Genomic DNA, 72,089 nt, shown 5'->3' with positions numbered 1-72,089 from the left:
CCACCATGACAGTACCTCTATGAGTCTCCAAGAGCCACAACATTAATGGGTTTTGGTGATCCCCTAAAGCAGATGTGGCTTCAGTGACAAAAAAGATAGATCACAACACCCAAGTCTCTTTGAATACCTGGAAAGCCTTCCCAAGAAGGACAGGAATAAACAAGCCCAGACTGTGAAGACTACAATAAGTACCTGACTCTTCAAGGAACAGACATTGATGAACATTCACAATCATCAAGACCATCCAGGAAAATTTTACCTCAATGAACAAACTAAATAAGGAACACAGTGACCAATCCTGGAGAGAGAGAGAGAGATGTGGCCTTTTACACAGAGCATTCAAAGTAGCTATTTTGAGGAAACTAAAAAAAAAAAAAAAAAAAAATCCAAGATAACATAGAGAAGGAATACAGAATTCTGTCAGATAAACTTAAAAAAACAAATTGAAATAATTAGAAAGAATAAAGCAGAAATTCTGGAGCTGAAAAATGCCATTGACCTAATGAAGAATGCATCAGAGTTTCTTACCAGCAGAGCTGATCAAGCAGAAGAAAGAATTAGAAAGCTCAAATGGTGCTGAGAAAACTTGATATCCATATGCAGAAAAATAAAACTAGACTCCTATCTCTCACCATATACAAAAAAATCAAATCAAAGTGTATTAAAAACTTAAATCTAAGACCTCAAACTATGAAACTACTAAAAGGACACATTAGAGAAACTCTCCAGAACATAGGACTGGGAAAAGATTTGAGTAATACCTCACAAGCCCAAGCAACCAAAGCAAAAATGAACGGATGGGTTCCCAAGTTAAAAAGCTTCTGCACAGCAAAGGAAATCATCAACAAAGTGAAGAGGTAACCCAGAGGATGGGAGAAAATGTTTGCACACTATCCATCTGAAAGGTATTAATAGCAAGACTATATATGGAGCACAGACAACTCTATAGGAAAAAAACTTAATCTCATTTAAAAATGAGCTAAAGACTTGAACAGACATTTCTCAAGTGAAGACATACAAATGGCAAAAAGGCATATGAAAAACATTGATAATTGGAGAAATGCAAATCAAAACTGAAATGAGATATTATATCACCCCAGTTAAAATGGTTTTATTTAAAATCTGGCACTGACAGATGCTGGCAAGGGTATGGAGAAAAGAGAAGCCTTTTATACTCTTGATGGGAATGTAAATTAGTACAAACATTATGGAGAACGGTTTAGCGGTTTCTCAAAAATCTGGAAAAAAAGGAGCTACTATATGATACAGAAATCACACTGCTAGATATATATGTAAAAGAAAGAAAGTTAGTATATTGAAGAGATATCTACACTCTCATGTTAATTGCAGCACCTTTCACAATAGCCGAGATTTGGAAGCCACTTAAATATCCATCAACAAACGGATAAGGAAAATATGAAATATATACACAATGGTGTATAATTTAGCTATAAAAGAGAATAATAGTCTGTCATTTGCAGCACCATGGATAAAACCGGAGGTTGTTGTGTTAAGTAAAAACAAACAAAAACAAACAAACAAACAAAAACAGGCACAGAAAGACAAACATTGCATATTCTCACTTATTTGTGGGATCTAAAAATTAAAACAATTGAACTCATGGACATGGAAAGTAGAAGGATGGTTACCAGAGGCTGGAAAGGGTAATGTGGGGGTGGGGAGGAATGGAGATGTTTAATGGGTGCACAAATTCAGTTAAATAGAATACATAAGGTCTAGCATTTGATAGCATAACAGGATGACTACAGTCCACAATAATTTTTGTACCTTTAAAAAGAGCTAAAAGGGTAGAATTGGATACTTTGTAACAAAGAGAGGATAAGTGCTTGAGCTGATGGATACTCCATTTACCCTGATGTGTTAATTACACATTGTATGCCTGTATCAAAATATGTCATATACCCTATAAAGATATGCACCTGTTGAGTACTCACAAAAATTAAAAATTAAAAAAAATTAAAATATTAGTAAGCTTGCAGAGAGGGTATTTGAAAATACACATTAAGAGGAGACAAAAGAATAAAGAATAAAAAGAATGAAGCACACCTACAAGATTTAGAAAAATAGCCCAAAATTAACAACTCTAAGTTATTGTCCTTACAGAGGAGATAGAGAGAGAGAGAGGTGGGAGCAAGATAGGATGTTTATTCAAAGGGATAATAACAGATAACTTCCCAAACCTAGAGAAAGATATCAATATTCAAGTATGAGGGGATTACAGAACATCAAGAAGATTTAACCTAAAGAAGACTACTTCAAGACATTTAATAGTCAAACTCCCAAATATCAAGGATAAAGAAATGGTTCTAAAAGTAGCAAGAGAAAAGAAACAACAGACAAAGGAGCTCTAATACGTTTGGTAGCAGGCTTTTCAGCAGAAACCATACAGGCCAGGAGAGGGTGGTATGACATACTTAAAGTTCTGATGGAAAAAACAAAACAAAACATTTTATCCTTCTGATGGCATTTGAATCTGTGTCTTCACCAAAGTTTCTTGTTAAATCTCATGTAATCCCCAGTGTTGGAAGTGGGGCCTGATGGGAGGTGATTGGATCGTGGGGGCAGATTTTCCTGTTGGTGCTGTCCTTGTGATAGTGAGTTCTCATGATATATCGTTGTTTAAAAATGTATAACACCTCCCCCACCCCACTCAGTTTCTTCTTCCTGCTCTGGCCATGAAAGGAGTATGTACTTCCCCCTTCTTCCATGATTTTAAGTTTCCCGAGGCCTCCCCAGAAACCAAGCAGATGCCAGAATCATGCTTTCTGTACAGCCTGTGGAACCATGAGCCAATTAAACCTCTTTTCTTTTTTAATTACATTACGCAGTCTTGGGTATTTCTTTATAGCACTGTGAGAACTGACTAATACAGAGAATTGGTACTAATGCAGAAAATTTGTACTGAAGAGTGGGGTACCAATCTTTATAGATTTCAGGTATCTATAAAGATACCGGAAAATTTGGAAGCAACTCTGTAACTGGGTAACAGGAAGAGATTGGAAGAGTGTGGAGGGATCAGAGGAAGACAGGAAGATGAGGGAAAATTTGGAACTCCCTAGAGACTAAATAGTTGTAAGTCCCTAGAGACTAAATGGTTGAAACCAAAATGCTAAGAGTGATATGGACACTAAAGTCCAGGTTGATGAGGTCTCAGATGGAGATGAGGAACTGCCAAGACCAGCTCAGTTGCAGAAACCCTAACCCAGTGGTGCTAGAGGAATAAAAGACACACAGAAATATAGAGGTGTGAAGTGGGAAATCAGAGATCTCACAGCCTTCAGAACTGAGAGCCCCAAACAGAGATTTACCCACATATTTATTAACAGCAAACCAGTCATTAGCATTGTTTCTATAGATATTAAATTAACTAAAAGTATCCCTTATGGGAAACGAAGGGATGGGCCAAATTAAAGGAATAGTTTGGGCTAGTTAACTGCAGCAGGAGCATGTCCTTAAGGCACAGATCACTCATGCTATTGTTTGTGGCTTAAGAATGCCTTTAAGCAGTTTTCCATCCTGGGTGGGCCAGGTGTTCCTTGTCCTCATTATGGTAAACCCACAACCTTCCAGCATGGGCATTAGGGCCATTATGAACATGTTACAGTGCTGCAGAGGTTTTGCTTATGGCCAGTTTTGGGGCCAGCTTATGGCCAGATTTTGGGGGACTTGCTCCCAACAGGAGCTTGTTGGGAACTGGGGCAAAGGTCACCATTGCTATGCTTTAATGAGGAACTTGGAGGCATTGTGCCTTTGCTCTAGGGATCTGTGGAACTTTGAACTTGAGAGTGATGATTTAGGGTATCTGGTAGAATAAATTTCAAAGCAGCAAAGTGTTCAAGATGTAGTATGGTAGGTTCTAACAACTTATGCTCATACGTCTGAGCCAAAAAAAAGTGATATGAAACTGGAATTTATATTTGAAAGGGAAGTAGAGTGTAAAAGTTTGGAAAATTTGCAGACTTGTCATGTGGTAGAAAAGAAAAACCCATTATCAGGGGAAGAATTCAAGCTGGCTGCATAAATTTACATAGGAAAATGGAAGGCAAATGCTTATAGTGGAGACAATAGGGATAGGGCCTCAAAGTCATTTTAGAGACCTTCACAGGAGCCTTTCTCATCACAGGATGGGTGGCCTAGGAGGGAAAAATGGTTTCTTGGGCAGCATCCAGAGCCCCACTGCCCTGTGCAGCCTCAGGACACTGCTCCGTTTGTCACAGCCACTCCAGCTCCAGCTGTGGCTAAAAGGACCCAGATTCAGCCTGGGTCACTTCCTCAGAGGGTGCAAGCTATAAGCTTTGGCAGTTTTGATATGATATTAAACCTGAAGGTAAACAGAATGCAAGAGTTGAGGCTTAGGAGCCTCTGCCTAGATTTCAGAGGATATACGGAAAAGCCTGGATGTTCAGGAAGAAGCCTGCTGCAGGGAGGAGCCCTCATGAATAACTTCTACTAGGACAGTGCTAAGGAAAATGTGGGGTTGGAACCCTCACACACAGTCCACACTAGGGCACTGCCTAGTGGAGCTGTGAGATGAGGTCCACAGTCCTCCAGAACCCAGAATGGAAGATCAACCAGCAGCTTGCACTATGAATGTGAAAAAGCCATAGGAACTCAACATCAGCCCTGATAGCAGCGTTGGTGGCTTAAATCTGCAAAGTCACAGGAACAGAGCTGCCCAAAGCCTTGGGAGCTCAACCCTGGTATTAATGTGCCCTAGATGTGAGACATGGATTCAAAAGAAAATTATTTTAAAGCCTTATGATTTAATAACTGCCCTGCTGGGTTTTAGATTAGTATGGGGCCTGTAGCCCCTATTTTGTTTGATTTCTCCCTTTTGGAATGGAAGTATCTACCCAATACTCATACCCCATTGTATCTTAGATGTAACAAACTTTTTTTTTTTTTTTTTTTTTTTTACAGGCTCATAGGTGGAAGGTACTTGCCTTGTCTCATTTGAGACATTGGACCTGCCTTTTGAGTTACCAATAGAATGAGTTAAGAATTTGAGAGAAATGTTAAGAAGGCATGATTGGATTTTGCAATGTGAGTAGGATATGAGATTTGGAAGGGACCAGGCAGAATAGTATAGTTTGAATCTGTGATATGATTTGTCTGTGTCCCTACCCAAATCTCGTCTTGAATTGTAGCTTCCATAATCCCCATGTGTCGTGAGAGTGACACAGTGGGAAGTAATGGGGGATGGGTTTCCATGGTGGTCTCATGATAGTGAATAAGACTTAAAAGATCTGATAGTTTTATAAAGGAGAGTTCCCTTGCACATGCTCTCTTGCCTGCTACCACGTAAGACATGCCTTTGCTGTCACATTGCTTTCCACCATGATTGTGAGGCATCCTGAGCCACGTGAAACTGTAAGTCCATTTGATATGGTTTGGCTGTGTTGCCACCCAAGTCTCACCTTTAATTGTAATAATCCCCATGTGTCAAGGGTGGGACCAGGTGGATATAATTGAATCATGGAGGTGATTCCCCCAAACTGTTCTTATAGTTGAGAATAGGTCTCACAAGATCTGAAAAATGCCTTCACTGAAAGAAAGACAGGAATGAAGGGGTAGGAATGGTCAAAGCCATTCAACAAGTCTCTAGGAAGTTCCAAACTTTTCCCCATCTTCCTGTTTCCTGAGCCCTCAAAACTGCTCCAATCTCTGCCTGTTATCTAGTTCCAAAGTTATTCCCACATTTTCAGGTATCTTTAGAGCAGCACCTTGCTCCACCAGTAGCAATTTACTGTATTAGTCTGTTCTCATGTTGCTAATAAAGACATACCCAAGACTGGGTAATTAATAAAGGGAAGAGGTTTAATTGACTCACAGTTCAACGTGGCTGGGGAGCCCTCACAATCATGGTTGAAGGTGAATGAGGAGCAAAGTCATGTCTTACATGGTGGCAGGAAAGAGAGCTTGTGCACACAGGGAAAATTCCACTTATAAAACCATCAGATCCCACTTATTTGTGGTACCTAAAAAAATTTAAAGCCATTGAACTCACGGAGATAGAGAGAATAATGGTTATCAGAGACTGGGAACGGTAGTAACCAAGGGGAAAAGGGGATGGTAAAAGAGTACAAAAATATAGTTTGATAGAATGAATAAGATTTAGTATTTGACAGCACAACAGGATGAGTAGTCAACAATAATGTATTGTATATTTAACCATAACTTAAAGAGTTGAACTGGATTATTTGTAACATAAAGGAAAGATAAATACTTGAGATGTTGGATACCTCATTTACCCTGATGTGATCACTATGTATTGCATTTTAGTAACAAAATATGTTATGTAACCCAGGAATACATATACCTACTATGTACCAACACAAATTAAATAGAAAAGAAAAATGTGAAGCAAAATCCTAACAACAATAACAACAGAAAAGGTGGCATAACTCTTAGAAATTCAGACAGATGCTGGGGAAATTCTAAGTGCTCAATCCACAGCCTTTTGATTTCTCCCCTGTTGGCTGTCTGTTTGGGGAAACTTCTGAATCATTGCTCTTGTCCCAATTCACAGCCTCTAGGAGTCAACTGAAGTTGATGAGGATCCAATTCCAAGAACAATTTTGAGATAGATCTAATTTTAAATTAGATCTAATATTGTTATAGGATGTTTTATTTGCAAGCCAAGTCTTTTTGTACATACATTTACATTGAAAAATGAGAATTAATTTTAATCAATCATATATATTTTCTTTAACTTAGTGGAATAAAAATTTATTCTTGTTTTTTTCAGAAAATAAAGTTAATAAAATATACAAATTACATTATCAAGTACCTACGAGTGAGACAACAGATTTTGAAAGAAATATTTTCATCAGAGGTCACATAACTATTGGGTTTCCCCATGTATTTTCCTTTATTTACAAAATGAAAATGTCTAAAGGAAGGGTACATGAATATCTATGATAATTTTACTTTAAAAACTAGATATACATACAGCTTTAATGAAGAGCTCATTAAGAATATTGCATTACTACATTACTTAGATCAGTGTAAACTTTCTTCACATCAAGAGTCCAGCCACAGGTCATCTCTTCATCTTCTACCATACTGTAATCTCCAGCTCTCATGCTGCCTCATCCCCTAAGCCAAGTCCCAAAAGTGGTTTCACATGACTGTGTGAAGAGCTTTTAGAAAAATCTGACATTTGAATCCAACCTCAAAGGTTTTGATTTTATTAATCTTGGGCATGGCCCAAGCACAGGTAAATTTTTAATTCCAGTTGATTTTAATGTATAGCCAGTGTTGAAAACTACTGTCCTAAAACCTCCCACTGCTTATTTTTTAAAACTCATAGTCTGTCATAAAATCCTGCATGCACATACCCATCTATTTCTTTGAAAGTTTGTTTCTTCCTTCTGTAGCAGAAAACAGGCTCCTTCCCGAGAACATTTGTTACTCTTCAGCTTTCTATTCCCTCCTCAAACCTGCAGTACCTCTCTCCTGTATCACACTCAGCAGATGACCTCGTCTGATTTATTTCTCTGCTTCAAGAAAAAGAGCAAATATAAAATAATCCCCTTTTTTTCCATCAGCCAAGCTTCTAATCTCCCTATACTTGTGCCCTTCACACTATCTTCTCTGCTAATGAAGGGCTGACCTGATCATTCTGTGACAAAAGGCCAATCCTTCAATTTCTGTACTAGTCTCTCACATATTCTAGAACCATGATGCTGCAATTAACTCCTTGATATCCTTTAGCACTAAACTTTCTCTCTCTGTTAGATTATTCACAGTAGCAGGAGTGATACTCAAATAATATCGTTGGAAGTAATAATACAATGGAAGTAACTGGAACAACCAATCTTCCAGGAGAATGTCATCTGTCTTGCCCCTCATGAAATTAGCACGTTTTAATGTCATTCATCTTCATAAACACTTACTCTTGATTTCACAGACCCCCTCCAATTGCCATCTTCTATCTCTACATTTTTTACTGTAAAACTCACACTGTTGCCTCTACTGTCTAAATCTTCATCCAGCTCACTTTTATACTACATCTGATCAGGCTTTCTCCTCACCACTCCAGTGAAGCTCCTTTTGTCAGTGTTAGCAGTGTTACCAGCGTTCACACTGCTAAGCCTCAGTTCCCAGCCTTCATCTACCTTAATACCTCAGCAGCATTTGAAATCACTTTCTGTTCCTTGAAGAACTTGAATAATGAAATTTTAGCTGAATTAACATTTTTGCACTTACTTAAAAATTTTAGTTGATATGCCATACTTACTGTTCTGTAATGATGATTGACACTATCAATCAAGTTTAAGAGAAACTATAAGTCAAGTTTAAGAGAAAATATTGAAAATATTCATTCAAAGTTTAAAAGAAAACATTGGAAGGCTCTTGCATAAATATCAAATCATTAAATAATTTTTAAATAAAATTATGTTGAGGGAGGCACAGACATGAGATTCCTGTTACTGAAACAAATAAAATACATTCAGATATATGACTATAGAGCTGAGAGTGTGTATATTTCTACAAAAATTTAATCTTTATGTTTAGAGAGTCATAAAATATCTGATTGTCTAGACCGGTGAAAATAAAAGTTTAAGTATGTCTCAAGTAGAACAAAATATGGACTGAAACTTCTATAATTGAACTTAAGATATATTAGACATTTTCATGAAATGGAACTATTTTAACATTCTAAATATAGCTAAAATACATGAAATTATGGGTTTTCTGATACAATATATCATAGAGAACCTGAGCTGTGAAAAGCCTAAATGAATTCAAGAAATGAAAATTATTAGTAATAGATAAACACAAAAGTTATTTTCGTAAAGGTACCACTAATTAGTTCCTATTATTGCAAATCTAGCTAGGCAGACTCTGCAAAGTAATAATGTTTCAAGTTTCTATTATGGCTGAAATGAAAACCTGGTCTTCAATAACAAGGACATTAACTAGACTCTCTAAGACTTATGTAACCAGTTTGTGACTGGTAGGCAGCTTCTTTTCTTTCTCTGCTTCCACCCTTCAAAGGTAAACTTTGCTCTTCAAAACAGCTTCAAAACCAGATGGAATTCAATGTGTTAAAAAGAGGCAGTTATTTTTCCTAGAGATTCCATAAGGATATGAGGAAAAAGATTCTCATTACATATCCCACAGTAGAAAGTATAAAATTTCTTTTTAAATATCTCTGTCATTTCCCAGAAAATGCCTCTGTCTGATTAGACAGCTCAGTTTTTATTCCATCTCACCCATAATCAAAGCTTTTCAGAATTGTTTACTGATTCTGCTCTCCCACTCAACTTTGTGAACAAAAACCCAGTGACAACCACACAATGGCTCCTGTGATCGTTAATATTGAGTGTCAATTTGATTGGATTGAAGGATGTGAAGTAGTGTTCCCGGGTGTTGCCAAAGGAGATTAACTTTTGAGTCATTGGACTGGGAGAGGCAGACCCACCTTCAATCTGGGTGAGCATCATCTAATCAGCTGTGAGCATGGCTAGGATAAAAGTAGGCAGAGGAACCTGGAAGGACTAGACTGGCTGAGACTTCTGGCCTCTATCTTTCTCCCATGCTGGATGCTTCCTGCCCTCGAACATATGACGCCAAGTTCTTCAGCTTTTGGATTCTTAGACTTACATCAGTGGTTTGCCAGGAGCTCTCAGGCCTTTGGCCACAGACTAAAGGCTACACTGTTGGCTTATCTATTCTTCAAGCTCATAATTTCGAAGCCTAATTTTCCTACCTATGTGGCTCTTCAAGATACAAAAATGACAATCCACTGCTAAGAAAATAAAATTAATCTATAACATTACACTGCCTTAATAGTTTGTATTGAATTGCTAACATTTTAAACACTTAATAAGAAATTGGGCTTTACTTCTACTAAAAGTCCAAATAATTTTTAAATTTAAGATTCAGAAGGCCCATGTGCAGATTTGTCATATGCGTATATTGCATGATGCTGAGGTTTGGGTTTCTAATTATCCCATCATCCAAGTAATGAACATAATACCCAATGGTGGTTTTTCAACCCATGCCCTCTCACTCCTTCTTTTTTTTGTAGAATCTCCATTGTTTATTGTTCCAATTTTTATGTTTGTGAGTACCTAATATTTAGCTCTCATTTACAGTGGGAGATATCCCATTTACAGTGAGAATATTTGATATATAGTTTTGCTTTGGCATTAATTTGCTTAAAATAAAATAGCCTCCAGCTGCATTCATGTTTCTACAAAGAACGTAATTTTATGATTTTCTATGGCTGTGTAGTAATCTATTGTATATATGTACTATGTTTTCTTTATCCAGTCCACTGTTGACAGAGATCTCAGTTGATTCCATGTTTTTGCTATTGTACATAGTGTTGCAATGAATATACAAGTGCATATGTCTTTTTAGTAGAATGATTTATTTTCTTTTGGATATATAGCTTTGGATATATACCCAGTAATTGGATTATTGAGTCAAATGATATTTCTATTTTTAGATCTTTGAGAAATCTTTAACCTGGTTCCAAAGGGGCTGAACTAATTTGCATTTCCACCAACAGTGTATAAGCATTTCCTTTTCTCTGCAGTCTCACCGATACCTGTTGCTTTTGACTTTTTAATAATAACCATTCTGACATGTGTGAGATGGTATCTCACTGTGGTTTTAGTTTGCATTTCTCTGAGGATTAGTGATGTTCAGCATTTTTTCATGTTTGTTGGCCCCTTGTATGTCTTCTTACAAAAGTGTCTGTTCAGGTCCTTTACCTTCTTTTAAATGGGCTTGTCTATTTCTTGTTAAGTTCCTTACAAATGCTGATATTAGACCTTTGTTGGATGCATAGTTTGCAAATACTTTTTCCCATTCTGTAGGTTGTCTGTTAATTCTGTTGATAGTTTCTTTGGCTGTGCACAAACTCTTTAATTAGGTCCCAATTGTCAATTTTTGTTTTTGGTACAATTGCTTTTTATGACTTGGTCATAAATTCTTTGCTTAGGGCAATATCTAGAAGGGCATTTCCTAGTTTTTCTTGTAGAGTTTTTATATTTTGAGGTCTTATATTTAAGTCTTTAATCCATCTTGATGTAATATTTGTATAATGTGAAAGGAAAAAGTCCTTTTTTATTATTCTTCTGCATGCAGCTTTCCAGTTTTCCCAGCACTATTTATTGAAAAGTTGTCTCATTTCTCCTTTGTTTATTTTTGTCAACTTTGTTAAAGATCAGTCAGTTGTCCATGTGCAGCTTTATTTCTGGAGGCTTCATTTGTTTCCAGTCAGTCTATGTGTCTATTTTTATACCATTGCCATGGTGTTTTGGCAATTGTAGCCTTGTAGTATAGTTTGCATTCATGTAATGTGATATCCCTGGCATTATTATTTTTACTTAGGTTTGCCTTTGGCTATTCAGGATATTTCTGGGTTCCATATGAATTTTAAAATAGCTTTTTCTAATTCCATGAAAAATGATGTTAGTCATTTGATAGAAATAGCATTGAATCTGTAGATTACTTTGGGCCATATGGACATTTTAAAGATATTGATTCATCTAATTCATAAGCATGAAATGCTTTTCCATTTGCTTGTGTCGAATATGATTTCTTTCAGCAGTGTTTTATAGTTTTCCTTGTAAAGATTTTTTACTTCCTTAATTAGATTTATTCTTAGGTATTTAATTATGTGTGGCTATTTAAATGAGATTGCATTCCTGATTTGGTCCTCAGCTTAAATGTTATTGGTACACAGAAATGCTATTTATTTTTTATGTTGTTTTGTATCCTGAGATTTTGCCAGAGTTGTTTATCAGTTCCAGGAGTCTTTGGGTGGAATCTTTAGCATTTTCTAGGTATGGAATCTTATCGTCCAAAATGACAGATCATTTGACTTCCTCTTTCCCTATTTTGATGCTTTTTATTTTTTTCTCTTGCCTGGTTACTCTGGCTAGGATTTCCAGTATTAGGTTGAATAGGAGTAATGAAAGTAGACATCCTTGTCTTGTTTCAGTTCAGAGGGATTGTTTCTAACTTTCACCCATTCAGAATGATGTTGGCTGTGGATTTGTCATAGATGGCTCTTATTATTTTGAGATATGTTCCTTTGATGCCTAGTTTGTTGAGGGTTTTATGCTTTCTCTGCATCTATTGAGAGACTCATATGGTTTTTGTTTTTATTTTTATGTGGTGATTTACATTTATTAATTTGCATATGTTGAACCATCCTCACATCCCAGGAATAAAACCCACTTGATTGTTGTGAATTAACTTTTGATAAACTGCTGGATTTGGTTTGCTAGTATTTTGTTAAGGATTTTTATGTCTATGTTTATCAGGGATATTGGCCTGTAATTTTCTTTTTTGTTGTGTCTTTACCAGATTTTGGTATAAGGATAATTCTGATTTCATAGAATGAGTTATGGAGAAGTCCCTCTTCCTCAATTTTTTTGGAAAATTTTGGTAGAATTGGTACCAGCTCTTATTTGCATGTCAGGTAGAATTGGGCTGTGAATCCATCTGGTCTGTCTGAGGTCTTTTTGTTGATGGTGGTGGTAGGTTATTTTTTATTCCTGATTCAATTTCAGAACTCATTATTGGTCTTCTTAGGAGTTTTGTCTCTTCCTGGTTCAATCTTGGGAGACTGTGTGTTTCCAGGAGTTTATCAATTTCTTCTAGATTTTCTAATTCGTGAACATAGAGATGTTTGCACAGTAGTCTCTCAGTACCTTTTGTATTTTTGTAGGATCAATTGTAATGTCAACTTTGTTATTTCTGATTGTGCCATTTGCATCTTCTTTCTTTTTTTTCTTTGTTAATGTAGCTAATTGTTTACGAAACTTGTTTATCCTTCCAGAAAACCAACTTTTTGTTCCATTGATCATTTGTCTGACTGAATTGATTCAAGGAACTGGTCTTTGAGCTCTGAAATACTTTCTTCTTCTTGGTCTAGTTCAAGCTTGTCCAACCCATGGCCTGTGGGCCACATGTAGCCCAGGACAGCTTATAATGTGGCTCACCACAAATACATAAACTTTCTTAATATATTATGAGATTTTGTAATTTTTTGCTTTTTTTTAGTTCATCAGCTGTCGTTAGTGTTAGTGTAGTTTATGTGTGGTCCAAGACAATTCATCTTCTTCCAATGTAGCCCAGGGAAGCCAAAAGATTGGAGACCTCTGGTCTAGTCTGTTGTGAAGACTTTCAACTGTCTTTTTAAATTTCTGTAGTGAATTGCTCAATTCCAGAAACTCTATTTGGTTGTTTCTTAATATGGCTATTTTGTCTTTCATATTTTAGATCATTTTTGTGTGTGTTCTAAGTGCTGAATTTCTTTGCCATTCATATTCTCAATTCTATAGTTATCATTTCAGACATTTCATTCTGGTCAGGATCTATTGTTTGGAAGTTAGTGGGATCCTCTGGAGGTGACCAAACACTCTGACTTTTTCTATTGCTGGAGTTCTTGTGTTGGTTTCTTCTCATCTGAGAGTCTGCTAGGGCTGATACTTTTTTAAAAAATTTGCACTGATTTGGATGGGGCTTCTTGATTTTACTCCCTTGAGGGTATGACTATGGTATATATTGTTTGATTGGCTTCATTTCTGGGTACTTTCAGGTTGCCACGTCTCTGTACAGGTTTCTTGGAGGAAGGTAGGTTTGTGAAATGGCTTTCTCAGGCATTGCTTTTGTAGCAGTGTAATCTTTCTTGGTAGTATAATTCAGGCTGTACTCCAGTAGGTGTTGTTTAAGAGTAGGAGCCAGCAGGTAGGAGCAAGGGAAGTGGCAATGGAGAAGTGTGAAAAGCGCCGTTCTCCAGTGTGTGCTTGCCTTCGTTAGGGGTGGAGCTGCTGCAGAAGCCCAAGAAGCAGTCTCTTTCTGCCCCTGCTCCCTGGGCTCTTAAGGGAGGAGCTGCTGCTGAGTCCACAACAGTGCATTGAGGACACGTGGCAAGGAATAAGAGATGACCTTGTCTCTACATCCATTCCTGGGCTTTGGTGGAGCTGCTGTCAGTGGCTGGTGCCATGCTTGCATTTTTATTGTGCTAATGGGGGCTTTAGTGGGCTGCACTTTTCCCTCCCTTAGGGGCAAATCAAACTAAGAGTTATATTAGAGGAGTGGGTTCCACCTTCCTCTTGCTCCTCAGAGCTGGTAGGATACTGTTCCCTAATTGACCAAGGGAACAGACTAGAGCACCCAGAAATGACACATGTAGACCGGGTTTCAGGTCACAGAGCTGTCTCTGGCTATAAGTCTCACCACCCTGGAGAAATGTGGCTTCAGCTACTCTCCTCCTCCAGTCCTACAATGGTGGGGAGCATATAATTCCAGCACCTACTGCTGGGGCAATCTCCACACTTTCCACTCAATTCTGGCTATTACAGCTCTTCTTCACTACAGAGCAATGGATCCAACATCTGTTTCAAGACTAAAATGCCTACTGTGACTGCTGCTACTAGATCACCAAAAAATGTCTGTAAGCTCTCAAAATGATGCCATCTATGGAAATGTGAGTGGAGTGGTTTGGGCCTGTGTCAGGTGTGCAGCAGGGGCAAGAAGCTGTGAGGAGTATGGTCTGCTTGATTCTTGGTCTCACAGCAGCCTATAGAAGGGCACTGGGTATTGTCATAGGTTGTAAGACAGCCTCACTTCCTTCTTGGCTGGGCAGTGACTGCAGTCATAAGCCCAAACTCAGAGTTAGGGCAGGAAACAGCTTGGCATAAAACTCTTGAAATGGTACCTTGGGCCTGGGACCAGAGAGAATGGGCACCACCCAGGCAAGCAGTGTGAACAAGAAGCTGTACAGAATGCAGTTCACTTGTATCTCAGTCTCAAAGGCAGCTTACAGCAGGGTGGCAAGTACCTTCCCAGGGGTATGTGAACACCACCAGTTTCCCTCTCCCTCTTTGGAACAGCACTGCAACTGCAGCCATGTCTGTAAATCCTCGGTATTGGGGCTCTCAAAATGGCTTGCATCTGAGGCTGCACCAGGCTCATATGCCTGTGGGATTCTGTGTGCATTTCTTTTCTAGAGCAACATCTTGTGAAATCCGTAGGCATCTCTGCATTTAAGGCATCAAGACCTAGAGGGTCGAGTATTTCTCCCATACCCAAGATCATTAAAGCCCATTTCAGATTTCTGAGGATTTCTCTCTTACTATTTTCCAATGTCTAATAGCCTCTCTCAGCTTTCAGTTGGTTCCCAGCTGGGCAAGCTACTGCAAACTTTCTCCTTACTTATGGTGCCCCCTACCTCTTCTCTGATGAATCCAGGCATTCTGTTCTAGACAATCTATTCTGAATGTATCCACTTACTATTCTAGGTCTTCTCCGTGGAGGAGGCACATAGGACCTGAATCTAGTCTGCCATCTTGATTCCTTCCCAACTACAAATAAATTAATACAAACTTTTCTACTACTCAGGCTGCCATGAAGGAGTTCTCCACTCAAGGTGTGGAATGAGTTAGTGCAGGACCTTGTTTGTGAAGAATAATCTAGATTTAACTATCATCCTATAATTACAGCAGACACATTTTACATTGAGAGTTTTAGCCATTTTCTTTCTTAGATAGTGGGGACACTTCTGAAGTATATGCTCACTTTTATGAGGATGACTTCACTTTAAAAATTGTATTTTTGTGTTTTACTAGGAATAGATAAACATCCCTCAAGGGGACACATGATTATTTTAAAAAGAAAGAAAGTTAAAATCTTTATTCAAAATGACAATGGTTATATATTTAGGTGTCTTGTCTTGTTTATTGGGCATTTCCTAATTTTAACTTTTAAACTTTGATTCTCTTTTATTTCTGTTGATCTTTCTATTTTCTCCTTGGTTTCAAATAAGTAAGAAAAGGGTTCTGGAATTGAAGAGTCACTTACACCCTTCTGACAGAAACATACTGGTCAGTAAGGAAAGAAGAAAATTAGAAAGTTAATCTTTAAACTTTTTTCACATGATTTTAGCTTGAAATTTTTTATTTTGTGTCTTTCATTTGTTTTCTCTTTCATTTCCAATATTTCTGACTGTTTCATTATTCACCTCTGAACCTTCTACTAAAACTCCTGTTTGAAGTCTGACAATGCTATTCAGTTTCCTATGGAACTAACATTTAAACCTGGTATCTACATAGTCTAGACTTTGCTTCCTAGAGCACATCCCAAATATAATAGTATGCAGACCATGAGTTTTTAAAATAACTTTTGACTCAGAAATTTGACTTTTAATAATCTATTCTAAGGAAATTAGCATGTAAATATTTATGAAAACACTATAGGATATAGTTTTAAAGAGCCTAGTGTCTGGTATGTAACCTCCTTGACTTACATCTCAAAGCTTACTAATTCTATGATTTTGTAAAAATTACTTAAAATCCATGTGCTTCTGCTTTTTTTTTTTTTTTCATTTACAAAGTAGGAATACCTTGAGACCTACCTCAGAGAATTATGGTATGGATTAAATAAAGTAATACATGCAAAGTCCTTAGCGTAGAGGCTGGCACATAAGAAGATCTCTATATATGTGAGCTGTTTTGTTAGCTAGGATTACTGGTATTATTACACAATAACTATCTGTAATACATGTGTATGTGCGAACGTTTGTGAGATAATTCTCTTGCATTATTGATTTCAATTTAAAAATAAAAAATATCCATCAATATAATATTAATCAAACATATTATAGCACATCTAATATGCAGCCATTAATAACTGTGATCTTGAAAAACTATTTGTCATTATTTTGATAAACATTTATTAACATGAGAAAATGTTCTTAAATATAAAATAAAAAGAACGAGATATAAAGATACATCTTTCTCTTATAAAAGAAAAAATATGCACATAAAGAACACCAACACACAGCAAAATGCAGCAGTTTTGTAGAGGTGATTTTTATTTCTTTACATTTCTATGCATTTAAAATATTATAATGTATATTGTATACTATAAATATAATAATAGAAATATCAGACTTGTGTTTGAGAATGAAATGAGACCAAAAAAGGTGAGAAAGTGTGTGGTCTTTCCCTATCATTTACTACATAAACAACCCAAGACAAAGAGCTTTGAGGCTTGTCAAGGGCCACAGCAATGGTGTAGTTGGAATAAGATTGAGCAATGATATAGTTGGGATAGGATTGGTAATGATCATGCTTTCCAATTCTGGCTATTGAAGTCTTTGAGAATAAATATTCAACTAAATATTGTTGTAGTTAAAATAGAGATGTTGAATTCAAGTCAATTTCAAATAATATCTAATGAACTGAGGGGATGCCACAGCCATTAAAAATGTTTATTGATGATGAATGTGTACCACACACTGACAGGCAACACAGAAGAACAGCAATGCTCTGCTGTGTTTTTCCCCTGCCTTTGGCAAACATGGCAGTGTGTGACCCAAGCCTAAAGGTAAGATATGTCCACAACAAATTCAGACCCATGGGGATTTCTGGAACACTTATGATGGGGCTACAGAGGGAGAATGTGTGAGAAGAAGAAGTAGGCATAAAACTCTGTCCTAAAACAGTCTTCCTAATCTAAATGAAGAGGCATTTCAAACAAGGAGCCACTGCCTGTCACTTAGGTTGGTTCTTACATCTAGTGCTACCCTCAGAACACATACAGGTATGTATGCACACATATGCACATAAACCTACATTCTCTCATTTCCAAAGAATTCAGATCTGAATTGTAGGTGGAACTGTGTTATAAGAGCTGAAAGAGTTATTTTCTCCTAAGAGACATTCAGGGTGCAAATTGTAATTTAAAAGGGATTGAGAGGTATTTGGTTCACTTCTACGAGGAAAGTAGAATTAATTGCTTAGGACCTGGAGAACTCCTGAGAACAAAGAATCAGACTGACACTTTGAAGCCCTCAGCAATAGATTCCTCTACAGTGGCGAAAAAGTGCCAGGTGATATGCAAACATCAGCAAGCACAGCAGTAGTTGGAAAAGTGGATCATATGCAGTGGTACTATTGGAAGCAGCATTCTTCCCTAGCCCTGGAAATCTAGCAAAGCATTCATGTATCTTGGTTGTGTGTTAGATGGCAAGATACATCATAAGAGCAACATAAGAGCAACATTGTCTCATCCCCTAGCCCTTACAGAGATCCAATGGCATGAAGAGATTCAAATACATAATTACACAAATAATTCCTTAATTCTAATTTCAATCATGCTCAAAGGAGAAATACAGAGGTTAAAAGGACATGTGTGTGTATTATATATGTTTTATATAAATGGCAGATATATATATATAATCCTCCAAACTGAATTAATTTTTTCTGCCACATATGTATGTGTCATATATATATTTTCTGCCATATATATATACATATATATATATATATATGGCAGAAAAAAATAATTCAGTTTGGAGGATTAACTGTAGAGGTTTTAATAGGGAACACATACAAGGAGACCAAAGCTGGAAGCCAGAACAAAACCAGCAATCCCTATATTGGTAGGTTAGTGAATTTGAATATGAATACATGTAATATCCCCACTATGAATTGAGAGTTGAGTCTTACAATAACAGGAGAGGAAAAAGGCAGTGAAGTATGATTGTCAATGCATTGCTGATCTTAAATTTAACTTCAAGTTTAGTTAGCCTGACACTGTTACTTATGTGTCCTCAATTGTAAAGCATAGAGGGATATTTGGGACACACAGATGGGAGATGCTTAACTAGATGTAAAACACTCATCTTGACAAGTAAAAAGTTTCTTAAAATCACTTTGCTACATAACATAACAATAAATGTGTTATTTTTTCATATATTTATGTTAAGATACTCAGTTTTCTGAAATTATTATTAGTGAATGTAAATCAGCCATAATAAGGCACCACATTTTAATTTATATCTGGACTGTTTACTCTCAAACATGAAACCTTAAAAATAGAGGTGACCTTTAAAACCGAGCCCAACCTTGCATTCTGTTGAAAATAGACTACCAAATTTAAGTGATGTGACAGTGTCTATGGAGCAGAGTTGGGACCGCACACATCTTACCTGCCAGGCCTTCACCCTGCATGGCTCTTTGCATCCCTGTTTCTTCTTTATTTCATTCACGAGTGTCTTCGCAAGCCATTTTAAAATTTTCTGGTTTCAGTTCCCTATTTTTCTTCATTCTTTTCTAATTATTTCTTTTCTTTTCTTTCTTTCTTTTTTTTTTTACAATTTTCCTGCATCTCTTTTTCCACCTCCCAATTTCTTTCTGATTTTATCCATTTCACATTTCCTTATCATTATATTTTATCATTATATAAATGAGACAGAATACAAATAAAAACGATTGGTTAGGAATGAATTCTTTATTCAGTATAAACAATGACAAATGGCATAATAAGAGAACTTAAGGAAAATAAGAAAACATAGGAACTAAAGAGTCCCAATAGCTAACCACATGAAGATGTTAGAGCAAAAAGGCAAATCTTTATTGCTTATGTTGTAACCAATATGTTTAAATCTTGTGATATATTGAAAGTATTAAAGAGAAATGAAATTGTATTCATTGTGTAAAAATGTTCATTTTCATTAATAATACATTAAAGTACATGTAAAACTTCAAAAGTTAAAACTATTTTACTTATGGTTTCAAAAATTTAATTTTCTTATAATATTAAAAATTATTAACCTTAAACTGACACAATTAAATGTTAATTAATAATCATTAATAAACATTGTTAATAAATTGGCACTTAAAATAACAAATAAATATAAATTTTAATTTAGATAACTATATTAAATATTATTAAATATTTTCATAAAATATTTTCTGTTCTAGTTTTCAGTGTTTATCTAGTTGTCAATTACAAAAATCAGTGTCAAGATACTTGTTATGTCTAGACATATACAAATTTAAGAGAATTTAAATTGTTTAGGAGAGAAGAATACTCCCCAGGTACCACAGGTGATATTTCAAATACCGTATTAATTTGTGAGTAACTCCAGAACTTCACATGGGAACAAAAAAAGAAACAACAAAATAACTCTTAGCAAAACTAGGAAATGAAATGTTTTTGAGAGAAGCTGTGGAATTCATGCTATCGGAGTTAAATATTTTCTTCCCTCGGATGTGAACATCCTGCTGCACAGATCATTTTGGTACTCTGAAACAGCACTACCCACAAACCTTCATGAAATCTGAGACCAGTTACTTAGTATTTTGAGGGCGTAGTTCAAGAGATGTGGAGAACTGTTTTCTTGGTGTCTGAAGAGTGTTAATCAAGACAGTGAATGTTTAGGATTCCCAGGGACAGTCTGCCATACTGAATGTAGAAAGCTATGTATCAAAACTGTGTATATTCCTGTCTTTTTTTTGAGACAGGGTCTAACTATATTGTCCAGGTTGGCTTCAAACTCCTGGGTTTCAGCAATCCTGCTGCTTCAGCCTCCCAAGCAGCTGGGACTACAGGTGCATGCCAACATGCCTGGCTATATTATTTAATGCTGCATGTATGTGTGTGCACATGTGTGTGTGCATATGTGTGTGTCTTTGTGTGTGACAGAAAGTCTTGTTGAAGTTGGGAAATCCAAGAGACAATGGTTGTCTTCTCATTATAATCTCACAATAAAGAAGGAAAGAATGAGAGATTTTCCTCATCTCTTCTTAGGAGGGCACTACTCCAGTCATTAGGGCTCTTCACTCTTGACCCAATCACATCCCAAAGGCCCTGCCTCCTAATATCATCACATTGGGGTTTGGGATTTCTTCTTTTGGAAGAAACACAAGTATTCAGTTCACTGCAACTGGCATGGACCTGTAGGTAGAAAGGTATACACAGTAGGATAAGCATGATACAGCAAAAATAGAAAATGCATGGGACTAAGATTTCAGATATTCTTTGCAAAGGGTTTTATCAATATCCTAGAGAAGAGGAATAATGCACTCTGAAATTATTTTATTATATATTATGTGTTGTTGATATGGGATGGGGGCAGGAAGATGCTAGGTAGAGAAGGGCAGGGTCCCTGGAGAGGGCTCCATGCTCAGGCCTGTGCCCACAGACCTAAATGAGGACAAGCATTTCTATTTTTATGCCCCAAAATTGCCTTTTGGCCTGCCACACCCCCATTCTATGCCCATAAAAACTCGAGACTCTAGCGGGCCAGACACAAGTGGCTGAATGTTGAGAAAAGCAGAAGAACAAACCGACAGACACCACCAGACATGGGCATGCCAGTAATGGTGGAACAACGCAAACACCGAGGGGAATTTGGCAGGGAGCAGTCGGAGGAGAGTCTGGTTGGTGGATAGCCCAACTCCAGAGCAAGACCAGCTTCCCACTCCATCCCCCTTCTGGTTCCCCATCCATCTTGCTGGGATCTACCTCCACCAGTCAATAAAATCTCCTGTTTCATTATCAGTTATATATATATATTTTTTCCTTCAGTCTTTTCTAATTATTTTTCTTTTCTTTTCTTTTTTTTTTTTTTTTTTTTTACAATTCTCCTGCATCTCTTTTTCCACCTCCCAATTTCTTTCTGATTTTATCGAGTAGCACTGCATAGTTAGTCCATTTTCCCAAAAAGAATATTGACCACAAATGTTGATGGGATTTACAGTCAACTAGCTGAAGTATGTTTATTAACTATTATTTGCAGTATTCTTCTAACATTTAAAATTCGACAAAAAGATGTATTCATATGGTTTGAATTTGTGTCCCCACCCAAATTTCATATTCAATTTAATCCTCAGGGTTGGAGGTAGGGCCTGGAGGGAAGTGATTGGATCATCAGGGCAGTTTCTCACAGCTTAATACCATCTTCCCGGGTGCTGTTCTCATGATAGGGATCAAGTGAGTTATCACAAGATCTGGTTGTTTAAAAGTATGTAGCACTTCTCCTGCTTCTCCACCTCCTGCTCCAGTCATGTGAAGACACCTCCTCCTGCTTTGCCTTCCACCATGTGTAAAAGCTTCCTGAGGCCTCCCCAGCCACATTTCTTGTATAGCCTGCAGAACTGTGAGCCAATTAAACTTCTTTTCTTTATAAATTACCCAATCTCAGATATTTCTTTATAGCAGCGAGAGAACAGACTCATATGTTGAAAAGTAATTCACTATAGAAAGATCTATATATACAAATATAAATCTGTGTATAGATTCATGAATACATTTAATTAATTAGGATTATGTTTGCTTGCAAGTGAGAGAAAAGCAAAAATAATAGTGATTTCAATAAATAGCAATAAATTTCTCTGTCATATAAACAAAATCTAGAGGCAAGAAATGGTCCCAGGATAATTTGGTAGTTATGCTCTATGAAGCCTCCAAAAACCTGGGATCTTTCCAGCTCACCACCTTGCCATCCCTAACATATAATCCTTGACCCTATGGTCCACAGAGGTGGTATCTATACTCCAGGGAACAGGATGAAGAAAACTCTGAAAAGGGGACAAATGGAGAGGTGCCAACTGAATCTTAAGAAATTTTCCTGGTAGCTGCCATATGACACTTCTATTTAAACCTCATTGGCCAGAATTAGTCACATGGCTAAACCTAGAGATGAGTAAAGTTTTATTCTGGATGGCAAGAAACTCCACTAGCATATGAGAAATGAAAAACAACCACTGACGGATAACATCATTTTGCCATGCTTATTTTATATAGATACCTTATTGATGGCAAATAATATACTACAAAAGAATTTGAGGCCGGGCGCGGTGGCTCACACCTGTAATCCCAGCGCTTTGGGAGGCCGAGGTGGGCAGATCATGAGGTCAGGAGATCGAGACCATCCTGGCTAACATGGTGAAACCCCATCTCTACTAAAAATACAAAAAATTAGCCAGGTGTGGTGGTGCATGCCTGTAGTCTCAGCCACTTGGGAGGCTGAGGCAGGAGAATGGCCTGAACCCAGGAGGCGGAGCTTGCAGTGAGCCGAGATCGCGCCACTGCACTCCAGCCTGGGTGACAGAACGAGACTCTGTCTCAAAAAAAAAAAAAAAAAAAAAAAATTCAGTGTGCCTAATTCTTTCTCTCTAGGATATTGATGCAACCCTTTACCAAGAATACCTGAAAGCTTAGTCTCAATGTGTTTTTCTTTGTTCTTTATGTTGTTCACCCTACTTTGTGCATTTATCTGTCTCCATATCCATGCCAGTTGCAGTGGGCTGAATGTTTATCCCCACCCCCAAAATGACTATGTTGAAATCCTAAACTTCAATGTGATAATATTAGGAGGTAGGGCCTTTGTAAGGTGACTGGGTCACCTTTGTGAGGTGATTGGGTCATGAACGAAGAACCACCATGACTGGATTAGTGCTCTCAAAAGAAGAGAAAAATTTCTTATCCCTTCTTTCATGTGAGATTACAGGGAGAAGACAGCTGGCTATGAGGCAACCCTCATCAGACACTTAATTTTCTGACACCTTGATCTTGGATTTCCAAGGTTTCAGAACTGTGAGAAATAAGTTTCTGGCATTCTTATAAGCTACCTAATCTATGGTATTTTGTTATAGCAGCCCAAATTTACTAAGACACAAGTTCAGCCAGTTTTGTTATTCAGAATTGACTGATATACTAATTGCAAACCATTTCTATATTTGTAATTGTGCTAGATTTGCTCTTTATATATCCCAACTGAATTGTGTTCTGTTCCATTTCATAAAAAATAATAAAACTTTGGAGATATTACAGTGTTGATACCTTTTGCAAACAACCCGCCTACAAATACTTTCTGTTGCTGTGGTGGCAGAGGTTTTAGAGGGTGCCTCACCTTTAGGGTGCAAAACATAATGTCTGGTTTGATTATTCCCTTCCCATCACTAGAAATCCTTTACTCTGAAATTAGTTTCCATAATTCATTAATAAATACTGCTATTCCCCAAAAGTGCAGCTATAATTAGAGCTAAAAATACTATTGTTAAATTCGTTTTTGAATTGTATTACTTTTATTAACATATCACATTTGTTTATTTCACTATGTTTAGTTATTATTGATGAATTTTATCTCTTCTTTCTAGATTCTAATTCCATCTGTAAGAAATGTGTGTGTATAACAGTCTTTGACACATAGGAACTAAAATATACAAATAACATATTGATTATTGATTTACACTGCATGCACATTAATGACAAAATAGTTATGTATGATGTCAGTTGAAAGAAGAAAAATTTTCAAAAGTCTTTATCAGTTTTTGTCAAATCAGAGAGAATCAAGTAGGGGAATGGGAGTAAATTGGTATAGCTGTTAACTGTCCTTGGAAACAATAATAGAATATCTTTTTATTCCAACCTGGACTGAAAATGGTAAAATAATTTAACAAAAGGGGGAAGGCATAGTTTTTGACATATTTTGGGCGTAGCACTGGAATTTAAAATAAATAGTGAACAAATAATTATAATCCCCTAAAATCTTTAATATAAATCAGCCATTTTTAAGAGGTCAATTCTGCTTTGGAGTATCTTGAGAAGTTAGAAGTCTCTTCTACTTCTATGTTTCTACTGAATGTACCCAGGAGCGTAGCTTCCTATCAAGTCCACATCAGGACTGTTGTGATAAGGGGAAACACCACAAGTCCCAGGGCTGTGATTGGGCAGGTAATAACTCATATCAGTTACCAAGACAACACTTTATTGAGGGAGTGACATAAACATTTCCACTTAGAAATTCTATTGTCCATTGTCTTTCTTATTATCTGTTTCCCTCAAATTCCTTGTTCACATTTCCTGCGAGTAAATTTTGGCAAGAAGGAGAAGGAATAATTCCATATGCCTCCAAACCTTGCGCATGCTATATAGTTGCCATGTTAAAGTGCATCTACACTCATGGATACATTCTGAGGTAGATTTATATTTCTGTCTCATTTCCTCAGTTTATGAAACCTGAATTTTCTACTGTTCAGGTACAAGGATTTTATGGTTATATAAATAGGTATGTATAAAATAATGTATATATTGAATTTAGACTGTGAAATATAAAGATGATTCAAGGAATTAAGACATTATCAGCTCCTGCATATACTTTTACCATGTAGAGTTAAGGAACAAATAGAATAAAGCATGGAGGTAATTCAGTTTCCTAACAGCTATAAAATTTTTCCAAAGATACACTTTGTTAATTATTATTTTTAATTTCCTTGAGAATTTAAGATTCAGTTGATCAGATGTTCTTCCTGAATTTATCTGGAATCAGCATCTCTACCAATTTACTACTTATTCACAATTATGATATTAAAAATAAATCATAAAGGTTTATGTTAAACATTGGTTCTATCAAAACTATCAGATTTTTCAGACTTTCTGTTGTACATATTGTGTTTTATAAGTAGAAATTTGCTTTGTTTGAAATGATGAGAAAAGATTTGTTGTTTCTTGCTTATAAAAGTCCCCCGGAAAAAAATGTTAATATTCAGCAAATGACAGAAGTAGCAGTTGCCATGAAATTAGTTTTTTACTTTAACAAGGATAATGCATGGAACTGCTCAATCTTCAAATGGTTTTCAAGACATTTGTTGATTAATATTAGTTTTTGAGGACAGTACTTATTAAAGGTAGGTGATGATATACTAGAGAATCTATAATTTATTTGTGTATATGTGTGTACTCATTAAAGGTACAAACTTTTTAAAATTTTGATTTTTTAATAAGGTATAAATTATAAAAGTATTTAAGTGCTTATCTTGACTTAAAGTTTGTCCATTGAGTGAATTTTAATGTTTTAGTTTGGAGAGGTTTTTACTTGAATGATCTTAAAATTATGATTAATAGTCTTTCTGGGATATCTGGTATTCAATGAAGAAACTAGAACAAAAGTGGGCCCAATCATCCTTAAAGTCATATGAGTATTGCTATAAAAGCAAAAGTCAATTACAAGCATGATTGATTGATAGCAATGTAACATAAAGCAAGTTAGCTGAAAAGATTAGCATTCAACTTTTCAAGAGACTTATAAAAGAAAGTCCCAGGCTCACAACTTATAATCAATGTCAAGATTTATTCAAATCTGTCAATTGATTTTTCTGTTATGCTCTCAGAATAGTTGAGAAATGTAATTAATTTAAAAAATGACAGAAGAGTACCACTCTCTTGCTAATTGGCAATAACTTTGAGCAAAGGCTGGCATGTGCAGAAGACAGGAAAGTTGTTAATCACCCCCACTTGGTAACTTAGTCCCACACAATTACATTACCATCCTCACCTGCACTGAGAAGGGCCTCACAATCTTGAATTTTATAAGTAAATGACACTGAGAAAAGGAACCATAATGAAGGTAAATAAACAGAAGCAGGATGTCTGGAATATGTTTAAAGCAAAGAGGTGATTCCAAGTAACCCCAGTGTAGCTTTGTGAAAATGTTATTGGAGTCATAGTTTTTATTTAGTAAAGCTTGCTCTCTGATTAGAAGAGAGTTTATTAGATTGGTTTATGAAATATTTATTTACTCAAAGCAGTGGAGTTTGAATGGAGTCAAAAAATGCATTATATTTTAAACTTTATTTATTTATTTATTTATTTATTTATTTATTTATTGAGACGGAGTCTCGCTCTGTCACCCAGGCTGGAGTGCAGTGGTACCATCTTGGCTCACTGCAAGCTCCGCCTCCCAGGTTCACGCCATTCTCCTGCCTCAGCCTCCCGAGTAGCTGGGAATACAGGTGCCTGCCACCACGCCTGCTAATTTTTTGTATATTTAGTACAGATGGGGTTTCACAAAGTTAACCAGGATGGTCTCAGTCTCCTGATCTCGTGATCCGCCTGCCTCGGCCTCCCAAAGTGCTGGGATTACAGGCGTGAGCCACAATGCCCGGCCAAGATGTTATTTTTAAAGAGAAAACTTTAAATAAGAAAGAAAGTAAGGTGTATAAATGTGATCAAAGCATTGTTAGAATGACATAAACCAAGGATCAAGACAGACTGTCTGTAGATGTGCCTATGAAATCATTCTGAAATTTTAACACCAGTCAACAGGGGGGCAAACCAGGGAGAATTTCCAACTGGGAATCTACTTGAAGGTAGATTAACTCTTTTCTCTCTTCTCCATCTTTCATATTGCTCTCCCTTCTCCCTCCTTTTCTATTCCTGTTTCTATCTTTTTCCCTCCCACAAAAATTCTCAACTTCTGGTCAACCAGCTACTCACTAGCTAGTCTTCAAGTCAGTCACTAAATTGTCAAGTATTTACCAGGCTTATGAAAACTAGTCGGGTTCTGAGCAGGAATGGAAGACAATATGGCAATTCTCCAAAATAATATGTTTTTAAAATTTTGTTGCAACATCTAAAGTAAGTATTTAATGTGCCTAACTAAATGGATTTTGAAAAAAAAAAAAAAAAACCTGCCCATGTGCAGAAGAAGACAGGAAAGTTTTAATCATCCCCATTTGATGTGGTTCCACACAATTACATTACCATCCTCACTTGCATATTTTGCTGGTTACATAATTTTAACAATTATAACTGATTTAACCTCTTAGTTACTTTCAGCACACATGTGACAAAAATGGATTTACACAGTATCATCTAATAAAACAGATACTCCCAAATATTTCATAGCAAAATTTAAATGTCGAGTGACAGAGGACTATTTTAATTATTATTATGTATTCATTACATGAAATATTGTAAGAACCCTACTAAAATAATTCTGTGAAATTTGTATAGAAACTGCTTATGTTACACTGTTAAGAGAAAAAAAGAATGCAAAGTTAAACATTTATTGAAAGCGTTCTGTCTATAAGATTAGTGAGTTGGTATTAAATAGTTGGGTCGTAAAATGCCGGGTATACTGTGACCAGTATTGTTTTATTGTTTTATTGTTATCACACAAAGTACATCTTGTTACCCAGGTTGACAAACAATGCTGGAATTCAGTTTTACTTGGGATACAATTTGGAAGTTGGGCTTTTCATCCATGGAAAAGCAAAGTGAACTTCCTGCCTCACAGTTGGAGAAGAACAGAAACAAGACAGATACTCAGGCAATGAATATCTCTAGGGCTGGACCAAGAAAGAGAAACCATTTCTGGTAATAAGCAACTAGGGGCAGGGATTTTCCGACGTAAATAAGACTTCTTTAGAAACATACTTGACGAACAAATGTCTGTACTTTAAAAGAGCTTTGTGTAATTGCAGATTTAGAGACATAATTTCTTGCAAATAATAATAAAGATTTTGAAAGAAGGAAACAGTGCACACTGGAAGGGCAAAAGTGGTACACAGAAGAGGAAATTAGGCTGAAAGAAATATTTCTCTGCCACATTTGACCAAAGATTTTCACCAGCACCTTAGTGGGTAGGGGTTTAAAATTAGTATAAGAAACATGCCATTATATATTAAAAGACATGAATTTTTATGTTTAGATTAATTATATACTGTTGTCATTCCATCTTGGGTATTTATAATTGTAACTAATTTATTTTGCTTTCTTCACAAAGAGCCAAGTTAAAGGATCTCAGAAAGTGGGGTTTTAGATAGATATTTAGCTCAGATTCTATTTTACCTAATAGTGAAGTATATAGGTTTTAATTGGTAAAACCGTATACTGAATTATATTTTTACCATGTTGACTTGAACCTGTCTGGTTGTACAGCTACGATAATTAAAATTATATAAAATTATATATAAATATGGAGATAGGCTTCTAAGAAGCAAGATCAAATCTAAAAATAATTCAGTTTGTGGGATAAGGTTTGGGACTGATTTACTGTCACTTTTATAAGATTTTAATTATTATTATTTTACTAATATTTATTTATATATTACTGTGTCTCAGGAAAAATAAGGAGAATTTATAACAATATTATTTGTGCAATATTTATCAATTTTAGTTATGATAATATCTTACTAATAGATGTTATTAATCTATTATCAACTGACGTCAATAATTTTAGCAAATCTTTTCTGTTCTTTGGTGTCAATGACCTCTAGCCAAAGATCCCTAGAAATACACTTGTAATTAAACAAGTTGAGTTTGTTGCTCTGTAGTGGGATTGATAAGGAATCAGAGAGACTGATGGGGTTCAGGAGGATATTTATTATTTAGGTGCACTGGCCCAATTGGATTAATATCCAAAGGATTGAGTCCTGAACAAAGAGTTAACTTTTAAGCATTTTGTGGGGCAGGGTGGGGCAGGGGAGATCTGTACAGGGCACATATTACGGAAGCAAGAAACAAAGACAGTTTTTCAATTAATTGAGATATGTATTACATCATTTCTTACTTTTTAAGGAAAATATGTTTTATGACTTGAGTTTATCTGTCTAGTGACCTTGCAACTGCACAGCTAGAAAAACAGGGTCTTCACAATGTCTGGGAAAGGAGGAGAGATAAGGCTCACTAGCCACAGAAAAACAGGCAGTTAATTTTTAAAGGAGTCCAGCTCTTTCTTTTTCTCGGGAGGTACTGGGTTTTCTTACATACAATTGAATTTCTGCTTACACATTCTTTTTTTTTTTTTTTTTTCCAATTCCTGTTCTAGCTCACTGCAGTGAGAAAGAACAGACACCAAGGGAAATCATGAAGTATATAGTATATCAGTAAATGATTAGAAAGTACCTATTACAAGATTTGGGCTTTGAATGTTGAGTAATTCTGAGGAGAATCTAAAGAAGTGGGCCTTCATTCTGGATTGGATACTGTTGGGAAGGTAGAATAATTCTACAGTTAGGCATTTAAAGACATATTATCAATGAGAAGAAATGGATAATGGTATAAAGAGAATCCAACAGTCACTCATATTAATTGGAAGGGGGAACTATTTGATATTTTGCTGGTTGTGCCAACAAAAAGAGATCTTGTTTTTGTCCCACTTTGTTATTATCTCAAATCATTTAACTTCAACCTGAAAACATGGACTACCTGTGAGCATCAGACCAGTTCTCAGATGTGAGGTGTTGCCTTTTTTTTTCTTTGTCCTTGGCAATGCCATATTCTAAAGCATCACCAGAATGTCTATTTTCATAAGTATCAATGCCTATCTGAGAGCTGTGGCTGAATCTGGCCAGAGACTAAGATCCCTGGAAACTAAACTCTACAAAATAAATAAGCAAAGTGGATATTTTTTAGCCAGTTGTATTCCTAAAGAGCTCCTATTTTCTACTCCTAGTAATTTCTGGGAATGGTTTTCTTTCTTATTTAAGTGCTAGAGATATCCTTTGTCTGAGTACCTGTCCTGACTCATTTGCCTTCCAAGGGACACAGCCTTGTTTAGCCTGGGAGGAGTTAGTTTCTCTGGATTAGGAATATACTAAATGCTTCAGCTGACTGTACAAAGGAGAAGGAAAACACCAGTGAAATAAACTAGATAGGTGCAGGGGAAAGATCATCACTGCAAAAATGCAAATTAATCATGTCAAAGGCCAGTACCACAAGAAATTGAAGACAAGACTCTGTGAGGCAACACAGCCAAGAAATGGGCTGAAAGAAGGAATAAGAATGAGGTACATGGGAATGAGGTTCAAGAAGAGACCCTCCCATGCTGAGCATGCTGCGTCTGGGGACCTGTTTGCTCCTCTCTCTCTGTTTTGCAGGTGAGCCCCATCTACTAAAAGTGGCCATATCTTTAGCTCCCTTGACCCAAAATAAGCAAATAGAGGATCTAAAAATACACACACACACACACACACACACATATGTATACATGTGTATATATACGTGTGTGTGTGTGTGTAATTTTAACAGAAATCGCATATACTTCATTAAAGGTGTTCACATAAAACTGATATGGTTGACACGTGCTATTTTCATGGGAACATTTTCCAAAGCCTGAAAAAGAGAGAAAGAGGGAAAAAAATACTTAACAACAAAACAGAATATTGAGAATGGAAACTATGTATGAAGTTTAAGAAATGTTTCAATGGTGGTGTCTGACAATGAGAAACAATAGCCTTGGCTCTTGGCATTAAGAGTTGACCATAAGGCTTGATCTTTTCCTACTTCAGTTACTCTCAAGGATCCCCTTCGCCTCCTACTATCCCATCTCTACTTCTGAACCCAGATGAGGTTTATGCTAAATAAAAATTGGTTCATGTTTTGTCCTGACTCTTCAGGACTCTCTTGACTCCCTATGTCTATGGGAGAGCACTTCCTTAATTTGTTTTCCATGAACATTTCTAAGAGACATTAAAAGGTATTTTTAAGATTCTTTCAGCAAATAAGATAGAAGACACTGATTCGGCAAGGTTAAAGAGACTTCTGTATCACAGAATTTTTCACAGCTGTGACTCAAAGAACTATGTTTATTATACGACCTCTTTCCATACTACACGTACTAAGAACATGGAGGACCTGCTGTACCAGAAAACACTGTGGGAAGTATCTATCAGGGGCATCCAAGGGAGAGAATACAGTCATGGGTTCTTAGTTTCTGTTTCTGGTTGGGCGAGTAAAGCCCATTCTTCATCCCTCTTTTCTGCTTATCACTAGAGACAAAAACTAAAAACCATGGCTTCAGGCTGATAAAAGCCTAAAACAAAACAAAACAGAACAACAACAACAAAATAAGGTGGTTGGACAAGCTTGTGTGATGTCAGCATCTTTTTTTTTGTTTTTTGTTTTTTGGATTTGAGGACATTCATGACCTAGCCTCTGCCAAGCACACAAATCACATTGTCTCCAAATATGTTCATTACAGGCATAGTTTTCTGTAACTTCTTCCTGGGATCTTGTTCACTTTGACCATTCCCTTCATACCTCCTGTATACATTTCTAGTTTAGTACCATTAACTTGACAGCTGTTTCATTATATCCATGCTCACCTCACCCCTACCCTCCACCCCAGATTAGTGTGTTAAAGGACTGTTCCTGTCATGTAATCCTGCATTCCTATCACAGGGCCTGTCACATAGTAGGTGCCCTTTTAATATTTGCTGAGTGAATTCAGTGGCAGTTTTTCTCCAAAGGCTTATAGTTAGTTTGTTAAAAATGGCCTCACGGATACTTACGGGCATGATGAGAGCTTTGCAAGAGAACAAATACAATGCTGCCAAGAAATATAGCCACAGGAGCCAAGTACTATTTGTTGTGGTGGTGGTTATTGTTGTTTCAAGGTTAAACACCAGACTGATGAAAAACATATAGAATTATGGAATTTCAAGAAGATTTGAAGCGACTTTAGAGGTCATTTGGCTCATCTCATTTTTTTGAAATTCCAATGTATTTGCTGCCAAGTGGTTGTACATCTTCTGTTTAGACACTAAAATCCCTTTGGTAGGGACTTAAGCTTAATCTCTCTTGTGATAAACCTGCCTGGCATGTGAGGAATTTCTATTGATCTGAAAAAAGAAAAAAAAAATATGACGTCTACTTATAATCCTAGGGTTGCCCTAAAGGACTACAGCGAAAAAAATCGGATTCCTTTGTCACATAGCAACTCTTCAAATAGTTAGCTACACTACTCCCCCATGCATAGTCTCTTCTCGAAAACAGTGTAGTAATAAGCAGCCCAAATCTTCAACACTTCTATATAAGTCCCGAGCTTAGCAGTCCCTTGACTTCTGTTCTTTCTCCTGTGAACCATTACATTATTTTGTAACTTTCAAAGAATGGCATGCAGAAATAAATCCTATATTCCATGTGTGATGTAATCAGCATTCAAAAATAATATATTCCAATTAATACTGTTTTTGGACAATGATATTATACTTATGACACTTTTAATTAAGACTGTACTGTCATCTAAAACCTTTCCAGCCTTTAATGTATGCAGTGTGCCAGGCCATGTACTCCATTGCATAGTCATGAATTTGGACTTTTGGAACCATATGTGTAATCATAATTTCTTTGACTAAAATCTATTTTTGCAACATTCCTTCCCCAGACTATTGTTATTTTCCATCATGGCTTTGTTTTCTATTAAACATTACTGAGCATCTCAGATGTATAAGATCCCATGTTATGCAGTAAGAATGCAAAATCTGATAAAGTTTATTTCCTCTCTTCCAGATACTAAAAGCTATATGAGAAGACATACAATAATTTTAGGGTATCAAGGAGACAACTTTAACCAAATTATTGGGAAAATATATTAAACAGGTGAAAGGGATCTTGGGAGCATGCCAGTAGTAATTTTCCTCTAGAATCGCCTCCACCAATATTCCTTATATACATGTTTGCAAATGTATTTTGAAGTATACTTTCTGAAATAAGTATTGAATGGCCCAAAGCTAATGGTTAACTTTGGTTGGATAATAAGGGAATGTTAACTACACCAAGGATCTAGCCTGGATAACATAGTACATGAAGTTTTATGTGTAACCACCTGGTACAATCTCTTTTAATTAATTTGAGTTCTTCTTGCCTTACAATTATTTTCCTGTCAACTAGAAACAAGTGACCCAAATTACTTTGAAAATGGCCCTCTAGGTATCATTAAATGTCATGTTTTATTATTATCTTTCCAACAGACTGAACATGTCCAGTTCCATGAAACTTTCCTTAAATGTTTTATTTAATGAACCTTATCATTTTACTTATGACCCTAAAATTGGTTTTCTATTGTAATGACAAAATGTAATCTGAATATAATACTTTTAATGAGATCTATTGAATGCCAAATGGAGTGGAATGATTATTTTGGGAGGCAAATATAGGATAGTTTTCTTTTTCAGCAAGCACATTCATTGTATTATTTTCCAGAACTTTATCCCTAGGGTGTACACAGTTTTACAATCCCTTTTTTAAAAGCTCCCATCCACTTGCCCATACCACCCTGGAAACAGTGGGTAGAGATTAGGAAAAAGCTTACCATTAGCCTTTCATTATCTCAATTTACCAATTTCAGACCATTTCTTCAACCTATAAAGCTATTCACATTTCCATAATTTTATCTTCTTTACTGGTGATTACATGGAAGATTTTACTAAGTTGCCTATCAATAAAAATGTGGAGCATATAATTGAAATGAATTCTATTGGTTCTAAATCAAAGAATGGGGAGAGCTTGGGCTGATTTTATTCATAGTACTACACTTAAAGTGCAATTTGGAAAGTTCTGAGACTACCCTCAGATTCAATAATTCACTAAAAGGAATCATAGAACTCAGAAAAACTATTATACACATGGTTATGGCTTGTTGTGATGAAAAGATACAGATTATAATCAACAAAAGGAATCAGCAAAGGGATCCATAAAGCAGGATCCAAGACAGAACAGATGTGAAACTTCCAGTTGTTCTCTTCCAGTGGAGTAATTCACACAATGCTTATTTCTCTCACTAATGATATTTAAAAATATGTATAAAGTATTGCCAACTAGAGAAACTCACCCAAGCCTCAATTCAAGGATTTTTATTGGGGTTGGCCACATAGATATATCTGACTGCCTGAATATCTGATCTTAGTCTCCAGTTCTTCTGGAAGTCAAACTCATACTATGTGACCCAAGGCTTCTATCAGGAATTACATTGTTAGTCTAGGCTATCTGGAGTGACTCAAGACCCCCAAGGAAACAAATATAGTCTTATCAGGCAGGATATTCCAAGGGCTTAGAAATCCTAGGTACAAGGAACCGATTAAGTGCCAAACCATTCTTTTGATAGGGTTGATTGAAAAAACAGATTCTGAATTTAGTTTGTAGAGCATTTTGGAGACAATAAATTTACTTTGTTTAATAAATGAACCTTAGAGACTATCATGTCATACTTAAACTTAGCAGAAATACATAATATCAGACATCCTTTGGAAGATATTCAAAGCCTTAGGAAGATAGAACTGATAGAATAGATTTGTAATGTGAGACGCAGTCATGCACTCTCTTAACAATGTTTATTGAGAGGGCTCAGAGGACTTTCTCATTACTAAAAAATTGAGGTATATATTCATTATATTCTTTCATTCATTAATTCATGACTAGTGAATGCAATCATGAGCCAGAAAATATTCCAACATGGGATTTGTCAGTAAGAAGAACAGATAAATGTCCTTACCACTGTGAAATTTACTTATATTCCAGTGGTGGTAAGGGAGCAGAGAAGAGATATACTCTAAAAAAATAAACAAACATAATGAATTAGTAAACTATAATATGCCACGTAGTGATAAGTACTATCTAAGAAGAAAGAAGTAGGCCAAGGTAAGTAGGATAACCAGTGCCAAGTGAATGTGGTACATTACAGTAGTACTAAATATTAAACGTACATTTTGAGATAGGCACCATAATCCTTGAAAGGAATTGTTACCAGAAAGGGGTCCCGATGCAGACCCCAGGAAAGAGTTCTTAGACCTTGCACAAGAAATAATTCAGGGCGAGTTCATAAAATGAAAGCAAGTTTATTAAGAAAGTAAAGGAATAAAGAATGACTACTCCATAGGGAGAGCAGCAGCTTGGGCTGCTGGACTAAGGATATGTATAGCTATTTCTTGATTATGTGTTAAACAGGAGATGGGTTATTCACGAGTTTTCCAAGAAAAGGGTGGACAATTTCTGAAACTGAGGTTTCCTTCCATTTTCAGACCATATAGGTAACTTTCTGAAGTTACCTTGGCATCTGTAAACTGGCATGGGCTGGTGAGAGTGTCTTTTAGCATGCTAATGTAATATAATTAGCATATAATGAGCAGTGAGGACAATAAGAAGTCAATTGCATTACCATCTTGGATTTGGTGGGTTTTGCCTGACTTCTTTACCACAGCCTGCTTTATCAGCAAAGTCTTTGTGACCTGTATCTTTTGCTGACCTCCTATCATCCTATGACTTAGAATGCCTAACCTCCTGGGAATGCAGCCCACTAGGTCACAGCCTCATTTTACCCAGTCCCTATTCAAGATGGAGTCTCTCTTGTTCAAACACCTCTGACAGAATGACAATATGAAATGTTATCATTGAAATGGACTCTCTGGTTTTCTAAAAGTAATGAGATACCAGAGTGGAAGATAACAAATGGGAATAATTAACCACAAGACAGGCAATGTAAAAGGCATCAGAGCCAAAGAGATCATTAAAAGGTTTTGACCAGGAATTATCACTAGCAGAGGGTAGTTATTCACAGGGACACCAGAGCTAAAATAGACACCCTTCTGAAATGCTGACTTATCTCTACAAGTAAAAATCTTCTAGTTCCTGCCCAGAGAGCTTGATTGGATTACATAGTCATGCCCCTTTACTCATTTCCAACCCTCAGTCAATAAAAGATTCACTACCTCTTTCATAAAAGAAGAAGTGGAAAGAAGAAAGAACTTTATGACAATCTTCCTTTAAATCCTGCCCAAATATTCTTGTGCTCATCTTCCAGGGTAGCAATATAATGAAGAAAAGGAAATGCCTAGAACTCTAGGCATTTACTGAACTCTGAATCTAAAGTAAAACTAATTTCTGAAATCCAGAAACCACTGATGTTCACCAGTCCAAGTGTCTATTTAGAATCAGCACATCATTTTTTTGTGAAGAAGCTTAACTGACATTATAGGACATTGTATATACTTTGAACAATAGTTTGGAAAGAATTGCAACTCTACAATGTTAAGTTTTCTCATCCATGAATATGGTAAATGTCCACATTTTGGGGGACATCTTTTATATTACATGCTTTGATAGTTGTCAGAAAAGGTTTTCCTCATTATCCTACTATTTTAACTTCAGGTAGTTAAAGCTGATATACCTGCATACTTTCAGTTAAAGTGAGCGAGCATCAGGCCATGTAATGAAATGAATTCTCAGATATTAGTGACCTGCTTCTCAATTCTCTCTAGTTCTGGAAGTTGCTGGCATTGCTTTTGAAGTGACCTCATTGTCTGGGTTAATAGCTGAGGTTTGTTGCCTCATGCCAAGAAAATTAAGGACATGGAAACACACAAGGCATGAGTTTAAGAGTGGAGGTTTAATAGGCAAAAGAAAGAGAATGGAGATAAGCCCTCTTTCCTGTGAGAGAAGAGGGCACCCCAGTGGTTCTTTGTGCACTGGATTTTATAGACAGGCTTGAGGAGGCGGTCTCTGATTTACATAGGACCTACAGATTGCTTGGACCAGGTGTGATGTTTACATAGTGTGTGGGGAAACTGGCCACCCCACCTTAATCTTATTATGCAAATAGGCTTTTCACATGGCCAGTGCCATGTTGTCTGCTCCCTACTGCACACATGGTTGAAAAGGAAAAGGGAAGGCCAAGCCACCATTTTGAATATGCCTAGTCCTAGTTAGCCTTTTCCTATTGGCACAAGTGTGGGCATTTACCTGTGCAATCTTCCACTTTGCTTGTCTATGTCTGTGGCTCAATTTTACAGGCTGCTCTTTGTTAGAAAAGAAAATGATTTGGGGGCTGCTTTTCATTAAAACAAAAACCTTACTAAGGACTTCCTCACCATCATTATCTGCCTAAAGAATTTCTTCTTAACTCCTATATCACTTTGTCTCTCTAATCCAAGCTCCCATGCTCCTTGCCTCTACTTGGAGGCAGAACCCCTTTTGCTTATACCTAACCCAAGATTGGAGCCAGATGTAAGAGTTGACTTGCTAGTGCCTGAAAAGGCTTCTCAGCTAGTTATCTTATGTGTTGTTCTTATGAGAAATAACCTACTCCCAGTACATTTTCTGCAGGTGTGTAACATTTCCCTGTGCAAAGTACTTCAACCTTTGTTAGTATTTTCTTGTTGTGTTGTGTTTTGATTATCCTTTCTTATTGAATGTTACTTAATTTTCTTCCCAAAGGGATTTCTTGTCTCCTTTAGTTATCAAGGGGTTCCACTTTTGTTTTCCCACATTGCTGTGGAATTATAAAGTTAATATTATTTAAAAATTTAAAAATTTTATTTTTTATAAATTCAAGGAAGTAGAGAGAGGCCTGTACTTAGTATGCACCTTGGAAAGAAAAGTCAATATCTCTTTTTCTGTGTACACCCAAAGGTTGCAACTTTCTGCAATTTAAATATCAGAAACTAAGGAAATAATGTAATTCACCCTTATGTTTTAAAATTGCAATTACTTCTCTTTAAAAAGTAATATGTGATTAATGCAAAAGATCTTGAAAAAATAATGTCAAAAATCAGCAACGATCTTGCCACTTAAATATGATTATTGCTTTATTAATCTATTTTCTTCATATACATATAAATATATACATATAAAACATGTATGTAAAACATATATTTATGAATATTTATATATGTTAAATATTTTCACACACGTATTTGAAAGCACATTTCAAATAAATGTGACATGAACATGTTTATAACAATAGTATTTATGAGATTATTTTAAATTATTATATCGTGTTCTATTATACAAATACAATATTAGTTGACCTTTGAACAACATGAGGGTTAGGGGTGCCAACACCCTGCCTAATAAAGGATCTGCATATAAAGTTTGACTCCTGAAAAACTTAACTGCAAATAGTCTAATATTGACCTTAGTGATAATATAAAATCAACTAACATGTATTTTTTATGTTATATGTATTATATACTATGTTCTTACAAGAGAGAAAGCTAGAGAATAGAAAATGTTATGAAGAAAATACTAAGGAAGGTAAAGTACATTTACTATTTATTAAGTGAAGGTGAATAATCATAAAGGTCTTCATCCTCTTCATGATGTTGAGAAGACAAGAGGAGGAAGAAGGGCCATTCTTGCTGTCTTAGAGGTACTAGAGGCAGAACAAAATCCTTGTATATATGGACCCACACAATTCAAACCAAGTACTTCCAGTTTCGTGCAATTGTAATTAATGTCACTCTGAGCTGCTTTATTCTTGAATCTTCACAAAGAATTTTCATGAGTTTTGTAAGAAAGCATTGTAAGTAATGGTATTACTAGGTTCAAAAGATTTCACATGTTCAAAGGTTTAATACATGTTGTCAATATTCTCAGCTGAGGCCTTCTTCTGCGTTGTACACAATTGGTAGTTTCTAAATATTTCACCAACACCATGCTTTATTATTCTTTATATTCATTGAAAACATTAAAGGAAATATGTGCTTTCTCATTATTGTTTAATTTATGACTATTAGGGGGTTGGGTTGAAAACATATTATTTTCATCTGCTTTTGTAGTACCTTGAAAAATTGCCTGTTCATCATTTTTCTGTTTTGTAATTTTTTTTTTTGTTGACTTTTAAAACTTTGTCATCTTTTAAGGATATCAATAATATTTTGATATGCGTTATATACATTTTCCCATGATTCCATAATTTGGCTATTCCAAGGAATGTTGCAATGAATGTAGGAGTGCAGATATCTCTTCAATGTACTGATTTGTTTCTTTTTTGTTTGTTTGTTTTTCTGGATATATACCCAGAAATGCAATTGCTGGATCATATAGTAATTCTATTTTTAGTTTTTCAAGGAATATCCATATAGTTTTCCATAATGGCTCTACTAACTTACTTTCTCACCAACAGACTTGCCAAGACTTGCTGTCTTCTGTGTGTGTGTGTGTGTGTGTTTTTAATAAGAGCTATTCTACAAATATGTGGTGATATCTCATTGTGGTTTAGGTTTGCACTTCCCTGATGATTAGTGATGAGCATATTTTTCATATACATATTGGAGATTTGTATGTTTTTTGGGGGGGAATGGCTTTCAGATCCTTTGTCCATTTTTAAATCAGATTATTTGGTTTTTGTGTTCTTTATATACTTTGGATATGAACCTCTTTTCAGATGTATTGATTATAAATATTACTCCCAAATTGTTCACTGTCTCTTCATTCTGTTTTCTTTCATGTGCTGAAGCTTTTTAGTTTGATGTTACCTCATTTGTCTACTTGTGCTTTTGTTACCTGAGCTTCTGCAATCAAATTTTAAAAATCAATTTTAGTTTCATATTTTTCATGTCTTTATTCCATTTAAAGATGATTTTTGTACATGGTGTGAGGATAAGGGTCCAATGTGATTCTTCTGCATGTGGATACTGATTTTTCCCATCACTCTTTATTGAAAAGAGTATTCATTTTCCATTGTGTATTTTTGGCATCTTCAATGAAAATCAATGGACTGTAAAACATGGGTTCGTTTATGGGCTTTCTATTCTTTTCCATTGCTTTTATTGTTATGCCAGTATCATGCTGTTTTAATTACTATAGCTTTGTAATGTAATTTGAAGTCAGGTAATGTGATGCCTACACTGTTGATTTTGTTCAAGTTTGCCTTGAATATTCAGAGTTTCTGTGGTTCCATATTAACTTTAGAGATTTTTTCTATTTCTATGAAAAATGACATTGAAATTTTGATTGAGATTGCATTGAATCTGTAGATAACTTTGGGTAGTATGGACATTTTAACAATATAAATTCTAATACATAAACATAAACTATATTTTCAGTTATTTGTGTCTTCTTCAATTGATTTCATCAATGCTTTGTAAGTTTCAGTGTAGAGGTATTTCAATCTTTTAGTTACATTTATTTCTGGCATTTTTGGGAAGCTATTGTAAAATGGGATTTCGTTGTCTTTTTATTTATTTATTATTATTATACTTTAAGTTCTAGGGTACATGCATAACGTGCAGGGTTGTTACATATGTATACTTGTGTTATGTTAGGAAAGGGCACCCATCAACTCGTCAGCAAAGTATCCATCAACTGTCATTTGCATCAGGTATAACTCCTAATGCAATCCCTCCCCCCACTTCTCCCCATGATAGGGCCCCAGTGTGTGATGTTCCCCTTGAGTCCAAGTGATCTGATTGTTCAGTTCCCACCCCATGAGTGAGAACGCGCGGTGCTTGATATGTTTTCTGTTCTTGTGATAGTTTGCTAAGAATGATGGTTTTGAAGCTGCATCCATGTCCCCTACAAAGGACAACAAACTCATCCTTTTTATGGCTGCATAGTATTCCATGGTGTATATGTGCCACATTTTCTTAATCCAGTCTGTCACTGATGGACATTTGGGTTGATTCCAAGTCTTTGCTATTGTGAATAGTGCCGCAATCCACATATCGGTGTATGTGTCTTTATAGCAGCATGATTTATAATCCTTGGGTATATATACCCAGTAATGGGATGGTCATATGGTACATCCGGTTCTAGATCCTGAGGAATCGCCATACTGTTTCTTCCATAATGGTTGAACTAGTTTACAATCCCACCAACAGTGTAAAAATGTTACTATTTCTCCACATCCTCTCTCCAGCACCTGTTGTTTCCTAACTTTAATGATCGCCATTCTAACTGGTGTGAGATGGTATCTCATTGTGGTTTTGATTTGCATTTCTCTGATGGCCAGTGATGATGAGCATTTTTCATGTGTCTACATGTATGAATGTCTTCTTTGAGAAATGTCTGTTCATATCCTTGGCCCACTTTTGTGGGTTATTGTTTTTCTTGTAAATTTGTTTGAGTTCTTTGTAGGTTCTGGATATTAGCCCTTTGTCAGATGAGTAGATTGCAAAAAATTTTCTCCCATTCTGTAGGTTGCCTGTTCACTCTGATGGTAGTTTCTTTTGCTGCAGAAGCTCTTTAGTTTAATTAGATCCCATTTGTCAATTTTGGCTTTGCTGCCGTTGCTTTCTTTGGTGTTTTAGACATGAAGTCCTTGCCCATGCCTATGTCCTGAATGGTACTAACATAGGTTTTCAGGATTTTTATGGTATTAGGTCTAACATTTAAGTTCTAATCCATCTTGAATTATCACTTTCATATAAGGAGTAAGGAAAAGGATCCAGTTTCAGCTTTCTACTTATGGCTAGCCAATTTTCCCAGCACCATTTATTAAATAGGAATCCTTTCCTCATTTCTTGTTTCTCTCAGGTTTGTCAAAGATCAGATGGCTGTAGGATGTGTGTGGTATTATTTCTGAGGACTCTGTTCTGTTCCATTGTCTATATCTCTGTTTTGGTACCTCAGTACCATGCTGTTTTGGTTACTGTAGCCTTGTAGTAGTTTGAAGTCAGGTAGCGTGATGCCTCCAGCTTCTTTGTTCTTTTGACTTAGGATTGTCTTGGAGGATGCGGGCCTTTTTGGTTCCATATGAACTCTTTAAAGCAGTTTTTTCCAGTTCTGTGAAGAAACTCGTTGGTAGCTTGATGGGATGGTACTTTGACCTATAAATAACCTTGGGCAGTATGGCCATTTTCACGATATTGATTCTTCCATCCATGAGCATGGTATGTTCTTCCATTTCTTTGTGTCCTCTTTAATTTCACTGAGCAGTGGTTTGTAGTTCTCTTGAAGAGGTCCTTTACATCCTGTAAGTTGGATCTTAGGTATTTCTATCTTCTTTGAAGCTATTGTGAATGGAAGTTCGTCCATGATTTGGCTCTGTTTTTCTGTTACTGGTATAAGAATGCTTGTGATTTTTGCACATTAATTTTGTATCCCGACACTTTGCTGGAGTTGCTTATCAGCTTAAGGAGATTTGGGCTGAGACAATGGGGTTTTCTGTATCATACAATCATGTCATCTGCAAACAGGGACAATTTGACTTCTTTTTCCTAACTGAATACTTCCCCTTTTTATTTCTTTCTCTTGCCTGATTACCTCTAGCCAGAACTTCCAACACTATGTTGAATAGGAGTGGTGAGAGGGCTTCCCTGTCTGTGTCAGTTTTCAAAGGGAATTTTTCCAGTTTTGCCCATTCAGTATGATATTGGCTGTGGGCTTGTCATATACCAGCTCTTATTATTTTGGAGGTATGTTCCATCAATACCGAATTTATTGAGTGTTTTTTAGCATGAAGGGCTGTTGAATTTTTAATAAGCCTTTTCTGCATCTATTGAGATAATCATGTGGTTCTTGTCTCTTTGGCTCTGCTTACATGCTGGATTATGTTTATATTGATTTATGAATGTTGAACCAGCCTTGCATCCCCAGGGATGAAGCTCACTTGATCATGGTGATAAGCTTTTGGATGTGTTGCTGAATCCGTTTTGCCAGGATTTTATTGAGGATTTTGCATCGATGTTCATCATTGTGATATATTGGTCTACAATTTTTGTTGTGTCTCTGCCAGGCTTTGGTATCAGATGTTGGCCTCATAAAATGAGTTAGGAGGATTCTTTTCTATTGATTGGAATAGTTTCGTATGAATGGTACCAGCTCCTCCTTGTACCTCTTCTGGTGAATTCAGTTGTGAATCCATCTGTCCTGACTTTTTTACATTGGTAGGCTATTAATTATTGCCTCAATTTCAGAGAGCCTCCGCTATTGGTTTATATATTCAGATTCAACTTCTTCCTGGTTTAGTCTTGGAAGAGTGTAAGTGTCCAGGAAATTATCCATTTCTTCTGTAGGATTTTGTAATTTCATTTTGCGTAGAGGTGTTTATAGTATTCTCTGATGGTGTTTGTATTTCTGTGGGTTTGTGGTGATATCCACTTTATCATTTTTATTACAAATACATTTGATTCTTCTCTTTTTCTTTATTAGTCTTGCTAGCGGTCTGTCAATTTGTTGATCTTTTTTCAAAACCAACTCCTGATTCATTGATTTTGGAGGGTTTTTGTGTCTCTATCTCCTTCAGTTCTGCTCTGATCTTAGTTATTTCTTGCCTTCTGCTAGCTTTCTTCAAATGTGTTTGCTCTTGCTTCTCTCTAGTTCTTTTAATTGTGATGTTAGAGTGTCAATTTTTAATCTTTCCTTCTGCTTTCTTGTGTGGGCATTTAGTGCTATAAATTTCCCTCACACACTTTAACATGTCCCAGAGATTTTGGTATGTTGCATCTTTGACTCTCATTGGTTTCAAAGAACATCTTTATTTCTGCCTTCATTTCACACATATGTACCCAGTAGTCATTCATAGGAGCAGGCTGTTCAGTTTCCATGTAAAGGCTAAGGGTTTTGATTGGAGTTTCTAGTCCTGAGTTCTAGTTTGATTGCACTGGGTAGGTCTGATAGACAGTTTGTTATACTTCTGTTCTTGTACATTTGCCGAGGTGTGCTTTACTTCCACCATGTGTGGTCAATTTTGGAATAAGTGGGATGTGGTGCTGAGAAGAATGTATATGCCCTGTTGATTTGGGGTGAGAGTTTTATAGATGCCCATTAGGTCTACTTGCTGCAGAGATGAGTTCAATCTCTGGATATCCTTGTTAACTTTCTGTCTCTGCTGATCTGTCTAATGTTGACAGTGGAGTGTTGAAGTCTCCAATATTATTGTATGGGAGTTCTAACTTTGTAAGTCTTAAGGACTTGCTTTTATGAATCTGGGTGCTCCCATTGGGTGCATATATATTTAGGATAGCTAGCTCTTTCCTGTTGAATTGATCCCTACCATTATGTAATGGCCTCTTGTCTCCTTTTGATCTTTGATGGTTTAAAGTCTATTTTATCAGAGACTAGTATTGCGTAACCCTGCTTTTGTTTTTGTCCTCCATTTTGCTTGCAATCTTCCTCCATCCCTTTATTTTGAGCCTCCATGTATATCTCTCATGTGAGATGGGTCTCCTGAACACAGCAGACTGATGGGTCTTGACTGTTTATCCAGTTTGCCAGTCTAGGCCTTTACTGGACCATTTAGTCCATTTACACAAGGTTATTAATATTGCTTATGTGTGAACTTGATCCTGCTATTATGATATTAACTGGTTATTTTGCTTGTTAGTTGATGCAGTTTCTTCCTAGCCTCGATGGTCTTTAAGATTTTGGCATAAGCTTTTTGCAATGGCTGGTGTACCGGTTGTTCCTTCCATGTTTAGTGCTTCCTTCAGGGTGTCTGTAGGGCAGGCCGGTGGTGACAAAATCTCTAAGCATTTGCTTATCTGTAAAGGATTTTATTTCTCCTTCACTTATGAAACTTCTTAGTTTGGGCTGATACCTTTACAGCATTATTCCTCTACGATGATCTGATAATTCTCTTTTGTGAACCTGATCTCTCTTCTTATTATTAAGTTCCTCTTTATTTCTAATCCTTTAGACCTGTCAATTATGTGTCTTGAGTTGTTTCTTCGAGTAGGCATCTTTGTGGCGCTTGTATTTCCTTTGATTTGAATGTTGGCCTGCCCTAATTAGTTGTAGCGTCTCCTGGATGATATCCTGAAGTGTTTTCCAACTTGGTTCCATTTTCCCTCACTTTCAGGCACCCCAATCAGACATATAGATTTTGTCTTTTACATAATCCATACTTCTTGCAGGCTTTGTTCATTTCTTTTTTCTTTCTTTTTCTTTTGGTTTCTCTCTTTCTTGTTTCCATTTTCATTTATTTGATCCCTCAATCGTTGATAATCTTTTCTTCCAGTTGATCGAGTTGGTTACTTGAAGCTTGTGCATTTGTCATGTATTTCGTATCATGGTTTTCATCTCTTTCATTTTGCTTTATGACCTTCTCTGCATTAATTACTCTAGCCACTGAATTCTTCCATAATTTTTTTTTCACATTTTAGTTTCTTTGCACTGGGTACATAATTCCTCCTTTTAGCTCTTGAGAAGTTTGATGGACTGAAGCCTTCTCATCTCGTCAAAGTCATTCTCCTCATCCAGCTTTGATCCTGTTGCTGGTGATGAGAGATGCGCCCTTTGCAGAGGGAGATGCGTTTTATTTTTGAATTTGGAAGCTTTTCTGCCCTGCTTTTCTTCTCCCCATCTTGTGGTTTTATCTGCCTCCTGGTCTTTGATGATATGACGTACTGATGGGGTTTGGTGGCAGGTGTCCTTCCTGTTTCCCATAGTTTTCCTTCTAACAGTCAGGACCTCAGCTGTAGTCTGTTGAGATTGCTTGAGGTCCACTCCAGACCGTTTGTTTGGGTGTCAGCAGAGGCTGCAGAAGATAGAATATTTCTGAACAGTGAGAGTACCTGGGTTCGATTCTTGCTTTGGAAGCTTCCTCCTCAGGGTGTGCCCACCCTGTGAGGTGTGGGGGTGTCAGACTGCTCTCAGTGGGGATGTCTCCCAGTTAGGCTACTCAGGGTCAGGGACCCACTTGAACAGGCAGGCCCGTCCCTTCTCAGACCCCAATCTCCATGCTGGGAGATCCACTGCTCTCTCTTCAAAGCTCAAAGCTGTCAGACAGAGTTGTTTTGCGTCTGCAGAGGCTTCAGGCCGCTTTTGTTGTTATTTGGCTGTGCCCTGTCCCCAGAGGTGATTCCCTACAGACAGGCAGGTTTCCTGAGCTGGCTGTGAGCTCACCCAGTTCGAGCTCCCCAGTGGCTTTGTTTCTTACTCATCTCAGCAATGGCGGGCACCCTCCCAGCCTCGCTGCTGCCTTTATGGTTAGGATCGCAGACTGCTGTGCTAGCTTCTGCGGGCATGGGACCCCTCCTGGCCAGTGTGGGATAAGCACTCCTGCGTGCCCGTTTGCTTAAAGTGCAGTATTGGGGTGGGTGTTACCCGATTTTCCCAGGTGTTGTGTGTCCTCAGTTCCCCTGGCTAGAAAAAGGGATTTCCTTTGTGCCTCTAGGTGAGGCGACATGCCCTCGCCTGCTTCAGCTCTCTCGCTGATTGGGCGACCAGCTGACCAGCACCGATTGTCCCGCACGCCCTAGTGAGATGAACCCAGTACCTCAGCTGAAAATGCAGAAATCACCAGTCTCTGTGTCGCTCATGCTGGGAGTTGGAGACTGGAGCTGTTCCTATTCGGCCATCTTGCTCCGCCCCCCGGGATTGTTGTCTTGATTTCTCTTTGGAAAATTTGTTGTTAGTGTATAGGAATGCTGCTAATTTTATATGTTGATTTCATTTATATTCTGCTCCTTTACTGTATTCTGTGTTTTCTGGTGTAATTTTAGCATTTCCATATGAACATGTCATCTGTAAACTTTGAAAATTGTACCTATTCATTTCCTGTGTAGATGCCTTTTATTTATTTCTCTTGCAAAATACCTCAGGCATGAACATGCAGTGCTTTATTAAATAGAAATCATGAGAGTATACATCCTTGTCTTGTTGCTGATTGTAATAGAAAAGTTTTCACCTGTCCACTGTTGAGTATAATGTTAATTGTGTGCTTGTCATATATGGCCTGCGTTGTGTTCAGGTACATTCCTTCTATACCTGATTTATTAAGAATTTTTAACATTAAAAAATGTTGAATTTTATCAAATGCTTTTCATGCATCTACTCATTTGATCATATAATTTTTGTTCTTCTGTTAATTTGATATATTGAATTTATAGATTTGCATATGTTGAAGCATTCTTGTATCTCTGGAATACATCCCATTTGCTCATGGTAAATTATTCATTTTCATGATTTACTTGATCATGATAAATGATCACTCTCCTTTAAACATGCTGTTGGATTTGATTTACTAGTGTTTTTGTTGAGGATTTTTGCATCTATGCTAGTCAGGAATATTGGCCTGTATTTTTCTTTTATTATAATGTCCTTCTCTGGCCTTGGTATTTCAATCAAGGTAATGTTGGTATCAAGGTAATGTTGGCCTCATAAAAAGAGTTTGGAAATATTCCCTCCTTTTTGATGTTTTAAAGGCATTTGAGAAGGATTAGTGTTAGTTTTTTTTTATTTTGTGTGTGTGTTTTGTTTCGTTTTGAGACAGAGTTTCACTCTATCACCCAGGCTGAAGTGCAGTGACGCCATCTCAGCTCACTGCAACCTTGGTCTTCCAGGTTCAAGTGATTCTCCTGTCTCAGCCTCCCAAGTAGCTGGGACTACAGGCATGCACCACCATGCCTGGCTAATTTTTCTATTTTTGTAGAGATGGAGTTTTGCCATGTTGGCCAGACTGATCTCGAACTCTTGACCTCAGGTAATCTGCCTGCCTTGGCCTCCCAGACTGCTGGGATTTTAGGCACGAGCCACCACACCTGGCCAGTTTTTCTTTAAATGTTTCATAGAATTCACTGGTAAAATCTTCAAGTCTTGAACTTTTCTTTGATGGCAGATTATTTTATTACTGCTTCAAACTCCTTACTCATTATTTATCTATTTAGACTGCATATATTTTTGATTCAGGGTTGGTAGATTTTGTGTGTTTGGGAGTTTATTTATTTCCCCTAGGTTATTTAATTCTTTGGCATACAAATGTTTATGATAGTGTCTTGTGAACCTTGTATTTTGGTATATCATTTGTAATTTTCTTTTCTTTCATTTCTCATTTTATTTATTTCCATTTTTTCTTTACTAAAATTTGTTGATTTGTTTGTCTTTTCAAAAAAACAATTATTGGTTTTGTTGATTTTTTCCTATTGGTTTCCTGGTCCCTATTTCATTTATTTATGCTCTGAATTTGTTATTTCCTTCCGTCTGCTAGCATTGAGCTTAGTTTGTTGTTTTTATTTCCTAGTTACTTAAGATGTAACTTTAAATTATTTGATATATTTTTGCTTTTTGATGTAGGCATTGATTGCTATAAAATTTCCTCTTAAGAATTGTTTTTGCTGTATTCCATTCATTGTGGTATGTTTTGCTTTTATTTCTGTTTGTCTCAAGATATAAATTTTTAATTTTATTTTTAAATTTCTTCTTTGACCCATTTGTTGTTTACTAGCATGTTGTTTAATTTCCACATGCTTGTGAAGTTTCTGACATTTATCCTGTTATTGATTTCTAGTTTTATATAATCATAATTAGTAAATTACTTGATATGAGTTTTATCTTCTTAAATATATTCAAACTTGTTTTGTGACCTAACGTATAATCTATGCTGTAGAAGTTTTTATGTGCACAAAAGAAGAATATGTCTTCAGTTGCTGTTGTAATGAATGTTCTGTAAATACTTATTAGGTTCATGTGGTCTAAAGTTTTGCTTAAGTCTACTGTTTCCCTACTGCATTTTTGTCTGAATGATTTATCCATTGTTAAAACTGGAGTATTAACGTTCTGTACTCTAATTGCATATAGTCTGTATCTGTCTGCGGATTTACTTATCTCTGTTCAGATTATTTACTTTATAATGTAGGTACTCTGTTGTTGTGTACATATATATTTGTAATTTTTATATCCTTTTGCTGAACGAATCCCTTTATATAAGAACCTACTTTGCTTGTTTTTACAGTTTTTGACTTAAAGTCTATTTTGCCTGATATATGTATAGCTATCTCTATTCTCATTTAGTTTCCATTTGTATGAAATATCCTTTTCCATCCCTTTACTTTCAGACTGTGTGTGTCATTAAAGGTGAGGGGAGTCTACTGTAGGCAGCATATAGCTGGGTCTGATTTTCTATCTTTCATTCTATTTAACCACTTTATGGCTTTTTTTTTTTTTTTTTTTTGAGAAAAAGCCATTAATCCATTTACATTCAAAGTAATTTTTTAAGGTTGGTGAATTTTATTTTTTAATTGTAATTTTTAAAAAATGTTTGAATTTTTGTGGGTATATAGTAGGTGTATATGTTTATGGGGTGGATGAGATGTTTTGATACTGACATTCAATATGAAATAAACACATCATGAGGAATGGGGTAGCCATCCTGTCAAACATTTGTTCTTCAAGTTACAAACAATCCAACTACACTCTAAGTTATTTTATAGTGTACGATTAAGATATGATTTACTATAGTAAAAATATGGTGCTTAAATAGTAGGTCATATTCATCCTTTCTATTTTTGTACCCATTAACCATTCTGATCTCCATCTGCCATGCACCTGACTACCCTTCCCAGCTCTGGTAACCATCCTTCTACTGTCTGTCCATGAGTTCAATTGTTTTGATTTTTAGATTCCACAAATAAGTGAGAACATGCAGTGTTTGTCTTTCTGGGCCTGGCTTATTTCACGTAACATAATGATCTCCAGTTCCATTCATGTTGTTCCATATGACTGTATCTCATCCTTTTTTATGGCTAAACAGTACTCTATTGTGTATGTGTAGTACATTTTCTTTATCCATTCATCTGTTAATGGACACTTAGGTTGCTTCCAAAACTTAGCTATTGTAAACAGTGCTACAACAAAGATAGGAGTGATTTGATATACTTCCTTTCTTTTGGATATATACCCAGCAATAGGATTGTTGGATTATATGATAGCTTGATTTTTAGTTATTTGAGGAAACTCCAAACTCTTCTATATAGTTGTTGTACTAATTTACATTTCCATCAACAGCATAAAAGTGCTTTTCTCCATATCCTCATAAGCATTTCATATTACCTGCCTTTTGGATATAAGCTATTTTAAATGGTATGAGACAGTATCTCATTGTAGTTTTGATTTGTGTTTCTCTGATGATCAATGATGTTGAGTACCTTTCTATATGCCTGTTTGCCATTTGTATGTCTTCTTTTGAGAAAATGTCTATTTAAATCATTTGCTCATTTATGATCAGATTATTAGAATTTTTTTTCCTATAGAGTGGTTTGAGCTCCTTATATTCCGGTTATTAATCCTTTTTCAGATGGGTAGTTTGCAAATATTTTGCCCCATTATGTGGTTGTCTCTTTGTTGATTGTATCATCTGCTGTGCAGAAGCTGTTTAAGTTAATGTGATCACATTCATCCATTTTTCCTTTGGTTGCATGTACTTGTGGGGTATTTCTCAAGAAATCTTTGCCCAGACAGACCAATGTCCTGAAGAATTTCTCCAATGTTTTCTTGTAGGAGATTCATAGGTTGAGGTCTTAGATTTCAGTCTTTGATCCATTTTGATTTGATTTTTGTGTATAATGATAGATAGGGATCTAGTTTCATTATTCTGTGTATGGATGTCCAGTATTTTCAAGTGCTCCTTTTATTGAAGGGACTATTTTCCCCAGTGTATGTTCATGGCACCTTTGTAAAAAATGAGTTTACTGTATGTATGTGGATTTGTTTCTGGGTTCTCCATTCCATCCTATTGGTCTATGTGTCTGTTTCATGTGAGTACTATGCTGTTTGGATTACTATAGTATAATTTGTCATATAATTTGAAGTCAGATAATATAATCCCTCCAGTATTGTTCTTTTTGTTTAAAATAGCTTTAGCTATTCTGGGTCTTTTGTGGTTGCTAATAAATTTTAGCATAGTTTTTCTATTTCTTTGAAGAATGTCATTGGTATTTTGATAGGAATTGCAATGAATCTGTATATTGCTTTGAATAGCATGAACATTTAAAAAATATTGATTCTTCCAGTCTATGAATGGAATATTTTGTCATTTTTGGTATCTTTTTAAATTTCTTTCATTAGTATTTTATAATTTTCATTATAGAAATATTTTGTTTCTTTGATTAATTCCTAGGTATTTAATTGTGTGTGTGGCTACTATAAATGGGATTACTTTTTTATTTCTTTTTCAAATTGTTCACAGTTGGCATATAGAAATGCTGCTGAGTTTTGTATGTTGATTTTGTATCCTGCAACTGCTGAATTTATCGGTTCTAATTGATTTCTTGTGGAGTTTTCAGATTTTTTCTTTAGTATAAGATCGTCATATTATCTGTAAACAAGGATAATTTGGCTTCTTTTTATTTATTTATTTATTTATTTTTGAGACGGAGTCTTGCTCTGTCACCAAGGCTGCAGGGCAGTGGGGTGATCTCAGTTCATTGCAAGCTCTGCCTCCTGGGTTCACGCCATTCTCCTGCCTCAGTCTCCAGAGTAGCTGGGACTACAGGTGCCACCCACCATGCCTGGCTAATTTATTTTGTATTTTTAGTAGAGATGGGGTTTCACTGTGTTAGCAGGATGGTCTCAATCTCCTGACCTCATGATCAGCCCGCCTCGGCCTCCCAAAGTGCTAGGATTACTGGTGTGAGCCACTGTACCCGGCTTGACTTCTTTCTTTCTGATACCCTTTACATATTTCTCCTGTCTGAGGCTCTAGCTAGGACTTTCCAGTACTACGTTGAATGACAGCAGTAACAGTGGACATCCTTGTTATGTTCCAAATCTTAAAGGAAATGCTTTCTGTTTTTCCTCATTCAGGATTATACTAATCATAGGTCTGCCATATATGGCTTTTATTATGTTGAGATATGTTTCTTCTATCCCCAGTTTTGTGAGGATTTTTATCATGAAAGGATGTTAAATTTTATCAAATGCTTTTTCAGCATCAATTGAAATGATCAGATAGTTTTTATTCTTCATTATGTTGATATAATGTATTACATTGATTGATTTGCCTATGTTGAACCATCCTTCCATCCTAGGGATCAATCCTACTTGGTCATGATCAATGATCTTTCTAAAGTTTTGTTGAATTCAGTATACTAGAATTTTGGAAAGGATTTTTGCATCAATATTCATCAGAGATATTGGCCTATGGTTTTCTTTTCTTTTTTTCTTTCTTTCTTTCTTTCTTTCTTTCTTTCTTTCTTTCTTTCTTTCTTTCTTTCTTTCTTTCTTTCTTTTCTTTTTTTTTTTTTAATGTCTTTGTCTGGTTTTGGTATAAGGGAAATACAAGCCTTGTAGAATGAGTTAGGAAGTTTTTCTTCTACCTTAATTTTTCAGAATGGTTTGAGTAGGATTGGAATTAGTTGTTTTTAAAATTTGGTTGAATTCAGCAGTGAAGCTATTGGGTCCTGAGCTTTTATTTACTGGGAGACTTTTTATCAGAACTTCAATCTCATTACTTATTGATCTGTTCAGGTTTTGGATTTTTTCTAAGTTCAATATTGGTAAGTTGTATTTATCTAGCAATTTGTCCATTTCATCTAGATTTTCCAATGTATTGACATCATAGTAGCCACTAATTATTCTTTGAATTTCTGCAGTGTCAGAGGTAATGTCTCCTTTTTTATTTTATTTATTTTATTTTATTTTATTTATTTGGATTTTCTCTCTTTTTTCCTTAGTCTGGCTAAAGGTTTGTCAATTTTGTTTAGCTTTTCAAAAAATGCATTTTTTTTCATTGATCTTTCATGTTGTTTTTGTCATTTCAATTTCATTTATTTTTGCTCTGGTCTTTGTTATTTCTTTTCTTCTATTAAGTTTGGTGTTGGTTTGTTCTTGCTTTTCTAGTTCTTTAAGATGGATTGTGAAATTGTTCATTTGAAGTTTTTCCTTTTTTTTGATGTAGACACTTATAACTGTTAACTTCTCTCTTAGTACTGCTTTTGCTGTATCCCATAGGTTTTGGTATGTTTTGTTTCCATTACCATTTGTTCCAATAAATTTTGCAATTTCCTTCTTAATATCTTCATTGACCTACTGGTCATTCAGGAGCATAGTGTTTAATTTCCATGTATGTGTGTAGTTCCCAAAATTCCTCCTGTTATCAATTTCTAGTTTTATTCCATGTGGTCAGAGAAGATGCTGTATATTATTTCAATTATTTTTAATGTTTTAAAACTTGTTTTGTGACTTAACTTATGATCTATTCTTGAGAGTGATCCACATGATGAGGAAAAGAATGTGTATTTTTCAGCTGTTTGATGAAATGTTCTGTAAATATCTATTAGATTCATTTGGTCTATAGCACAGATTAAATTTGCTGTCTCTTTGTTAATTTTCTGTGTGGAATATCAGTGCTATGCTGAAAATGGGATGTTTGAAGTTTCCATCTATTTTTGTAGTGGTACCTATCTCTCTCTTTAGCTCTAATAATGTTTGCTTCATATACCTGGGCACTCAAGTGTTGGGTGCATAAAAATTGTTATGTCTTCTTGCTGAATTGATGCCCTTATCATTATTTAGTGACCTTCTTTGTCTCATAGTTTTGGTCTTGAAATCTATTTTGTCCGATACAAGTATAATAACTCCTGCTCTTTTTTGGTTTCCATTTTCATGGAATTTTTTTTTACATCCCTTTATTTTCAGTCTGTGTGTGTCTTTATAGGAGAAGTGTGTTTCTTGTAGTTAACAGTTAAACAGACGTTGTTATTTCATCCATTCAGCCAGTCTATGTCTTGTTTGGAGAGTTTATTTCATTTCATTTATTGTTATTATTGATAAGTAAGGACTTACTCCTGAAATTTTGTTATTTGTTTTGTGGTCTTTTTTATGTTATTCATGTCTTCCTCTAGTGAAAGTGATTTTTCTCTAGTGATATTATTTAGTTTATTGATTTTTATATTTTGTGTATTCGTTGTATGTTTTTTGTTTTGAGATTATGATGAAGCTTGCCAATACTGTTTTGTAACCTATTATTTTGATCTGATAACAACTTAACATTGTTTGTATGAACAAACTAACAAACAAGCAAAAAGAAAACTAATAAAAATTCTATGCCTTAACTACATCTCTTGTTTTTTAACTCTTTCTTGGACAATCTCTTATTGTACTGATTATATCTTGAAACATTGTTTTACTTGTTATTTTTTATTGGTTTATCTTTAGTGTTTCTACCTAAGAGCACTTTACACACCACAGTTACAGTGTTACAATATTCGATGTTTTTCTGTGTACTTTCCATAACCTGTGAGTTTGCTACCTCCAGTTGATTACTTATTGCTCACTAATATTCTTTTCTTTCTGATTGAAGTAATCCCTTTAACATTTCTTGTAGGATAAGACTGGTGTTGATGAAATCCCTCAGCTTTCCTTTGCCTGGGAAAGTATTTAGTTCTCCTTCATGTTTAAAGGATACTTTTGCTTATATACCATTCTAGGATAAAAAAAAAATTTCCTACAGCATTTTAAATATGTCATGCCACTCTCCTCTGGCCTGTAAAGTTTCCATTGAAAAGTCTGCTGCAAGAAATATTGGAGCTTCATTGCATGTTATTTGTTTCTTTTCTCTTGCTCCTTTCGTTATCCTTGATCTTTGGAAGTTAAATTATTAAATCCCTTGAGGTAGTCTTCTTTGAGTTAAATCTGATTGATATTCTATAACCTACTTGTACTTGGATATTTATATCTTTCTCTGATTTTATGAAGTGTCTGTTATTATCTCTTAGAATAAACTTTCTAATTGTATCTATTTTCTTACCTCCTCTTTAAGAGCAATAACTTTTAGATTTGCCCTTTTCAGGCTGTTTTCTAGATCCTGTAGGCATGCTTCATAATTTTTAATTCTTTTTTCTTTTGTCTTTTCTGACTGCATTTTCAAACAGCCTGCCTTCAAACTCAATAATTCTTTTGCTTGATAAATTCTGCTATAAAATAACTCTAATGCATTCCTCAGTATGCCAGTTCCTTTTTTTGCTCCAGAATTTCTTCTTGAATTTTTTTTATTATTTCACTTTCTTTGTTAAATTTATCTGACAGAATTATGAATTCCTTCTCTCTGTTATCTTGAATTTCCTTGAGTTTCCTCAACACACCTATTTTGAGTTCTCTGTCTGAAAGGTCACACTTGTCTGTTTCTCCAGGTTTGGTCCCTACTGCCTTATTTAGGTCATTTGGTGAGGTCGTATTTTTCTGGATGGTTGCTGAGTCTGTCCTTCAGACTCTGGCTGAGCAAAGGATGAACGAAGTATGCTGACACAGGTATTCTGCCTGATAGCACAGCTAGGGGATGCACAACTTAGCATCGCCAACAAGAGTGCCACCTCCATAAGCTGGCCCTGCTCGCATTTATTTAGTACGGATTTAATGACAAAGGCTTAGAGCAAACACCTTTTGTGGGTAACAAACATTGTCAACCCCCCGAGTAGAAAGCAGTCCTGCATGTGAATGATCAAAGGTTGGTTTCTGGAGACAGGAGTAAACAAATTTATCTAGATAAGTTCCTTTAATTTGGCTGCCTTCAGCCATAATTCTCTCCTGAAGCTTTTGTAAAATCTCCTGGTCTTCCAAAAAGTTTTGCATCTTTTCCTATAACTTTTTTTTTTTTTTTTAATAACTTTTCCCACCACCCTGACTGATCTCCTAAATCTCCCCATTTTCTGTTTTTTGCATCAGGTTTTGTTGATTTAAGAATGCAGGTGTGTGCAGCAACATGTTTGTCTGATGTAGCGGTTACTGCTGGTATTCTGGCTTTATATAATCTAATTAGTAAATAACATAAGACAAACATGAGTATAATCAGTAACATTCTTTTCCAATCAAGGAGTGACCCCCAGGAGTGAGGGGTCTGTCCAGGAGAGATGTTCTCACACATCCTTCTATATGGCTGTTTTTTAGGCATTTAGGGACTCTAGAATTTTAGTTTTAAGTTGCTTTATGTCTGCGGTTAAATTATCATGTAAAGTTCCCCAGAGCTGTTGTTTTGCCTCTTCCCAACTATGTATTGATTGATTCCAAGGTAGAGAGGTGACACAAATATGCTTATGCTCCCAGTCACAGTTTAATTGCTGTCAGAATGCCAGTGCATCTTGTCACTCCCCTACATATTCTAAGGCAGCCTCAAGGGCTTGCAGATGTGCAAAAATGTTTTGATATATACTCTTCTGTAAGAGAAGTTTATTAGACACATTTCTGGCCAAGTTATCTACAAATGTACCTGTTTGTACTGATTCAGCAATAGACACCACAGCAACCCTAGCAGTTGCTAAGATAACTATGGCTGAGACTATAAAGTCTGTAAGTTTGCCTATGAATCTTTTATGTCTGACCTGGTACAGGGCACGTTGTAAGGTGGCAAGAGCAGAGGAGCCTTGCCAATAATGCACCAAATTGACTCATAGGAATGTCTCAGATTGTCTCCTTAATACCATGACACTAGTAGTATTTACATTAGATATATAGTAATTAGTGATACATGAGGTGAATCAAGCCTGTCCCTGTACTTGGCTCACAAACGTGGAGTTTTGGGGTGTATTGGAAATATTAGTTCCCATAAGGAAAACATATGGATGAGTAGTGCAAATCAGGCACTGATCTGTGTGATTATGAATAATGGTCATAGTATAGTTGTTACTGGAATTTTGAAATGTCCCATGCCAGGTGTTAAGAGAGGTGCTAAGATGTCCCAGGCACCATAAAGTATTACAGGGTGGCATGAACTCTACTTGGGGTCTGGAATATCCCATCCCCCCATTGGCCCAAATCATAGGGGAATGAGACGTGGCTATGAAACTGTGATTGATGCCACAATGGATGTGAACGTCAGTATGGTTGCACTGCAAATGGTAATGGGGTCTCCAGTCTAAGATATTATAATTGCCTAACTGGAGGCTACAGGCTCGTCCCAGCCAAAGTGGAATCCATTACTTTCTCAGCTACATTCTTTAGCACAGGAAGGAATGTTGGGGAATGTGATATTGGTTGCACTGCCTGGTTTGAAGCTATCTGCAATTAAGGATGTTAAGGCATTTGCTTTGCCATGATGCAGCCATAATTTTGTTTGTGCTGGTACACAGTAAGGGTTAGAACTTTTATAACTTACACACAGTGGGAGGATAGTGGGGTGATATGTAGTGTTACCTGGGACCTTGGTCCAATGTGTGCTATTAATGAGGGACCCCACTGGGGGTAAGTCAATCCCTCCTAGCCAAGTAGTTACATTATTAGAGGCTGGGAAGGGGGTGTCCACCCAAGTAACAGCGTGGAAGAAAGGCGTATCTAAGAGATGAACTCAATAGAGTATAGCCAGTACAGGTTGCAGGCAAGGTGAGAGCATAAAAAGGATCAATATCCTACACGTGTTGCAATGTACAACATAGAGTTTAGTAAGGAACAAATTATCTGGAGTGAAAGGTGTCCGTGTCCAGAGAAGGATTCACTCAGCCTCCTGTGTTATCTTCTTCAGCATCCCCTAGGTAGAGATTTTGTCATCTGAGGAAGCCACATCATCCAGGGCTATGAGTCCTACAGGGTCATTACTTCATTTCTGGCACCGGGTTGGGTTCTAGCGATGCCATGGCATGGTTTGATGCATTGTGCTGGAATCTAAAGAGGACCTGAGGGGGTGTGAACACAAGCATATCCTCTTCCTCATATTGGCAATTCATTTGGTTCACACCATACATTACTATTTACATCTTTCCATAAAATTGCAGGTTTTATGTCTTGAGAGGTTTTAGCAAAGTGCTTTTCTATAGCTGATTGAAATTTATCATTTAAATTTAAGAAATTAAGGGTAAATAAGGCTTGTGCTAGTAGTGTTGCAGGGTCCTTACTCATATTTCCCCTTTTTTGTTTACTGAGCATATTTTTAAGAGCAGAATGGACACATTCTACCATGGCCTGTCCTTGGGTGTTATACGGGATGCCTGTAGAATGTTGGATGTTCCACGTGTGACAAAATTGTTGAAATTGTAAGCTGGCATAAGTTGGACCATTATCAGCTTTAATTTTTGTGGGCCGCCCTATAAACACAAAAGTTAAGAGAAGATGTATGATGATATATTGGGTGGACTCTCCAGGAAGAGCGTGTGTGCTAATTAGGTGAGAATTGGTATCTACAGATACATGTACATATCTTAGTTTTCCAAATTCGGGGACACATGTAACATCTGTTTGCCATAACTGATTAGGTTCTAGTTCTCTATGGTTAGCACCTACTGAAGGAGGCGACGTGACTGTGAGCTGGCAAGCTGGGCATTGCAGGATAATTTGTTTAGCTAGTCTTTGGGTAAGTTCAAATTGTTTAGTTAAGTTTACCCAATTTTGGTGGAAAAATTGATGGGATTGGGTGGCTTGGTCAAGCAGTGATGTCATAACTTGCAGGTCTGCTTGATCATTGCCATAAGCCAATGGGCCAGGCAGTGAGCTGTGGGCTCAAATATGTGTGATAAAAATCGGATGTGTATGTTGAGCCAGCAATTCGAAGTTGAAGAAAAGGTGCACACAGTGTGGGCTCAAGAGCGGACTTAATGAGGGCTGTTTCAAGGTTCTGCAATACATAAACAGAGTAAGCCAAGTCACCAACAATATTGATAGGCTGAGTGGAAAAGGTCTCCAGGGCCAATATTAAGCCTTTAACCTCAGCTCTCTGAGTGCTAGTAAATCCAGAACGAGGAGGGAATTATGTGGTCTCCACCAAATAGCCGCTTTTCTATTTTTACCAGAGCCATCAGTAAAAAGTGTTTAAGTGTTAGATATGTATTGGGGGAACCAGCCCCCAATATTTCAACGTAGGTTCTTTCTATTTTCCCTAAGTGTTGGCCAGTCTGAGAAATAGTGCAAAGAGAGGAGTTTTACAGCTGGGCCTCCGGGGGTAACATCACATATTGGTACATTCATGACGTCCCCTGAGCTGCAAAACCAGCAAGTTTTCTTTAGGGATTTTAAAAGGGGAGGGGGTGTATGAACAGGGAGTAGGTCACAAAGATCACATGCTTCAAAGGGCAATAGAGATCACAGGCAAAGGCAAAATTAGCATTACTGATGAGAGTCTATGTCCTGCTGTGCATGTATTGTCTTTATAAACATCGTAACAGAAACAGGGTTCGAGAGCAGAGAACTGGTCTGACCAAAATTTACCAGACTGGAATTTCCCAATCCTAATAAGCCTGAGGGTACTGCAGGAGACCAGGGCATAGTTCAGTGCTTATCTCAATCGCATAAGACAGACACTCGCAGAGCGGCCATTTATAGACCTCCCCCCAGGAATGTATTCCTTCCCCAGGGTATTCCTTGCTAGGAAAGGAATTCAGTGATATCTCTCTTACTTGCATATCCATTTATAGGCTCTCTGCAAGAAGAAAAATATGGCTGTATTCTACTCCACCCTGCAGGCAGTCAGACCTTATGGTTATCTTCCCTTGTTCCCTGGAATTCGCTGTTATTCTGTTCTTTTTCAAGGTACACTGATTTCATATTGTTCAAACACACGTTTTGCAATCAATTTGTACAATAGTGGTCCTGAGGTGATGTACATTCTCACCTTATGAAGATAATGGGATTAAGATATTAAAGTAAAGACAGGCATAAGAAATTATGAGAATATTATTATTGAAGTGATAAATGTCCATTAAATCTTTACAATTTATGTTCAGAGATTGCAGTAAAGACAAGCATAAGAAATTATAAAAGTATTAATTTGGGGAGCTGATAAATGTCCATGAAATCTTCATAATTTATGTTCTTCTGCCACGGTTCCAGCCAGTCCCTCTGTTCGGGGTCCCTGACTTCCCGCAACAGGTATGGGTGAGAGAGTGAACTACTTTTGTAGGCAAAACTGCAAGAGTACAAGATAAGAACTGAAGAAGTTTGTCAGCAGGAAGGGTATGCTCTACATGGCCTGCATAATCGGAGAGTGCTATCTGAAGACCTAGAGATAGGGGCAATACTGCTTCGAATCGCTTTTTACTCAAAGGAATTCTTATGACCTCAGGGTCATAACCTAGCAACTGACTGCATCATCTGTGGCCTGTATAGATGACTTTACTAACTAGCTGGATATAGGGAGATAGTGTTTTAGTCCTGGTATGTGAGCAAAAATCTCATTCTAGAAAGCACAACCCTGGGACCATCTGTCCTATTAATCCTGTTGGGGAATGTTTAGTGGAAAAACAAATAATTGGACTGAATATTGTGGGTCTATGTGATCTAGTTGCCTCTGAGAAATAGCTTGCTCTATTTCCTCAATTTCCCTTTTTGCTGCAGAAGTTAAATACCTGGGAGAGTTTATGACTGTATTGCCCTTTAGGATAGAAAACAGGTTTTGTAACAGATCAGTAGTGATGCTCAAGGTGGGGCAAAGCCAATTAATATCACCCAGTAATGGTTGATAATCATTTAAGGTGTGTAAGTTGCTACTATTTAATTTAACCTTTTGAGTTCTTACTGACTGGGAAGTTAGTATGTATCCAAGATATTTCCAAGGAGAGAACAATTGTACTTTTTCAGGTGCTATGACTAGACCTCTTAACTGTGTATTGTTTATGACCGAGGCATATAAACTTAAAAGTACTGGCTCCGTTGGGGCTACTAGTAAAATATCATCCATAAAATGAATAACCTTGCAATTATGAAATTATTTTCTACTGGGGAGCAAAGCCTGATTTACATGATACTGACACATGGTAGGATTGTTCAGCTTTCCTTGAGGAAGTATTTTCCTGTTAATTTGGCAAGCTGGCCTTTCATTATTGATAGCTTGTATTGTAAATGCAAATTTTTCTCTGTCCTGTTCTGCAAGGGGAATAGTATAAAAACAGTCTTTTAAGTCAATAACAACTGAAGGCCAATCTTGAGGAATCACCATGGGGGAATGGAGACCCTGTTGAAGGGGCCCCATGAGTTGCAAATTAGCATTGATAGCCTGTAAGTCATGCAAAAGTCTCCATTTGCCAGACCTTTTGGGAATGGGATGAAAATGGGCAAAGTCCAAGGGCTGCTTGATGGTTCTTTATGGCTGGCTTTAATTTCTCCTCAACTAATTCATGCACTCATTGTAATTTCTCTCCCTTTAAACCCACTGTTCAACCCAAATTGGATCTTGAGAGAGCCACATCAGGGGTAGAGGAGGAACAACAACAGTGACCAAAATTAAAAAGAGGTCTGCAGAGTAACCCCCCCATTGGGCTAATGGGTCCCGTCCCCAAAGATTAACAGGGATGGGCATGATTAGAGGTTGTATAACTGCTTTTCTTCCTTCTGAATTGCAACATATTAGGGGGCGCATGCCCTGCTTGGGTGTATGCACTTCCCCGATGCCAGCAATTTTTTGTTTCTGAGTGATTGTTTTGCATAGACACCAGCCTGAAAGTTATCTGAACTCATAATCTAAGAAGATGAGTTATTTATACACCAAAGGAGCTTTACTTTCCAGTCTATTTAAGTGGCCCTTTTCCCCAACTTGTTACTGTCCATTGCAACATCCTTTTCATTTTTTTCGTAGAGATTTACTTCACTTATATATGCTTTTTTTTAAGTTCATTGACTGCCAACAGTTCTCCTTCCCAGGAATATAGTCTCTGAGGAAAAAAGACCTGAATCTATTTCACGTATTACTGTGTAACCAGTATCTACCATAGCATCTGGCACATAGCAAGTCCTTAATAAAATGTGTTAAATAAGAGAATAGAATAAAGAATGACGTCTCAGGAGAAAAATGATGCTTATACAGTAATTTTCTAGAAATCCATAGGAAAAAAATTTAATTAGCTTTTATTCTCAATAGACAATAAATAAAAACCTTAAGATTAGACTGAGGTGAAAAAATATAATTCAAAGTTCAGCTGTTGAATTTCATTTATATTTTGCAAATGATTACAATACACGTTTGTTGTAACAAATCATACAATTTACTACAAAGTCTTATAAAAGCAAAATTATTTTCTCTTCCAGACCATACCCAATCAATTAATTCCCAGCACCCCAAATAACCAATGTAATTAGCCAGTTATGTATTTTCCTGCATCTTTTTTAACTTAATACGTATAACAACCACCTTTAAGAGATATTGGTGCATCCTTTTTTAACCAAAATAGACTTACATTATACACATTATTCTTCAATTTTATTTTAAAAATTTGAAAATATATCAGTCAAGTTATCAGACGTGGGTTCTTTTTTCTTTTCTTTTCTTTCCTTTTCTTTTCTTTCTTTTCTTTTTTGAGACGGAGTCTCTTTCTGTCATCCAGGCTGGAGTGCAGTGGCACGATCTCAGATCACTGCCACCTCTGCCTCCTGGGTTCAAGCGATTCTTCTGCCTCAACCTCCTGAGTAGCCACCATGCCCAGCTAATTTTTCTATTTTTAGTAGAGACAGGTTTCACCACATTGGCCAGGCTGGTCTGGAACTCCTGACCTCGTGATGTGCCCACCTCAGCCTCCCAAAGTGCTGGGATTACAGGCATGAGCCACCGGGCCCAGCTGGTTATTTCATTTTTCTCCTATGTGTGTGTGTTTGTGTGTGTGTGTAAAATATTTTCATAAGTGGACGTAGATCATTTCATGATAGAATTGTTTTAGAAGCAGGATTTTCAACTTGCCTTACTCTACTTCTCCTTCTAAAAATCTCTTCTGGCCCTCACCCTTCTCTCCCAATATAAGTAACCCACATTAGCAACTTGCTCTGCTTTTCACCTCACTTAATGTTTAACATCAACATCAATGCACATACACAGACACATACATATTTACATTTACACACATAAGTGCCATCATTATGTTACTTCTAAAAAAATGTAATCATATATCCTTTTATAAATTTTACTTTTGTCACTTTATAATAGTGCCACGAATAACTGGCAAATGTCCAATTTATTGTATTAATAGCTATAGCCTTTCATAAAGTAGAGACACCATAATGTATTGATCTCATTCTCTCCTCCTTGATCTTCATTGACATCAGTGTAATGGAATCTCTCAATGTGACTTCAGTTTACATTTATGTAACTATCAGTAAACTTGAGTATCTCTGTGTCTCTAGGCAAAGTCTAGAGAGTTCATCATCACTAGTCTTACCTTAAAGGAAATACTAAAGGGAGTTCCTTAAGCTTGAAAAGAAAGGACCTTAGTAAATAACACAAAACATCTAAAAATAGAAATCTCAATGCTATAAATAGCACAGAGTTGTATACAAAATAGGACTGTAATAGTGGCGTATATAAAATTTGAACTCTAGTTTGATAAATAAAAGACAAAACTATTAAAAACTATAGCTAAAATAAATTGTCAGGAGATACAAAGTATTAAAAATGTACACTTTGACACCAAATCATAAAACGTGGAGAAGGAGTAAAAGTATACACTTGTATATAGTCAAAGTTGTTCCTAGCTTAAAAACAGATTGTTATAAGTATGAGATGTATTATGTAACCCTCATGGTAACCATTAATAAAAATTTATAGTTGATATACAAAATGTCAATAAAAAGGATCCAAATCATACCACTATACAAAACCATTAAACTGCAAAGGAAGACAGTAAAAAAGGAGGAAATAAATAAAGTATGTCCAAAACAACAAGAAAAAGAATTAGAAAATTTCAACGGTAAGTTTTTACTATCAATAGTTACCTTGAGGAGAAGTCAAAACAAAATGGCAGAATAGAAAGCTCCACAGATCTTCCCATTCCACAAGGACACCAAGTTAACAACTATCTATACAGGAAAACAAACAAACAAAAATAAAAAACCACCTTCATAAGAACCAAAACCAGGTGAGCACTCAGAATACCTGGTTTTAGCTTTTCATCTCTGAAAGAAGCAATGAAGAGATATAAAAAATAGTTCTGAGGCTGAGCGTGGTGGCTCACACCTGTAATCCTAGCACTATGGGAGGCCTAGGCGGGCAGATCACCTGAGGTCAGGAGTTCGAGACCAGCCTGGCCAACATGGCAAAACCTGCCTCTACTAAAAATACAAAAAATTAGCCGGGCGTGGTGGTGGTTGCCTGCAGTCCCAGCTACTCAGGAGGCTGAAGCAGGAGAATCACTCAACCCCAGAAGGTATAGGTTGAAGTGAGCTGAGATTGTACCACTGCACTCCAGCCTGGGTAACAGAGTGACATTATGTCTCAAACAAAACAAAACAAAACAAAACAAAAACAACCAGTTTTAAATCACCCATGCCACCCCGCTCCCACCCCATCCAGCAACATGGTGCAGACAGAATGTCTGGGCACTGAGGGAGGGAGAACACAGCAAATGTGAAGTGCTATCCTGTTGGAGGAGAGAGGAAACCAGGACCAACTCAGCTGTTACGGGCCCAAGGATAGAGTGTTTAAATCAGCCCTGGCCAGAGGGGAATTGTCTATGCTAACTGTTGAACTTGAGTGGCTGCAAACTTTGCCACTGAGGGCTAAATCACTCTGTGTCTCCAAGTAATCTTGAAAGGCAGCCTGGACCATGAAGACTTCAGATCTTAGGTGAATCCTGGTGCTGAGTTCAGAGACAGTGGACTGAGGGGCAGTTGACATACCGAGACACCAGCTGGAGCAGCCAGGAAAATGCTGGCATCACCCCTCCCTTAACCCTAGGCTCAAGGCTCCAAAAGACCCCTTCATTCCTTCATTCCTTCATTGTTTCTTTCAGAGAAGCAATGAAGAGATATAAAAAATAGTTCTGAGGCTGGGTGTGATGGCTCACACCTGTAATCCTAGCACTTTGGGAGGTCTAGGCGGGCAGATCACCTGAGGTCAGGAGTTCGAGACCAGCCTGGCCAACATGGCAAAACCTGCCTCTACTAAAAATACAAAAAATTAGCCGGGCGTGGTGGCTAATTTATTTTCACAGCCTAAGGAACTAAGTTGTAAATTATGTAACCATGTGGGAAAAGAAGTTATCATTGAGGAAGTAAAGAGAAACTAGGAAACACTGGCTTGTTTCCCTTTCCAGGAAAACATTAAATAGCTGTTGCTATATGTTATCCCTTTTAACATCATCTTTCTAAAAGTGAAATAACTATATTGAATAAAAATTTATGAATTTACTCATAAATAGTGATAAACATTAGGAATCTAAAAGTTGATTTTTTAGGCCAAAACAAGAACAACCATCTCTAATGCTTTGAGGCTTTTTCTTGATTTTGATGCAGTACAGTCACCCCCTCAGTATCTGTGGGTATTGCATTGGTGGATTGAAAATATTTCAAAAATATTTTTAAAATTTGCATCTTTGCTAAAGTACGGGCATTTCTTTTCTTGTCATTATTCCCCAACCAATACAGTATAATAACTATTTAGACAGTATTTGACTCTATGGTTTTGTCTTTGTCGTATCTGCTTTTTCACTTGGATTATCCTCGTAACAACAAAAATGTGAAGAGGATCCTTTATGTCTACTTCATTTTCTAACTTCTAACCCAGCTATACATATTATGGTGAAAATGCAAAACACTCTCTCTCTCTCTCTCACACACACACACACACACACACACTACTATTTTGACAGTATTTAGACAGTTGTATTATTATAGCCAACCCGGAGATGATTTAAAATATATGGGAGGATGTTCATAGGTTATATGTATTATGCCATTTTATGTAAGAGAGCTGAGCACCTGTGGATTTTGGCATCTGAGAGTGGTCCTGGAACCAATATCCTACAGATACTAAGTGATGACTCTACTGTTTTGTCTTTGTCGTACTTGCTTTTTCATTTGGACTATTCTCGTAACAACAAAAATGTGAAGAGGATCCTTTATATCTACTTCATTTTCTAACTGATAATACAGTTTATTTCTCTCAGGGATCCCACTTGCTTGTTTTATGTTCTCATTTTCACCGGAGAATTTTTTCACATAAAAGGTGCACTGCACTAACTGATTTATCATATTCCCTAAACTTGCCTCCGCTACTACCAATTTAGTTAGCATATTTAGTTTCTATTTTGAAGTTTGGAAAAATATCCAATACCTTAGTAATTTTTATAATAAGTAAAAAGAGAAAGTAAAATTAAAGTTATAACTCTTCTAAGTTTATTCATTTTCATTATTTCATCTGTTACAACTTCAGTAATAAATTTGAAATTAGTTTTCCATTTTCTGTTTCCAGCGCCCTCTTTTCAGATTACTTCATTCCCTATCAGCTCTCTTTCAAGTTATTTTTCCCCTTTTGTACTTTGAAGTGTTTTTTCTTTTCAGGTTTCTGCCCTGGGCAAAGTTTTAATCTCATTCCAAACCTCTTTGACAATCTCATTCACTCTGTTATCTCTGATTTGCTGAATTCTCAATTGACATCCCCGGTTCCAATTTCTGTGGTGAAATGCAGACTTCACCATCAGATTTCCTACACATGACTCTCTGCATGGACCAGTCACCTAAGTCAGCACGTTTATAATGTGAGTAAAATCATCATATGCCTCACAAATATATCCGTTTTTGTTGTTGTTGTTTTGCGATGACACCACCATTTTCTTGGCTGTTCAAGCTGGAAACCTGAGTGTCATCCCCAACTATTTACTTTCCTTTTAATCCAATATCCAGGAAGCTATAAATCTTGCTTAATTTGCCTACTATTCTTTTATTATCAAATCTGGTCAGCTTTTTATTGTCACATTGACTACCCTCATGTAAGTCGATATTATCTCTAGCCTTGATTATTGCAATTGCATCCAAATTGATCTGGCTTCCCTCTAACCTATTGCCCATACTCTAATTATGTCATTCTCAAGCTTAAAATATATGTGTGATTCTACGTTGCACTTACAGTAACCCCATTATCAAAACTCCAGATTCTTTTTTCTGGATGCATTTTTAGTTCTTGAACATCTTTCCTTTGATGTGCCTAGCTTTGCATGTCTTGACAAACTGGACTGAACTACTTAAAAATTTCCAGACACATCATGTCTTTTTCTCACCTCCAGGCTTATTTACTCGCTTATTCTTAGAACAGCCTTCTCCAGTTTGCACTAAATGCTATACATTCTTCACTTGTTTATCATGTTAATTTTTTCCAAACTTACCATAAATTCCCCTGTTCAATTCAGCCTGTCTTGTTTCTATCCAAAATCTACTCTTGAGTAGTCATGGCAAATTAATCTTTCAGTCCTCAGATTTCTCATCTATAATATGTGGGATAGTGTCTCTTAGAATTGTTTCATGGATTAATTGATATAATGCATATAAAGAACTTAGTATACAACTAAGAAGTATATGTTAATAGTTGTATTATTTTAATAAATATAGCTACTTCCTACATTTTGTGTATCTAGCATTAATCTTAGCAGAGACTATCTGGTTTATTATCTATAATTATATGTCTTACATGTAAAAGTAGGAGTTCAAAAATATTTGTGTATATGAATGGAAGAAGGAATCTGGAATGACAGAGGATAACATTTGGAAAATGTCTATTTTGTTAATTTTACTTTTTACCATGAAAGCTCTTAGGTCATATAATTAACACAAATCAAAGATGAGTTTTATAACTTGAGCCAGATTTGGGATATGAAAATATTTTTAAGCATCTCTGCTTATGAATTTTCATAGCTGGAAACTTTTGAGGAATAAAAATAAAACTCTAAGTCCCTCAACCAACTAAACAAGTCATCTATTGGTCAATGAGACACCAGAGAAACTTTGGAAGCTGAGTTCTCTGCCAGGACTGGATGGGAGGTCATACATGACCTGTTATGCCCTTTTCCCTGCTAACCGCCATTAATCTTTACTTCCTAAGAGCTAAACAGAAGCTAGCCCTTTCAAAAGACTCCACCATTAGTATTAACCAACTCCCTGAAGTTGCCCTTCATTTTTCTGCCTGATAAAAAAATGAGTGGTCTAGCTAGTCTACAGAAAACACACAGTAAGGGCTTTTGTGTCATCTGCTCCACCTTTTGACATGAGAGGGCTTAAAACTCCACCCACAGATCATGCTAACCACCCCCATTTTTTGAACAAGGGTCCCATGGGGAGAAACAAAGCTCGATTGCACACATTGTGTTTGTTTCTTCTTTCATAAATATTTATGGCCTTCTGTGGCTTATTAAATATGTATATTTGGCCACCTTGCTCAGTATAAATCCCTGTCTTATTCTTCCCAACCTCAAAGTATCTAGTTTCTGCTTCTGGCCAGAAGCTATGCTTCCCAGCTTCTCAGAATGGCCACCCTGCAGCCTGTAAACCTTTATGAGAAGTAAAGCTCTCCTTTCAAAATTGATGAACCTTGTCTTTCTTCAGGGGACACATTTAAACTCTGCACACATTTGCATGTCTTAGGGAAAAAAAAATCTTCTGAAAATCAACCCCCTTTTTAGGGTATTGCAAAATATTTAACTCATAAATAGTTTAATTATTTCTTTAGCAGCAAGCAACTTTCTCAACAGTAAATACTAAGGTACATGAGGCAGAATGCACTGGAGTTGAGTTTGATCCACAGTCATGGACTCTCTAGAAGTACCTAGAATCTCCTGAAATTTTGTCTTTTTATCGAGTGTGTCTAGGTGAGCAGAAAAGAACTACTGCCATAAGAGCATATTCAAAAGCTTTCAGAATGAAGATCCAATACATTAAAGCCACTAGTGGCTTAGAATTCAGGGAATGACGGTTTCCTTCTGCTAGCTGTTTTCTTAATAGATACAGAGATTTGTTGCTGTTCTTCTTTTAAAGTTTTAATGATTGAAATATTTATGTTTACAGTTTTGGTAAAACCAAGTATGATCTGCAAAATTCTAGAGTTCAAAATAAAAACCGTCTGATGGATTTTAAAACCAAAGAATGTAGGAACCAGAGAATTAATACTTTAAGAACATGAGGTAATTTGGCTAGAGACAAAAGTGAGAATAGTGATCACAAGATAAATAAGATAAAAACTATCAGTATTAGAAATGACAAGAAAATAAATAAATACAACTACAAATAAAAATCATTTTTAAAAAAATGTTAGATGCAGGGGCTACACACACAGATTTGTTACATGGATATACTGTGGAATGCTGTGGTTTGGGCTTCTATTGAACTCATCACCCGAATAGTGAACACAGTGCCTAATAGGTAGTTTCTCAACCATGACTTCTCTGTTCCTCCACTTTTGGAGCTTCCATTGTCTGTTGTTCCAATCTTTATGTCCATGTGTACCCAGTGTTTAGCTTCAACTTATAAGCAAAAACATACAGTATTTGATTTTCTGTTTCTGCATTAAGTCACTGAGGATAATGGTCCATCTGTGTTGCCATGAAGAATAAGATTTCATTCTTTTGCTGTCTGGATACTATTCCATGATGTATTTGTACCATATTTTTTTTTAGATGGAGTCTCACTCTGTTTCACAGGCTGGAGGGTAGTGGTGCGATCTCAGCTCACTGCAACCTCTACCTCCCAGGTTCAAGCAATTCTCCTGCCTCAACCTCCTGAGTAGCTAAGATTACAGGTGCATGCCACTATGCCCAGCTAATTTCTGTACTTTTAGTAGAGACGGAGTTTCACTATTTTGGCCAGCCTGGTCTTGAACTCCTGACCTTGTGATTTGCCTGCCTCAGCCTCCCAAAGTGTTAGTATTACAGGCATGAGCCACTGCGCCCAGCTCCATGTCTTTGCTCTTATGAATTGTGCTGTGATAAACATATAAGTACAAGTGTCTTTTTGGCAGAATGATTTATTTTCCTTTGGGTATATGGCCAGTAATGAGATTGCTGGATCAAATGGTAGTTCTACTTTTAGTTATTTGAGAAATCTTCAAACTGCTTTCAACAGGAGCTGAAATAATTTACATTTCTACCAACAGCATATAAGCTTCCCTTTTCTCCATAACTTCACCAACTTCTATTATTTTCTGACATTTTAATAGTAGCCATTATGACTGGTATAAGAGGATAGCTCTTTGTGGTTTCAATTTGCATTTCTCTGATGATTATTAATATTGAGCATTTTTTTCATATGTTTGTTGGCCAACTATATGTCTTCTTTTGACAAGGGTCTGTTCATGTCCTTTGTCCACTTTTTGACATTCTTTTTCCTATTGATTTGCTTAAGTTCTTTATAGATCCTGGATATAAGTCATTTTAACATTACCTAGCTTCAAACTATACTACAAGGCTATAGTAATCAAAACAGAATGATACTGGTACAAAAATAGACCTATAGACCAATAGAACAAAATAGATACCCCAAAAATAAAGCTGCACACCTACAATCAACTAATATTTGACAAATCTGACCAAGAAAAACACAGGGAAAAACACCCCATTCAATAAATGATGCTAGGAAAATTGGCTAACCATATGCAGAAGAATGAAACTGGACCCTACCTCTGACCATATAAAAAAAAAAAAAAAAAACAGAGATGGAATAAAGACTTAAATATAAGACCTCAAACTATAAAAATCTTAGAAGAAAACCTAGAAAATACTCTTCTGTACAGTAACCTAGGTGAGGAATTTATGACTAATACCTCAAAAGCAAATCAAATGAAGAAAAAAATTGACAATTGGCATCCAATTAAAATAGAGTTTCTAAACAGCAAAAGAAACTATAAACAGAGTAAACATGAAATATACAGAACAAAATAAAGTATTGTGAAAAACCAAAGTTCTTAAAATTAAAAACTCAATAGATGTTAAAGACTAAATTAGTCTTAGATGAAAAGTTACTAATGAATTGGAATATATATCTGAGATTACTCAAAATGGAACACAGAGTGGAAAGGCAATATGAGAATTAGAGAAAAGGCACATAGATAACAGAATGAAAATGTTCAACTTAAAAAAAATAAATTAGAAGCAATGAGGAAAAGACAATGAAGGATAATTTTCCAGAATTAATGAAAAAGTTTTATATTCAAAATGAAAAAAAAAACATACATAATTCAAACCATGTTGAATAAGAAAGAAAAACCCAGCTATACATATTATGGTGAAAATGCAAAATATACACACACACACATACACAGAAAATCTCAGAGAAGGGAACTAAAAGTATTAGGTCCTCTCTCTGTATCCGATATGTGTGTGTGCGTGTGTGTATGTGTGTGTATGGGAGTGTGTGCATGTTCATTGTGGTGTATTTATGTTTGTCTATATGCTTTTGTTTGTGCCAGTCCCCTCACTGGCCATAAGATCAAGATTGAAAAATTAACACAGCTTGAAAACCAACAACTTTAGAAACGAACCACGGGGAGTACCCACATGTTACCACATGTATTTTTCTGTTCTCACACTGCTATAAAGATACTACCTGAGACTGGGTAATTTATAAAGGAAAAAATTCACAGTTCTGAATGGCTGGGGAGGCCTCTGGAAACTTACGATCATGATGGAAGGTGAAGGGGAAGCAAGGACCTTCTTCCCATGGTGGCAGAAGAGAGAAGAGTGAGGAGCAAGGAGGGAAGAGCTCCTTATAAAGTCATCAGATCTCGTGAGAACTCACTCACTATCACAAGAACAGCATGGAGGAAAATGCCCCTGTGATCTAATCAACCTCTCACCAGATCACTCCATAGACATATGGGGATTATGGGGATTACAATTCAAAATGAGATTTCGGTGGGGACAGAGTCAATCTATATCACCACAGTATGTTGCACACAGAGACTTTTATTAAAAGATCTCAGACATTATGTATTTGCATATTTTAGAAAATGTGTTTAGTTTTCAGTAATTTGTATATCTTTGGACCTCTGTGAAATATACTGACTTAGATAACTTAGATATGTTACTGTTAAAAGGGAATCTTGTTTTTCTATTTCCTTAGATCTAACCTGACAAAATATAAAGACATATTTTTGTTTTGTTTTGCTTCTCAAATGGCTCAACTCGTGCTTAGTTATGAATGGCTTCTGACGTGCTGGTGCTGACTAGTTTCCATATAAACTGGACAGACGAAATTTTATTTGTGATTGAATGTATTTTTGTTAGAGGCAAGTAAACAGTTGACATAAAGCATTACTCATTCAATCTTTGAAGCTTTGTAAAACAAAAATAATTTGGTACATTTTGTTTATGAGTTATTTAATTATAAATTACTGAGCACATGAATTTAATCTCGTGAAACTCATCAAATTATTTTATCATTATAAAAGGGGGTTACAGTCTATTAAACAGTAATTCTTCAATATAAAAGGAATGTATGTCCCACTTTACCTATCATCATATAGATTAAAGGCTTCAATAATTTTGCAAAGTATTCTTGAAAACAAAATTAAGAGTCCATTAATACTTCACACCCTCAACAGTGGAAACATTAACATATACAGCAATTCCAAAATAGCAGAGTAGTGATCTCTATGAACACTCTCTCCAGAGAAACAGCCATTATCTGGTTAAAAACACACACACACA

This window comes from Papio anubis, chromosome 6, assembly GCF_008728515.1.
Source record: "Papio anubis isolate 15944 chromosome 6, Panubis1.0, whole genome shotgun sequence".
Taxonomy (NCBI): domain Eukaryota; kingdom Metazoa; phylum Chordata; class Mammalia; order Primates; family Cercopithecidae; genus Papio; species Papio anubis.
The sequence above is the reverse complement of the archived record's forward strand: the minus strand, read 5'-3'. Positions refer to the sequence as shown.